This window comes from Sus scrofa, chromosome 6 (genome assembly GCF_000003025.6).
Source record: "Sus scrofa isolate TJ Tabasco breed Duroc chromosome 6, Sscrofa11.1, whole genome shotgun sequence".
NCBI classification, from domain to species: Eukaryota; Metazoa; Chordata; class Mammalia; order Artiodactyla; family Suidae; genus Sus; species Sus scrofa.
In genome coordinates this window covers 139,628,096-139,700,184 of record NC_010448.4, presented here as the reverse complement: position 1 = coordinate 139,700,184, position 72,089 = coordinate 139,628,096, and positions in this window count along the sequence as shown.

Genomic DNA, 72,089 nt, shown 5'->3' with positions numbered 1-72,089 from the left:
TTCCTTTGGAGATCCAAGATCCAATTGAATATCACACATATTTAGTTGTTATGTCCTTTCAGCTCCTTTTATTTTGAAATTTTTCCTTAGTCTTTTCACATCTTTAATAATCTTAATATTTTGCAGTAAAAAGGAAATTTGTAGATTGTTTATCAACTTAGTTTGATGTTCCCTCACAAGTTTTATATTTTCAGAAGAATACAAAAAAGTAAATTCCATCGGGAAACACATAATGCCAATTTGTCCCTCTGCCAGTGACGTTAACTTTTACCAACTGCTTAAAATGTTGTTATATTTGTCAGGTTTTTCTAGTGAAACTTAATAACTGTTTTAATTAATTAATAATTATTATTTAGTGGCTTATTAATTAAGTATATTTTTATTTATACAATTAATAAGTACCTTGTAGGGAGATACTTTGCAGTTCTTAAAGTATTCAGTTCTGTATTAAGCTTTTGGCCATCTTTTTTTTTTTTAATAAATTTTATTGGAGTATACTTAACTTACAAACTTGTATTAGTTTCAGGTGTACAGCAAGCCAAATCAGTTTTATATATATATAAAACTGTTCCTTTTCAGATTCTTTTCCCATATAGGTTATTACACAGTACTGAGTAGGTTACCCTGTGCTATGTAATAGGGCCTTGCTGTTTATCCATTTTATGTGTAGTCGTGTACATATGTCAATCCCAACATGCTAATTCATCCCTTCCCCACCATGTTTCCCCTTTGGTAATCCTAAATTTGTTTCAAAATCTTGAGCCTGATTCTATTTTATAAGTTCTTTTGTATCATTTTTCATTAGCTTCCACCTATTAGTGATATCATATGATATTTGTCTGATTTACTTCACTTAATATGATAATTTTTGAGATCCATCCATGTTGCTGCAAATGATATTTTTTCATTCTTTCTATGGCTGAATAATATTCCATTATATATATGTACCACTTATTCTTTATCCAGTCCTCTGTTGACGGGCATCTAAGTTTCCCTACGTTTTTGGCCATCAGCTTTAACATCCATTAGAGATTCCTGCTTGAATCGATCATTCTTTTGATAGTTTCTAAATAGTATTTAATTTAATTCCATCATTCCTTTTCCATTTGTGAGATAATATTCTGCTATAATGCAGAGTTTTCCCTTCTACTTGATTAATTCATTTATGTAAAATGAGAATGATAGATTTCTGTTGTTTCTAAATTGTAAGCAGTTAGTAACAATATTTATAGGACCTTCAAACTGTTTAAGACTTAGCAAATAGGAAATCATTCAAGCTACATACTGTGTTCTATTAAGGCCCTGCATTATTTTTTATATACTCCTTTACTTTGGGAAAAAAGATGTTCCTTGCTTACCTTTTCATTTTTAATTTCCTGTTTCAGCCCCAGACTAAGCTATTTCTCCAAGAGGTACTGAATTGATTTTTAGAGGAAATAGTATCTCAAAACCAAAAAGTATACTTATTGATAGATTTATGATTGCTTCTAGAACCTCTCAACAGAGAAAGCTGGGAAAATATGTACATCTCTCTTTGTCTTTCTCTCCTTTCCTCCCTCCCTCCTTCTCTGTCTGTCTCTCTTACACACACATACATCTTTTTCTACAGGCATTTACTTATATCTACATTATTAAAAACCTTGCATTTTCAATCCCAATTCAACACCATGAAGTCTAGCCTTCCTCTTTTCTTTACTTAAAATTTACCGTATTAAGAAATCTGCCCCCTCCATTTGAGAGCTCCTTCAATATGTAGCTAATCTGGCCATGTGACCATTTTTTTAGCATAACCAAACTTTCTCTGGACAACTCAGCATATTATTTGGCTCCAACCAAAAGTATTTTGAAGTAAAAGGAGAATGAGGGAGCCTAGTGTTTATCTTCTGAAGATATCTATCATTTCCATTTTATATTAAGTAAATTCTCTGAATAATGTGTGTGTACATGCACACATGTATGGTAGATAGAATTCACCAAGGTTTCTTGCCTTATGTGCCATTAATCTCCATACTTATTACAGAGGGAATTTTACTTTACTTTTTATTTTGTTACTTTGCTTATTTTTCTGTTATCCTGCTCATTTTATATTTTTGTGTTTGATTCCTAATTTTTTAGAATAAAAGTACAATTTTTCAAGAAAAATAAAGCAACTCACTCTAAAAGAGGATTTGTAAAATAAAGTTTCCTTCACAAGATAATAAAAATATTTCGTGAATCAGTAGTAATTAGTGTCCAATTAGTACAAGTATTGCCTTCATAAATAATCAAATAGTTTGCTATGAAATATTTTAATATTTTATATAGACATTTATTAGTTTTTATAATTATTTCTGGTTCTAAAGTTATATATATTTATATATATAAATTTTAAATATATAAATATATAAATAAATATATATATATATAGCTCTTCTTTATTGATAATACTCTTTCCCAAGTGTTTCAATCTTTTTCTTTCTTTTTTCCCTATATATATAAATATTGTTCCCAAACGTGCATTTGTAATGCTAAGGTAGCTTGCTCAAGAGCTGATGCAAGCCTCAGCACATTCTCAACCTCAGATGACCAACATCTCCATCCTTGATATGGGGTTCTGGCATTGAGCCCTGACCACCTTTAGAGAAATCTCTTCCTCAATTAACAGCTTCCTCATGGGAAAACTTGGTGTCCTTTTTATTAACTGATCTCAGAGAGTACATGTTGATTCTTAACTGAGGCTCTAAACATATCGCACCTCAAAAGTTCTCTATAAACTTGCTTATGCACTTCATTATCCAGGCAAAAAGTATCCTGTTGTTGTAGTCTCCAAGGGCATCTGGTGCTCACTAACCTTTTAGAACACTGAGGGGCTACTGAGTGATTTTTTTTTCGAAACTAAAAATATGTGCCAAAGTACTCTGTTGTCTCAATTTCTATATGGACATATGTATGGCTCATTTTCAGGAATAGCTACTCTCAGACAGAAAGATGGAAAACAGATAAATAAATATCAAGTACTGCCTCACTGGACCTTCAGTGAGGTCTATAGAGAAGAGACTTGTAGTTTCTAAGGGAGAAGGAGAGGGAGTGGGAGGGACTAGGAGTTTGGGGTAAATAGATGCAGAATGTTGCCTTCAGGATGGATTAGCAATGGGATCCTGCTGCGTAGCACTGGAAACTCTGTCTAGTCACTTATGATGGAACACGTAATGTGAGAAAAAAGAATGTATACATGTATGTGTAACTGGGTCACCATGCTGTGCAGTAGAAAAAATATATAAAGAAATAAAAAAATAAAAAATAAAGAAAAAAGAAAAAAAAAGCTTCTACAGAATATACTAAAAAAAAACAAAGCAACTCCACATTAAAGAGGGAGACCACTAAATTTCTTGCCCCTTTCCCAAAAAATGCTTCACTATCTCACATTTTATTCCAAATGTGTACATGACCCATCCCCACATAAATTCTTTCCAATATATTAAAGAGAGAATGGGTGCCAGGAAACCCTTTGGCTGCTCTTCTTGTTATGTTTTTCAGCCAAGGAAATGAAAAAGAAACAGCAATAAAAAAAAGTTAAGGTTCATGTAATTTTACTAAAGAAATGGTCTTACAAGGAGTTCCTTGGTGGCCTAATGGCTAATGACTCAGCATTGTTACTGCTGTGGCTTGGGTTTGATCCTTGGTCCAGAAATTTCTGTGTGGCGCAGGTGCAGCCAAAAAAAAAAGGAGGGGGGAGGGCAAAGGAGATGTTCTCTTAAGTATCAAAGCAGTAGAATAAACTTCAAAGGGAAAATTAGAACATTTGATTACGTAAAATTCAAAATTCTGTATGTCAGTAATACAAAAAGGGAATAAAAATGGTAAACTAGTTCCAGATTAACAATGAATTTACAAACTTGATCTATAAAGACTTTGTTAAAATAGATATTAAAAAATAAAGATTGTAAAAGAAAGGCAACTGGCATATTGTATCTGAATCAAAATGTTCAACTTTGTTACTAATAAATGCAATTAAAATTCCCTTGAAGTTCCCATCATGTCTCAGCGGAAAGGAATCTGCTAGCATCCATGAAGATTCAGGTCAATCCCTGGCTTTGCTCAGTGGGTTAAGGATCCTGTGTTGCGGCGAGCTGTGGTGTAGGTCACAGATGTGGCTCGGATCCCACATTGCTGTGGCTGTGGTGTAGGCCAGCAGCAATAGCTCCAATTCAACCCTGAACCTGGGAACCTCCATATGCCATGGGTATGGCCCTAAAAAACACACACACAAAAATTCCCTTGCAATTTATGTATTACAAAATTTTGTATACGTAATTCGATAAAATAGTAAATACATTATAACAGTTATCATTTATGGAGCACGTACTACCTTTTAGCTGTGTGAAATGAGATTATTTACATAAATCAATTAATAGTTTCTATGTATTAACCTTATGAGCTATGTATATTTTGGGTTTTTTTATGGCCACACCCATGGCACATGGAAGTTTCTAGGCCAGGGACTGAGTCTGAGATGCACTTATGACCTATCCAGAGCTGCAGCAACACTAGATCCTTTAACCCACTGCACCAGGCCAGGGATCAAACCTACACCTTCGCAGTGACCTGATCCACTACGGTTGGATTCTTAACCCACTGTGCCACAGGAGAAACTCCCATTTCCTTATTATAAAGAAGAAGCTATGCCTAGAATTTTCCATGTGTTCCCAACTCTAAATCTGGTTAATTTCACAGTCTAGCAATAACCACTAAACCTCTTATTAGCATTTACTCTTTTTTGATTATCAAATTAGAAAATGAGTACTTTTTTAATGATGCAATGTGTTAGTGCAATAGAATAAACAATGTCATTAATTGTTGGTGGATTTATACAATGATACACTTCTAGAAACAATTATCCAGTCCACATTAAGAGCCATAAAATATGCTAAGAATTAGAAAATACTTAGAATTATGCTAAATGGACTAAGTCAGATACAGACAGATATCTGTCTTATATGTGGAATCAAAAGAAAAAAAAAAGCCAAACTCATAGATACAGAAAACAGACTGATTGTTGCTATAGGAGGAAGAGGGTGGATGGGAGAAATGGGTAAATTGTTATTTAGTTTTTTTAATTTAAATAGTTTAAATTAAAAGTTAAAAAGTGCCATGGAATAATGAACATATAATTTATATATTTTGAAAAAGTGTTTTCATTCCAGAAATCTATCCCAAGACAAAAATCTGATATGCTGACAAAGATTTTTTTTTGGAAAGTTTTATGTATAATAGTACTATTAACAATAACGAAAAATTGGAAGCAGATGAAATTAACAGTATTGGAGCAGGTAAATAAATGATCAGATGTCTTAAAAATGAGGTACTTTGCAAGTGCTAAAAACCATACCTCATGAATACATAATGATATGTAAATACCTCCTCTCCATGTAATATTAAGTCAAATTGTTTAAAAACAGCTGGTAAAAACTAGGGCAAACTGCACTATGCCCATCTTTGCAGCATTCTGTTTGCAAAAATGAAAATGTTGGGAAAGAACTGAAGCGGGGGGTGACTGTATAGGCAAAACATTCCAACTAGAGTCCAGTTTCTGTAATCATTAAAGGCACACACCAGGAGAAACTGTGATACCAGTAACCATAACCTGTTGTCTATACATGTGGTAACATTTGGCTGTATTTTGTTAAGTGCTTTATGTTGCATTTATGGTTCAAAATATTGCACTTACATTGTATTTGCATTTTTATATGTATTGAAATACACATACACACACACATAAAGATAAGCCAAATGTTATCATCGGTTATTACTAGATGTTAATATTATGGATTATTTTTATATTCTTTGTTATATTCTGTATTTTTTAAAATTTTATGATTATGAATTACTTTTATGTTAAGAATAAAGGGAACTTAATTTTAAATAGTAATACCACCTACAGCAAATGTCTATTTTGAGGGTTAAATAAAATGATACTCATAAGTAATCTAGCAAAGAATTTACTGTGTCACAGAGCCTTACTAAGTAAATTAATTTTAGTGAATTAATTCTAAGATTTGCAAATGCATTCCCTTAAGACAAAGTACGTGCAGCTGTTAGCTCTGAAACTAGCTACTAGATATCAAAAATTATAATTTAACAACTCCTTTATAATCTTCACTTTTTTGCCATCATAGATCTCATACTCCAGGGAGAGAGCAAGGCTGAAGAGACAAAGATTAAACCCACAGAAAAATGTTATTCCACTGCTTGATAACTGTTTAATGTTTCAGATGCAGGGATTCTCAAGAGAGGTGAAACAGAGGAATAACCTTCACTCCTGTAGTGCTCTCAAACTACACATTTCACATTTCCATAGGGTTTATCAGAAAAGGCAGGTAGGGAAGATAAGAGAGTGGAAAAATTTCTTCAGGTAATTATAACATACCTCTCCTCTCCTTAATATCCTCTTTAAAAGGGTTCTATTTATTATTCCCTTTCTGTGAGTCCATATTTTAGCCACACAGAAGTTTTTTTAATAGTAGTTTGAGTGAATGGGCTGAACTGTAGTTTTACCAAGTTGATCAGAACCACAAATATGACAGTGTCAGGGCAAAGTCTATTGCATGTAGACCACTCAAAGATAGTTAATTTTTTTAAAAAGACAATATTTTATTTATTTTGGACTTCTCAGTGTTATGGTTATAAGAGAAGCAAGCACTGAATTTGGAAAGGGTCTTAACAATATTATATTTATGATTCACTCTTTTTTTTTTTCCTTTTTTCTTTTTAGGGCCAAATCTGTAGCGTATGGAATTTTCCATGCTATGGATCAAATCGGAGCTGCAGCTGCCAGCCTACACCAAAGCCACAGCAAAGTGGAATCTGAGCCGCGTCTGCGACCTACACCAGAGCTTGCAGCAATGCTGGCTCCTTGACCCACTGAGCAAGGGCCAGGGATCAAACCCGATCCTCACAGACACTTAAGTTAGGTTCTTTACTCACTGAGCCACAATGGGAACTCCCATAATCCCTCTCTCTTGATCAATGCCTAGAAAGCATTTCAGGTACAGACTACTGAGTAAATATGCAGAGCTGGTGCAAAGTAGTTCAGCTTTCTCATCATGGTCATCTTGTAGTTTACCTACAGCCAGCCTGTATGGGCATCTTCTTCCAGTTCTTTCTCCTTTATTTACCTAATCCTTATCACTCATTCTTATTATTCTTCCTGTGGATCTTAAAGTCCTATTTACTAAACAGGCAATAGTCCTTAGTGTGCATTTTTAAAGAAGCATCTTTCAGATTCCTCGGGACATAATCTTCAAGACTAACAAAGCCTACCACTTTCCTCAACCTACCGATCTCCACTAATAATTTCTGGCTGTTCAACACACCTGATGAGCCATTATGGCTAACAAATTTACTTTTTCTTTCCAGAGACCATATCTCCCTTTACTTCAGCCAAGACTGAGAAGTAGAAGAAATATGAAGTAGATATAATACCCCATCCTGCCACACAGATAACAATAAAACAAACGAAATACCCATCCTATGATCCAAAACATGAGCTCTATATTCAACTATTATTCCTCTGTAATGTATTAGAAAGCCAGCGGAATGGGACTATACCAAGTTACAGCGTCATCATTTTTTATCATAGAAATAGTTCATTCTATAAATCAGCTATCAATTTTTCTAATAGAGCAACTGTACATGACATATGATAAGTAAATTCAGTGGAAAAAAAAAGACCCCTCTAATGGGCCCTATGACTTCCTATAGGTGTCTTTCAAATTTAATCTTACCATTAATTCCATGTTGCTGCAATTTCAGCTTCTCAATTTGAAAGTTGACAATGCCTTGTAATTAAGCCTGTCTAGGCTTGCAGGCTGGGTGAACTTAAGGAACTCTCCTGGTTCTAATTGTCATTGTTGTGAAGAGAAGTGGCATTAGCTTAATAAGAACTATGAGTTACAAAATCACAAGCAGTTCTCTTCTTGTGGTTGGTGAACCATCATGTGTGTACCAACAGGAACATAAAAAAAGGTTTGAGGCTACAGTGGAGAGGTGGTAGAAACAAATCCAAAGTGCTGGTGAATGCATGGTTAGCCATGAGAAAACATTTCTATAGGACACTGGGGAGAGATTGGGAGAATATTAATCAGCTAGGAGGTTTAGTACAAGAATCCAATCACATATTTACTTTTAAAAAATACACCTACAATTGAAAGACACACAAACACAGCACTCATAAACATCACTGTCCAGTCAAGAGCTGGAAAACAGCTGTTGTTACAATCCAGACGGAAGGGAGTATTCATATCTAAGAATGGCAGTTTTAATTGCTGGAAACCCTAAGGGCAAACTATCCTCAGCAATATGAATCAGATGCTGTGGGACAAAGAGAACAGCTTTGGCGAGGATAGGCCATCTGTACCACACTGATCTTGCCAAGAAACAAGAAAATCTGCAATTGACATTGTAAAAAAGATACCAGGACCTTGGCCTCTCCACAGTCTTCTAGGTCATCTTGGGTGAGACAGCTTCCAGGCCAGACTGGTAGCCAAACACGCAAAATCAGTGGATCTCAATTGTTCATACCAAGTGTGCTTTTGAGCAGGACTGACTCCAGGTAACTTCACATAACGGACGGAGGTAGCTGTCTTCTGGATCATGAATGCTGCTTTGAGATCTCTCCCTCTTGAAGTGCTTACTTGTTTTGAAATATATATTAATTTTCTATTGCTGATCTAAAAAAAGTCATCATAAATTTAGTGGTTGATGGAGTTCCCGTCCTGGCTCAGTGGTTAACAAATCCGACTAGGAACCATGAGGTGGCAGGTTCGATCCCTGACCTCACTCAACGGGTTAAGGATCCGGCGTTGCCGTGAGCTGTGGTGTAGGTCACAGACAGCGGCTCTGATCTGGTGTTGCTGTGGCTCTTGCTTAGGCCAGCAGCAACAGCTCTGATTAGACCCCTAGCCTGGGAACCTCCACATGCTGTGGGTGCATCCCTAGAAAAGACAGAAAGACCAATAAATTAATTAATTAATTAATTAATTTAGTGGTTGAAACAACACATTTATTATGTTATAGTTTGAAGTTAGAAGTCTAAAATGGATTATGTGCTAAATTCAGAGTGATAGCAGAGCTGTGTTCCTTTCTGAGGCTCTAGGGCAATGCACCGTCTCACCTTTTCTAGCTGCTAGAGGCCACCTGCAGTCCTTGCCTCATGTCTCTTCTTCCATCTTCAAAATGTATCACTCCAACGCTCCTTCCATTGTTACCGTGTCTTTGACTCTGACCATACTGCCCTCTCTTGTAAGTTTCCTTCTGATTATATTGGACACTTAGAGTCTCCAGAATGATCTTCTAATCTCAAGCTCATTAAGTCACTTTTGCCGTAAGGTAACATAGGCACAGGTTCTGGCTATTAGGCTGAAAATATCTTTGGCAGAAGGATGGAGGGGAGGCAGACAACTATTCTAACACAAACTCAATGTTTAAAATCTTATGTATGTATGTCTCTACACAGAAGGAAAGGGTTCAGCTTTGAGAACATCGGAAGAGATAGGAAATAAAGAAGAGACAAAAAGAAAAATGGAAAAGGACTCAATGTATCTATAATAGTGATATGCACAAAATATCTGTAGGTGTCCTTTAGATATGAAAGGGATGCTGACAAACTATTGTGAATGACACATATACTGCAAACCCCTCTTATTTTGTGGAATCAGGTAGACATGTGTGTCAACTGCAGCTTTTCAGCAGGCCCTACTTTTGATGGGAATGATCTACAGACATGCACAGAACCTGGCTCACTTTCTGAAATGAGGTCTGAGAGTGCACCCTTGAATTGTGAGCTCCACAGCAGTCAGTTACATTAGTAGGTTACAGTTGTGTAAAATGTGCACATAGAGTTAAACGCTTAGGATTATATTAAGTTCTACTCAACAAGTGTTCAACTAAGGAGGGATAGGAGCCACGTACTATGACAAAGTTGCAAAGAACTGACAAAGAAACCCCCTTCTACTTCTTGCTAAGTCCCAGTCCCATCAAACACCTAGCTCAGTTTCCAGAACAAATTCTCATTTGTATTTCTCTCCCTTTGCCTTAAGCCCTTCTCTTACTCAGAATCCTTCTCCTTTTCTCTGTTTATTATATTCTGCCTCATATTTCAATTCTCAGCTCAAAGGCACTCTCTGAGAAATTTACCTCCATCCCCTCAAGTGACATTAATCACTGCCACCCCTAAATTCACATCATGCTTTAGGTAGTAGCACAGTTTATTAGTCTCTGTGCCCTCCATAGCAGTTCAAGTACTTTGCTCATCCCTAATCAACACCTGTGATTGAATTGAATTGGATTGATTATTTCATAACAATGTCTATGTTGAAATAATGTGTCACTTATTTAAAGGACTTTCCTGCATGTGACAAAAAGGAAAGCAAATAAATTCTTCTGTCCTTAGAACAGCAACTCCAAAACATTCATGTGTATAATAATCCCTCAGATAGTTTGTGAAAACAGATCCCAGAGTTTGAACATCTGAGAGTCTAAATCAGTAGGACTGAGGAAGACTCCAGGGTCTTTATTTTGATAAGAACTCTGGAATATATTGATCCAGGGGATCCTGGATTACACTTTGCAACAACAGCAACAACAGAAAGATATTTCCAGTGAACAGCTGTACTTTCATAGAATCCTCCATAAGTTTTAAATAAGAGCCTCTTTTAGTAAATCATATGCTTGATGAACTGAGTCCTCTATGGAGGTTATGGTGGAGCTATTATGAGCAGAATCATAGTCAAGTCTCTACACCATCTGGAAAGACATATTTGCACTGAATATGGAATTTCCCATCTCTACCATATGCCATAAAGGCCAATTTTGAATCATATATTTCTCTACGCAAAACTATTCAAGTCAAATAAACTTAATTCCTAGACCACACACATTTTAAAGTAGTAATAGAAAAAATAGAAGCTAAAATGAACATCTACTCCAACTATATTATTCTAGCTAATTCCTATTTAATTACAATTGTGGTACATACTATCTCAATATCTCTTGTCCTTGGACTAGCAGGATTTCACTATACTCAACTACTTTTTATTATTATTTTCATTTACCATTGGTCTACTTTCTATTTTTAATTACTCAGTGAATTTTATTACATTTATGCTTGTGCAATGATCATCACAACTCAATTTTATAACATTCCCATCCCAAACCCTCAGTGTATTCCCCACTCCCCAACTTGTCTCATTGGGAAACCATAAGTATTCCCAAGTCTGTGAGTCAGTATCTGTTCCGCAAAGTTCATTGTGTCATTTTTTTAGATTCCACATGTAAGTGATAGCATTTGATGTTGGTGTCTCACCATCCGACTGATTTCACTTAGCATGATAATTTCTAGGTCCATCCATTGTTGCTAAAAACGCCATTATTTCTTTCCTTTTAATGGCTGAGTAATAGTCCATTGTGTATATATACAACATTTCTTTATCCACTCCTCTGTCAGTGGACATTTAGGTTATTTCCATATCTTGGCTATTGTACATAGCTGCAATGAACAGTGGAGTACATGTATCTTTTCCAGTCATGGTTTTCTCTGGATAGATGCCCAGGAGTACTCTGAAAACTATAAGATGCTGATGAAAGAAATCAAAGATGACACAAACAGATGGAAAGACATACCATGCTCTTGTATTGGAAGAATCAATATTATGAAAATGACTATACTACCCAGGACAATCTACAGATTCAATGCAATCCCTATCAAGGTGCCAAGGACATTTTTCACAGAACTAGAACAAAATATTTCAAAGTTTGTTTGGAAGCACAAAAGACCCAAAATAGAGAAAGCCATTCTGAGAAAGAAAAATGGAGCTGGGGGAATCAGAATCTCTGAATTAAGAATATACTACAAAAATACAGTCATCAAAACTGTATGGTACTGCCCCAAAGCTAGAAGATCAATCAGTGGAACCGGATAGAAAGCTCAGAGTTAAACCCACACATCTACAGTCAACTAATCTATGAAAAAAGAGGCAAGAATATACAGTGGAGAAAAGACAGTCCTTTCAATAAGAGGTGATGAGAAAACTGGACAGCCACATGTCAAAGAATGAAATTAGAACATTTCCTAATACCATACACAAAAAAAAACTCAAAATTGATTAAAAGACCTAAATATAAGACCAGATACTATAAAACTCTTAGAGGAAAACATAGGCCAAACACTCTCTGACATAAACCACAGCAATATCTTCTCAAATCCACCTCCAAGAGTACATGACAATAAAAACAAAAATAAACAAATGGGACTTATTAAAAAAAAGTTTCTTCACAGCAAATGAAACCCTAAACAAAACAAAAATACAGCACACAGAATGGGAGAAAATCTTTGCAAGTGAATCAACTGACAAGGGATTAATCTCCAAAATTTATAAACACCACCTGCAGCTTAATACCAAAAAACAAACAACCCCATCAAAAATGGGCAGAAAGGAGTTCCCATCGTGGTGCAGTGGTTAATGAGTCCGACTAGGAACCATGAGGTTGCAGGTTTGATCCCTGGCCTTGCTCAGTGGGTCAACGATCTGGCGTTGCCGTGAGCTGTGGTGTAGGTCGCAGACGCGGCTTGGATCTCTATCTAGTGGCTGTGGCTCTGGCGTAGGCCGGTGGCTACAGCTCCGATTAGACCCCTAGCCTGGGAACCTCCATATGCCACGAGAGCGGCCCAAGAAATGGCAAAAAGACAAAAAAAAAAAAAAAAATGGCAGAAGATCTAAACTTAAAATTCCCCAAAGAAGACATAAAGATAGCCAAAAAACTCATGAAAAGATGTTCAACATCACTCATCATTAGAGAAATACAAATCAAAACCACTATGATTTACCACCTTAAACCAGCCAGAATGGCCATCATCAAAAAGTCTATAAACAATAAATGCTGGAGAGAGTGTGGAGAAAGAGATCCCTATTACACTGTTGGTGGGAATGTAAATTGGTGCAACCACTGTGGAAAATAGCATGGAGATTCCTCAGAAGACTAAAAATAGAATTACCATTTGATCTAACAATCCCACCTCTGGTTCTGGTTTCTTAAGCACAATTCAATTTCTTGTGAGCTATGATAATACCTTATTAATCACTTGAAATCATGAGAATATATTCATGAGACAGAAGAAAAAATGTAGTTTTAAGAAAAAGTGCTTTTAGAGGTGATGTTTAAATATCAAAGATTCTTATATGTAATGAATATCCTACTCATGTTTTGTAGCATTTAACTTTTTGCAATATCTATAGACATAAACATATACACACACATATATTTGTATACCTTTACCTTATCTTGTCTTCAAACTACATTTTGGCTTCTTATTGCATGTCTTATCATAGCACTTTCATTGCTCTTCCATTTTTTCCCCATGGGATATTTCCTTCCATAATTGGCTCACAATTCAACATAACAAATGTTAATATCTATACTTGATTTTGTTGTGTGTGTGTGTAACCCACCATCCCTCTCTGCTCAGAGGAGCATTTATTGGCACAATGGTATATCCTTGCTTATAGCAAAATCAACTTATTTCTTGTCAACATGAGATTTAAAGCTGTATTAGCAAAAGTAGTCATAGTGGTTTTTTTTGGCCACGGGCCCATGGCATGTGGAAGTTCCTGGGCCTGGGATGAAACCCATGCAAAGCAGCAACCTGAGCTGCTGCAGTGATAATGCCAGATCCTTAACTCACTGTGCCACAAGAGAGCTCCTATAGTATTCTTATCATATCTTGGCAAATTGATTGTTTAGTAGAGTTACTCCCTCCAAGTGTTATACCTTTTGGCAGAATATACTAATTCACCCATACACTTTCATAATAGGCACATAGTCAACTGAAAATAGCATAGATATACAAAACTATATGGTCATGTGTCAATTCAACCAATAGTTGAGAATGTGATTTAGCTGGGGTAATTACCACCTCTTTATGCTTCAGTATTATTGTGTATATTCAATAAAGCACTCAGCGTTTTGTGAGTGTCTGAATGGGGGGACAGAATAGGAATAGAAAAAATGAAAAATATGTATTAATTGACCTCAAAAGCTTTTCACTATAATAAGATAAATCTAACAGATACACTCTAAGTGTTATAAAAAGAGTGTGTGATGTATCATCAGTCATTAGAAAATTCTAAAAAATTGCCTGGTAAAATCAAGAAAGACTTTCTGAAAGGAAGTGCTATTAGAATTGAAAAATCAAGCTTTGAAAATTTTTATAACAAATGAGGTTATGAAACAAGATATTCTATGAATTTTTAATAATATGAGCAACCCAGTAATGCAGAACGATATAGAGTGACTTTGGGGAAAACTATGGAATCTATTTTGATGTGTGAAGGAAAATCATTTCTAAGATTATCGGAAACTGGGTTAATGAGAGCTATTGATGAGACTTGAATTTTAAGCCTCAAAATTAAAAATATTTCTGTAGGCATTATGCACTGATAAAAAAAAAAATTAAGTGGTGAGTGGTAAGATAATTATGACAGAATTGTGAATTAGGGGAGAAAGGAATTAATAACACTAGCCAATAAACAATTGAGAGACTTCTGTTCATATTGGAGTAACAGGGATTAGATTTGTTCTCCCACCCAAAGCGACTAAAACATCAGGCAAAATATATGAAATATTAGCACTGAAGCCACTAAAAATTAAGCAACAAAGGTCAACAGTGGTGGACCCTATAATTTCTTTAGCTTATTGCCTAGGAATAGTTTCTAGTCTCTGAGTAGAGGAAATGGAAGTGAGTCCAAAAAAAAACAAGTTGGAAATTTTTTGTTGAGTAGAATACTGGAAAGTAAAGAGAGATGCACAGAGAAAACTTCTGGGATTTGTACAGAATTTTCATCAAATATTCAGTCAAATACTAATTGGTATGTGCATATAATAATATCAGCTGAGCTGGAATGGTGGTGGGGGGGTGGGGGAAGAACCACCTGAAAGGAGTATAGGGGATTGTGCTTGGTGAACTACCTAGAAAAATTACTGCTTGCAATAGCCAGAGTGAAAAAACCTTAGAATAAACGAGATTTAGTTAGTGTGTGAAGGATATTGTCCCAGTTCTCAAGAAAGTTAACCCTAGACTAAATGGTTCTCTAAGTCTACCAAAGTGTGTCAGACATGATTCTAAAAATTCCCCAAGATTCTTGCCCCTTGAAGTATATGCCCTATGTAATTTCACCTCTTTGAGTGTGGGCATAACCTCTGAATATAATGGGATAGCCCATTCATATTTGGATATGCTATATGGCAAAGGTGAAGAAATTTTGCAGATATAATTAAGGTCCCAAATGAACTGATTTTTGAATGAAATAAAAAGAGAGATTATCTGAGGCAGACCTGATTTAATCTTACGGAGGCCCTTAAAAGGAGGAGGCCTGGATCCTTCTTGAAGAGAGTGATTTTCCTGCTGTCTTCGAAAAAGTAAGCTGCCCTGCTGTGAATGAGTTGCAAGAAAGACACTTGCAAGAACATGCAGAGGCTTCTAGGAATTAAGAGTGGAACATGGCTGACAGCTAGTCAGAAAATTAGGACCTCAGTCCTACAGCTGCAAGAAACGAAATTCTGCCAATAACTCCATGAACTTGTAAGAAGACTCTGCGCTCCAAAAATCCATGCAGCCTGACCAAGATTGTACATTGTGAGAGCTTGAAAAGTGGATACAGCTAAGCAGTGATCTGGGATCACCAGTCACCTAAACCACAGAAACAATGAATAATAATAATAGAATATAATTTTAAAATACCAACTTTGTGATCATTTTATGAAGCAATAGAAAATTAATTCATCAAGTGATTAAACTTTCCAAATAATTTTACCATTGCTGTGAACAAACAGCAAGGATATTTATAGGCATATAAAAATACCAATCATCCAACAAGACAAAATTCATAATTTTACTGACAACCAGTAAAAATTAGAAAATTAAAAGAAGCCAAAAAATACAACTCACAATGAAGAGAAAAAAATGAGTCCAGGAGTTCCCATGGTGACTCAACAGTAAAGAACCTGACTAATATTCACAAGGATATGGGTTCGATCCCTGGCTACGATCAGTGAGTTAAGGATCCAGCATTGCCATGTGCTATGGTGTGGGTCACAGACACGGCTTGGATCCGTCATTGCTGTGGCTGTGGTGTAGGCAGACAGCTGCAGCTCCAATTCAACTGCTAGCCTGGGAACGTCCATATGCCACACCCACGGCCATTAAACAGCAAAAAAAAAAAAAAAAAAAAAGTCCAAATTCAGTCATGAAATTGAACATATTATATAATTAGTATAATTAGTAGACAAATATATTAAAATATTGTTATTAAAACTAATTTATAATAAAGTGTAACTAAATTAGTTGTTAATTTTGTATTTCCTGTGTTCTAAAAACTAGAAGAAACGCCATGGAAATACAAAAAAGGTTCAAATTAACTTCCATGTATAAGTACCATGTGTAATTTGAAAAATATACTAAATGGAATTAAGATGTATGAAACATTGCAGAAGAAAAGAATAGTGAATTCTTGACACTTCTAATCGACATAGTAGCAGAAGTCCTAGCAAGAGCAATTAGAAAAAATATAAATAAATGACATCCAAAATGTTACTACTTGCAGATGACATTTATTATATATAGAAAATCCTAAAGATTCCACCAAAAAACCTGTTAAAACTAATAAACAAATTCAGTAAAGTTACGAGATACAAAATCAATACACAGATTTATGTGTGGGATAAAATTGCATAGAACTGCACATACTCATACACACACAAAGGAATGTAGAAGGAAAAAATATGAAAAATTAATACGACCCATAGTTTAGGTAACAGTAATGTACCAAAGTCAATTTCCTGGTTTTGATGCTGTAAAATATGTAAGTTACATAAGATATCACTACTGGAAGAAGCTGGGTAAAGGGTACATGACATTATGTACTATATTTTAAGCTTCCTATGAGCCTATAACTAGACAAAATGAATTTTTTTAAAAATTGGATATTTAATTATAGACTTCCTGGATTTCCTTCTCTTATTTTGCATTTTAAAACAGTGGTTGAAAAATGAACTAGTGTAAGATGCTTTGTTGATACTAGTTCTTGATTATAAAAGTATAATTTATTTCTGGAATGGAGTAATTGATCACAGCTACATCTGGGGAAACTAAATTGTTCCCCAGGAATAATGTTCCCAATCTAGTATATATGACTTGGATTATATCTACTAGCTGCTAAATTGCAAAATTGCATTTTAAATTCAACCACATTGGTTTAGGTATTTGCTTAGATTGATGGCAACTTCCTGTGTAAAATGTTTCCTTACCTTCACCACAATCCCTCCTTAAATGCCACAGCCAGCCTACTTCAAATGCCTATGTAAAATGACTGCTTTTGTGGCTGTACAATAACTTGTTTATTCCTTAATTATTGTATGTTATCTAAAGTTATTTGATAGACATATCTTTCAATCTACGTATTATATATGTTTTCTTTCAGTCATTTGCTCATCCGCTGACTCTTGCTGATTTCTTATTAAAGGAATTTTCCATTAATTTTCATAGGTGTATTTTTCCAATTCTTTTCCCATCAACAAACCGATAGTGTGTTGCTAAGCTGGGATCTTTGGAATTACCTCAGATCCTTCCATCTCCATCACCTCTTTTTAGATAACATTCAACCATTTGATTCTCTGGGAGTTCCTGTGGTTGCTCAGCCAGTTAACAGCCTGACTAATACCCATGATGACACAGGTTAGAACTCTGGCCTCGCTCAATGGGTTAAAGGATCTGGCGTTGCCATGAGCTGTGGTGTAGGCTGCAAACATGGTTCTGATCCTGCACTGCTGTGGCTGTGGCATAAGCTGGCAGCTGCAGTGCTGATTCAGACCCTCGCCTGGGAACTTCTGCTTATGAAGGGTGCAGTCCTAAAAAGAAAAAAAAAAAAGTCTTTTGATTCGCTCTTCTAAGATCTCCAAACTATGTCTCCCTCTCATGTTTACTCAGATAGTTCATTCCCTTACCACCCTCTCTTATCATAATCCAATATTTTTTTCTCTGTCTCCATAGTGCCTCTCTCATCCATCATTTATGCCACCTTCTAACAGACTGACAATAAACATGTCACTTTTTTGCTTTGTGTTCTTTAACCATCCCACTTTTCAGTTTGTTTTTGTTGGTTTGAACTCTTATTTTTGTACTCCCGCCTTGCCTCCTGAGAAGTTCATCATCAGGATGAGAGCAGAACTAAGGCTTCCTAAATGTCATAATAGAAAGTTAGCTTTTCTACCTGCCTGTTTAGAATCTAAATCACTTGCGTGAATGAATCTTCAGTCAACAATGCAGAATACCATCACTCCAGTCTCTTGCCAATACATTTGCAACTAAATTGATCTAGCACTTGCCAAAAGCTCAGCTGAGACTAATAGCTGCAAGAGAGGCGCATGTTCAGTAAATCCTAAACCACATGTAATGTATTTTATGTACATTTTATACTCTCCACAAAAAATGCTATTACGAATTGTAATTTGGTGATATGGCCTCAGCTTTACATTTTTCAAAGAGGAGCAATTTCTATTAAATTTATAAAAGTTAAATATTAATCTGTAATATGTTTCTTTATCTACCAAAAATCATACCTGGAGAGGGCAACTTACATAATGGTCATATGGTCAATTCTTCTCTGAATAGATTCTTGGAAGAATAATGTTTTGAGATAAACTTTGTAAAACCAGAGTATATTTTAGGTATTATATTGATTAATAAAGTCTTTTATTTTAGTACCAAATGACTGAAAGATAAAACTTCCAGCTGTAATTCTCTCTCCTAAATAATTAGTTCAAATATTTATTATTCTTTTTTTTACTTCTTTTTAGTTGATAATATTTGAACTGATTTATTTTGAGATTTTTTTAGAAAAATTAAATCCTTTATTTTTTGAAGATTGTCATAAATTTTAACAATAACAATGCACATGAAATCAGTATGCTGCTTTCCTGTCATAAACTTCAAAATTCCAAAACTGCAGTCATTATCTTCATTAAAAGGTAACTTTTCTTAACTTCCCTATTGTTATTAATAGCCTTAATACTATAATTCAATGGATCATCTCCTTTATTTTCAAAGTCCAATCAGATATCATTACTGATTTTCTGTTATATTACTCATGATTTTTCACAGAACCAAACTTTATTTTTTTCAGATGGTACTGTCTTTTCTCCATTTCTGTTCCAGCCAAAACTATCCTTAGCTCTTATTTGAATCACTACATCAAAATTTCGTAATTAAAATTCTTTTCCTATAAATTTCTATAGATTCCTTCACTCATTTTTAATTTTTTAAATTTACTTTGAAAAGTGGCATGTCTTGCTATTTTTACTTGTCATAGCGTTGCATATGTTAATAGGACTCACTAAATATCAGATCGTTGCTGAACTGCTAATAAAGTTGCCTGCAAGCTTTGATATTCTATTAGTTTTATACATAATATTTTATATAATCAAAATTATACTAGAGTGATATATCTCTCTAATTTATTGAAATATGTAGTATAGAATTTCATCTTAATTCTCACAGCAACTACCCAGTACTTATCTTTTTTGTCGTTGTTGTTAAAGACAAGGGAATCAAACCACACAAAATATGGAATTCAAAAGACCGAGTTCAAATCTCAGTTCTTAAATTCATTGGCTGTGTGACTGTGGGCAGGTTAATTCTGGGCCCACAATTGTATCTGTAAAATATAAGTATTTATGTATAGAACTATTTCTATGTAAATGAGTAGTGCACACTATACAAATATACGTCAAACATAGATAATAAAAATATTTCATAGAGTTGCTCCAAGGATTGAATGAAATAAGCATGTAAGGTGATTAACAGAGTTCCAAGAACACAGTAAAATTTCAATAATTGCAGTTATTGCTATACCTAATTTTCATTCTCCTAATGTAATTTGTCAATTTATATTCCTTTTCCTGTTTAATATAATTTATTCAGTACTACTAGTATATATTACACTTTGAAGTTGTTTTAGCAGTTTTTCTTTTCACATTTTGCATTAATTACTAACCTTTAATCTTTTAGTATTTAAAAATAAAATTGCGAAGTTCCCATTGTGGTTTAGTGGGTTAAGGACCCAACATAGTCTCTCTGAGGATGCAGTTTAAACCCTGGCCTTGCTCAGTGGGCTAATTTCTGGTGTTGGAGCAAGATGAAGTATAGGTGACAGATGCAGCTTGGATCCAGTGTTGCCATGGCTGGGGCATAGGCCATAGGAATTTGATCCCAGCCTGGGAACTTCTGTATGTCATTGGTATCGCTGTAAAAAGAAAAAAGAGAAATTTTTAGAAATCACAATTTTAAGATAGGATACCTGAAGTATATCTATATTGGCCCATAGAATGTGATATTATGATTTTAAATGATCAGTCAAATTATTAGGTTTGCAGTAGAAATAGTAAGTGTTTGAATTTTAAAAAATTGAGATGATGACAGTTTGAACCATTACTTTAGAGTTGGGTTAAAGTAATTAGGAAAACAACTCATTGAAAGAAAGTTACTTCTCAGACTGTACTTGTAGATACTGAAGAAAATACACCTTGAAAAGTTAAGGTTAAATAACAGCTATTTCTATTTTATCGGACCACTATAAATATAAAAAATAAAACAAGGAAATACTCCAAGCTTTGGTTGTAATCAAACAACAATCTCTAAAGTTTAAAGAAGCCTAGTAAAATGGAGGACTGTTTTTATTTGAACTTGTGGGTGTGTGTGCACGCACACATGTGTCTGTGTGTGTGTGTATGTGTGTGTTATACACAAGTAATAAATGAAAGCCAATTGGTCATTCCGATTTTCAGATTTTAAATAATATTTCCTCACTTTGATTTAAACTTGTGCTCAGGAATATCTTTTTAAATTCATATTTTAAAAGGAGGTTTCCAGTCATTTTGTGCCAGCATTATGAGAAAACATTAGAACCAGTTCCTAAAGAAAAATGAATGGCTTAGTTTTAATTCATTAAAATAGGAAAAAATTTACACAAAATTGTGTATGCATTAAAACTGCATAAATGATAATATAGTAATCCTAGCTCTAATACTGACATGAGCTCTTAAGAACCGACCATATGTTATGCTCATAAATGTATTTAATACACAAAAATGTCTCACTTATGTAAGAAGATTTCTAAATTATAACTTTTAGATAATGAATAGAGTGCTGATCAGAATAAAAAACACAAAATTCCAGAAATATGCATATTCTCGGTATCTTTAGTATTCCAGTGTGAGTAAGCACCAAGCAACCAGTATGCCATGTGCACTTTATATCTGAAAGGCCACCTGCCAGCTCATTCCCATTTTCTCCTCAATGGGTTATCTGATGAATATAAATTAGTACAGTAGGGAGATTTTCAATAAGAGCTGCATTTCCTACTCCATTGTGCAATGGGTCAGATGGCAGCACTTACTTTGATACTGCCATTTAGATCCAAAGTCATGAAGTGCAACTTGCAAACCATTGTCCCCTAAATGATTATCACACAGGAGCTAGGCAGCATGACAATGATAGAGTGTCAATTAGTCCAGTCCAAAGGCAACTGGTCCAAATCGTTAGGAATTTTTAAAACAAAACATGTGTTCCCAATTCCCTTTAACACCCAATTGGCAGCAAGTCACTGGCAAAATCAGCTGCTCAGGGCACGTTGTTAATGTGTCTTTCTCAAAGGTAACAAACAGATGTAAAAAGAACTGGTCAAGACGGAGAGCATACCATGTGCTGTTGCTTTAGTTAATGTGCAAATTAAACCCAATAGGAGTGGGAAAATATGCTGATTATTTATTGTGATGGTTGTAACAACCACCAATTTTAAAATAACAAAGAGAAATTAAAAATATGTATCCCATTGTATCAACTATTAAAAATATTGGTAATTTATATTATTATTCAGGCTCTACCCCCATGTTACAAGGTGGTGCTGGCCAGTTGCTGAGACTCTATAATAAGATGTGAGTTACATGGCCAGGCTAGCAGAAGGAGCCATGAATGAAATGTAGCTTAGACTGGCCTCCACTGGATTGGCCCTGGTTTTGATCTCCAGCTTCCAACAAAAACATAAAGCGATATTTACCCTCATTTATTTACATAACAACCACTTTTCATGAGAATCTATCAAGGAACCCTAAAAAACTGGGTTAGGTGCCTATGTTTTAGTAAGTGGGCTAATGCAGGTATGGTATAACAAACAAAAAAATTGCATCAAAATTAAAATTTGAAAAATCTGACTTGTGTATAGCACAACTGAGTAGTTGTAACAGAGAAAGCACAAAGCCTGGAATATTTACTATCTTCCCCTTCACAGAAAAAAGATGGACCATCCCTGGTATAAGTTCTTAAACATTAAAGGCACATTGAAAAGGAAAGAAACAGAATGGTTTCTACAACTAAGCAAAGGAGGAAAAATGGGAAGATCTTGTATTATATGAGAGCAAATAAGTGGGCAATAAGAAATATAAAATGACTTTGAAAACAGAAAAAAAGAAGTCATAGAGAACCTTGAAAGTTGGAAAACATGGGATCCAATTTTGTAAGATTAAAGGGTACATTGTTATTTATTCTTGATGTCTGGTGAACTCTGTTAATAAAAGATTTTCAAGTGGTAGACAAAACTAAACTATTAGGTACAATAGCATTCATATTCTGTATTAATTTTTCTTTTTCTTTTCTTTTTTTTTTTTGTCTTTTTGCCTTTTCTTGGGCCACTCCAGGGCGTATGGAGGTTCCAAGGCTAGGGGTCTAATCGGAGCTGTAGCCCCAGGCCTGTGCCAGAGCCACAGCAACGTGGGATCTGAGCTACATCTGTAGCCTACACCACAGCTCACAGCAACACTGGATCCTTAACCCACCGAGCAAGGCCAGATATCGAACCCACAACCTCATCCTGGTCAGGTTCATTAACCACTGTGCCACGACGTGAACTCCCTGTATTACTTTTTCTTAAATCCATGATAAAAAGATTACCCTTCCTATTTTTTCATAATTTTCCATTTGTTACAGAATAAATTGCTAGCTTATGTGCTGAAGAATATAAATGAAGTAGGCCACATAAAATTGCTCTAAATATATTTAGCAGAATTCTACATATTCTGATACTTTGTCATAGTCATTTGTGGATTTATCTTCATTGCAAACAACAGTCATATGAGAAATAAGATTTCATCTATTCTGAAATAGGACAGATGTTCTCATATGTTGGTAAACCCTTCATTAATTGAGAAAAACATTGAGAAGGAAATAAAATGTAAATTAAGTTTATTATAAATTTTATTTAACAACCTTAATATTCTGCCAAATAATTGTATCTAGAATTTCTGTTTCATGGCACTTTTATCTGTGAGATGTAGGTTAAAAACAAGAAGAAATCACTTTTTACTGGGTATTTGGGAGATAAAAATCTTGAAGCTTTGAACTAAATAATAGAACCAAATCATCATATACTTCTTTGTCGAATTTTCCCTTTTTTTTTTTTTTTTGGCCATATCATGGCATATGGAAGTCCCAGGACAGGCGCCAAACTGGAAATGCAGCTGATGGCCTATGCCATGGCCACAGCAACGCTGGATCTGAGCTGCATCTGTGACTTATGTCATGGTTTGTGGCAACGCTGGATCCTTAACCCAGTGAGGAAGGCCAGGGATCAAACCCATGTTGTCACAGAGATGATGTGGGTCCTTAACCCACTGATCCACAAGAGGAATCCTGAATTTTCAGTGCTTGAATACACAAACATTAGTTCTCAGACAGCATTTTTAGTGACAGGAAAATCAAATAGTTTCACCATTTACTACCAATGAATTTTGCCTAAAATCTTGGAATTTTTTTGAAACCTAACATTGAATCTTTTCCTCTAATGGGAAATTGAGGACTTGAAACTATTAATTTTAAGTAATATTTGTCAGTAGGCAAATCCTTCTGCTACATTCAAAGTCAGTAGCATGATGGACACAGAGACTATAAGGGTGTATATGTATCAGGTGACCTTCACTGCATTTGGAAATCAGAACGTAGAGATACTCCTGAATGTACAGTCAGGAAGTGCAGTCTGCATAGTGGCATCCACTCAAAAGTTTATGTCATTTGTGGACGATTGACCAGAGAAAAGACACTTACCACTAAACACCAAGGGTAATATTCCAGTTAAAACCATTTGGAATCTTTTACTTTACTCTTGTGGTAACAATAATTTGTAACAAGTTTTGACATGAGCAAATCAAGTTCACATGTTATTTCTTGATATCTGGAAAACAACTTAAATGTCATTTGGTAACATATTTTGCTGGGGACAAGAGCCAATATGTTTTTAGATCGTGTATTTTAAAGCAGCATGTTATGAAGAGGACAGGTTCAGCATGATCAATGGACACAAAAAGGGCATTTAAAAGTCCAAAGCTGTCTTTCTCTTCTTTTTTCCCTACAGACTTTAATGAGCAAAATTTGGTTATGTTAACCTTTCTTTTTTAAGTCATCATTCACCCTTTAATGATGTTTATATTTCTCTAAATTCCCTCTAGTGAACATACATTTTTCCTCCATGTTGACATAACCTTTAATATGGTTTCACTTCTGTGTGTATTCTACAATAACTATGCTGTCCTTTTAATAAAATGTTCTGCCTGGGTCTGGAACATTTTTTAGGAGTTACACTGTTTATAATATTCAGCAAGAGGCTATCTACATTGTTTTCAGGTAATCTGTTTCTCCCTCATACTTCCGGAAAATAAGAATTAAAACCATTGAGACTACCTTCATCTGGCTTCACCCAGAAAGTTTACAATTTTACAGCAATGGCTGTGTGAAAACACTGGACTGAGCTCCTCTCCCACCGTCCCTCTAACATCACCACCACCACCACCACCACCATCAACAGCACCACACTGTCACCCCACAGATAACACATAATGCTTCTCAGACTTTCCAAAAAGAATACTCCGCACTTCCACAGTAAGGTGAATTAGCTTCACAGCCAGTAATCAGTTCCTAAAGGGAATTAAGAAAGAGAAAATTCTTTGCTGTATTGGTGGTAAATATACATTGACCAGAAAGTATTCAGAGAAAAATAATAAAATCCATCAAAGAAGTAACTGAAACGAACATCTTCTCTTGAAAAGACTATTTGATTTCATTATATCTTGTATATCAGTATTTTTCCAAAATATGCAAGTCTACAAGTATTAGGTTAAAACTATTTGGGGCTTACATTTTAGAATTCAGTTCAACCTGGTGTTTCTGTAAGAAATGACTCATAGCAATGATTAGTTTAGGGATAGAATTCAATTCTCTGACTAAAAGGATAAAGGATGACTCCAAAGTGAAGATCAATGTTCTACATTGAAGAGAACGGATTTTTTTTTTTGGCTATGAAATTTCAGAGATATCCATAGAAGGATATCTGCCAGATGCCATCCTATCAGACATCTCTCTGACGTAGTGTTCCAACAAAAGACCCTGACTGTCTCATAAAGTGGCACAATGACACAGATTTTCTGCATAGTTAAGAATAACATTGGAAATCTATGTCATAAAATGCTAGGATATTAAAATTAACTGTCTCAGAGTTATATGTGAACAAATGTAATCAGATTTTGGGGAAAATACACTATGTCTTTATCTTTTAGAATAGAGAAGTAAGAATCCTTAGGAAAATAGGGGATAATTTTCCAGGTTTGGGGACCTTTTCAAAATTCCTTAAAAATTTTTTTTAAATCTTTAAATAATCATGATTGCAAAGCTTGAATCTAATCAAGCTTCTGCAGTAGTCATTTAAAATTAGCAATAGCAACATATGACCAGAAATCACATCTCTAGTATTTGTCCAAGAGAAAAAAGATATGTGTCCACACAAAAATCTAAGCACGATGTTTATAGCAGTTTATTCATTACTACCAAAAACTAGAGCTCACACATTAATTATCTGATAAATGGATAAACAAAGTATGGCATATCCACACAATGGGATACTACTTAGTAATTAAAATAAGGTGACAGTTGATAGATTAAATAAGATGGATACTTATTAAAATCTTGAAAGCATTTCACTAAATGAGTAAACCATACACAAAAGCCTAAATGCTGTATGATTCCATTTATATGACAATCTGAAAACAGGAAGAGCATAGGGTTGCTGTAAGATCTAATTTTGAAATTAAGTTAAAAAAATTTATGAGAGAGATTTCAGCATTTTAAAGTAAACATTGATAAAAGTCAGCGAAGAATGACTTCTCCACAGAATAAGCTAAATGGAACTATTAACGCATAGTTCTGATGGCATTCCCCAAAACAAAGCTAAATAATAGTATGTTCTATTTAACAAAAAAAGAGTTTGTTTGCATATGGAAGTGTAGTTATTTTACATATAAAATTAATGTGCCAACTCCAAAATGATCCCCAAATAATATCCTAATTAAAGACACTGAAAAGCAAGCGTGAGGATCAAACATACCTCATTATCAGTGACTATAAGTTGAAATGAGACTATACCGATGTGCCATGCTGAGAAGATAAAGATCATGTTATCCCTGAATTTTTTATATTCTCCAAAGGTCAAAACTACTGCATTATAAAAATTGTAATGTCACAAAGCTTATAAATTGTTTGCTTTTTTATTCAAGTTTTGTACATATATTATTGAAAACCTGAAATTGCTGAAACATGAATTGCAAAAATCAGATTATGTTAGTTGTGATCTTGACAGTTGCCTAGATATTTTATAAAAACCTAACCAATTATAGATGATTGACTGTAAAATTACATGTGAAACTAGTTTGACCACATACCCATAATTGAAAGAATTGCATTCACTGTTCTTTATGTGCTGCTAAGAGGAGAGATGATGTAAAGAGTTGGATTTTACCGAGAATTTTAATTTTTCTTTGAAATGAGTTAGTGAAACTGGCCTTCCCAAAAGCATAGATTTGTATTTAAAATATTATGAGATTTTATTTATAATGTTTGCTTTAGGTAAAGTCACCAAGGGACATCTACTTTAATGGTCTTTTAGTTGCCTCGGGAAAGATTAGCTTCAATAGTAATAGTTTATTTACTGTTACTATGAAGTAGAGTTTATTCCCATTTTATGGATAAGTAAACCAAACACAGAGATGTAAGTAACTTGCCTTGTATGGCACCACTAGTATAGGTTAAACAATGCTGTCTCATTCCACTGTTGTAATCTTAATCACTACTGTATTCTAACTGATGTTCTAAGCAAGAAGCAAATTCTTCAATATCACCCAAAGGAACAGACCATCCAGATTTGATTCTTAAACTGAAATTCTTCCATTACATATCACTGCCCTCACTTCATGATATGCACACCTCATGATCTGTATTTATTCACTCCAACATTTTTTTATTAGATGTTTATTGTATCATATATATCAGAGTAACTTATTAAGTATTTTTCTTTAATCCTGGATTTTTCTAAACAGAATATACCATAAAATACATTTATATCATTATTCATCACATTTAATTCCCATACAATGACATACAAAAGCATAAAATTATTGATAAACATTCACTTAAGATTTTGATAGATTTGTTGACATTCTGAATGATATCTGATACTGTGATAGAATTTCAATACATATAGCTCTCCTGATTCTATAGATTCTAGTCCTAAAGGGCTAGATTCCTTAAGTATCTCCTACAAGATGTAACATTGACTTAAAATATCAGCTCTTTACATTTTCAATTGTACTGCATTTGATTGACCTTTTGTCAAAATACTGCATTGTAACATGCTGTTTTTCTAGGGTAATCAGATGCTCTGCATGTTACATTAAACCTGCTGTTATTGAATTATTGGATGCTTTCTCTTCAAAACATGGGTTTTTTACATTGCTTACAACTCTTCCTTAATAGACTCTTTTAAAATATCATAATGAAATTTTTGCCTTTTTCATAGTTAATGTTTTGTCCTTTCACATAATTGCATATTGACATATGTTCATAATTGTATTACATATGTATCCTCTTTAAAATGGTAGAAGCTATTAAATATGATTTACCCAAATGTTGTTTAGAAGTGCAATAAATTTTTTTAGTATATTTAGTAATTAAAAAAAATTTCAGAGATAGAAGCAAATTTAAAGGACATAAGTTTCAATCATCCAACTTAGATTTGCATAACCTGAGCAATATTCCTGCAATATGGCTCTTTAGCCTTTCCTTTAATGCCTCAGTAAAGGCAGTACTTTCTACCTCCATACCTTTTGGGCTATTTAAAAGGATTCCATTACACTGAACTCACTTGCCTTAGTTCTCACTTTTAAAGCTGCATGTATCTGAAAAGTTATTTAATATAAAATTATGACCATAAAAATCTACCTCTTTTTTTCTATACTAAGTTATAGATACATCTCTCAATAGCTTGAGAAAATAATCTTTTTCCTAATTAAAAAAAAAACTAATATAAATACAAAACTTCCTGGTCTTCTGCAGTAATACTCTACTAACCAAGAGACATGATGTCATTTACAATGAGTACGTTTTGTCATTTGACCTTATCTATTATGACTTAATTATTTACAAAGAGAAAATTCAACACAAATTGATTAAATACTTTTTTTGAATAAAAAAGTAATGCATTGGTTATGTAATGGTAAAGGCCAACTAACCATCTAATTTAAAAGCTCAAACATCAGCACCTATTTCTCATCCCCAGGCTTTGCATTCTGTTGTTTGCCTCATTTTCAGGATCTATGAGGGAGATAGGAAGAAGTTTGCTTGCTTGTTTTGTTTAGTTGTTTCTTGCCAAGTTTAAGTAAATAGAAAGGGAAATAACCTGTTCTTGAGAAAACCATCTTAGGCTTGACTTTAGATAGCTGCTCATTTACAGGTGGCTGGAAAAACGTGATGCCGTCAATAGTCTAAATCCTTTACTATTGCCTGGAACATTCTAAGAACTCAGTAGATGCGCATTATTAGTGTTTTTAACCAAGTCCAAGTAGTTTCTGTACTACTCTGGAATGAAAAGCAAATGAATTAACAAAAGGGATACTCTAGTGAAACTGGAGGGAATTGTTACTGAGAAACAGTAACAGATGCTCCCCAGCCTCAAACCTCAAATGTTCAGCACTCCATTCCCTCATCAGCATTATTCTAATTTGTCCACTATGGAGATATTTTTGTAGGTGGAGCATTTTTGTAGGTGGAGGATGTTCATTTTTCCCATTTTTTTACAAAATTAATTTATCTTTAATTCTAACTCTTCTGATTGTTTAGGTTCATTTTCTTTTTCAGTCTTGTTTTTCTTCCATTCAGCTTCAATTTTCTTTCACATTTTTTTTTCATTTTTAAAGATTTATTGAAGTATAGTTGGTTTCCATTTTGTTTCAGTTTTGGTGATGGCTATTTTCTGTCTGCAGGTTCAGTGAATCTTAGTGTCCAATCTGCTATGAAATCCACCCAGTGACAATTTTGCAAAACATTGTAATTTTCAATTCTAGATATTCCATTTGGTTCTATATTAGAGTATCAGTTTCTCTCTAAAATTTTCAATCTCTCCACTTATTAGATCTGTCTTCTTCTGAATTTTCTTTAATGTATTTATAATTGTTTTGAACTACTTTTATACTTACTTTAATAACTTTTATTTGTGTTTCCTTCTGCTGTTGTCTGTTGATCATAAGTCAAGTTTCCTTGCTTCCTTGCATTTCTTATGCCTTTTAATATAATTTAGATATTGTATAAAAAGGCCATGAAGACTGAAGTAATATTTTTTATGAAAATAAAGCCTTATCCTCTCTCTAGCAATTGCATTTTATATTACTGTATATTTAGCAATTTTGTTTGAATTTCTTACTGGTTCTAAAAATTACTTGTAAATTTTGTGGAGTTATCAACATAGAAAATTATATAATCTATAATTGTTTTCTCAAAATCATATATATTTTATTTCTTTATGTTGTCTTACTACTGCACTGACATTAACTATCAGAAAATTTTGAAGAAAGAGGAACCATTTATATTCCTGATGATTAAGAGAATTCCTTCAATATTTTACTACTGATATATATCCTAAGATGATTTTTGTTTTGTTTTGTATTGTTTCTGTTTCTTTCTGCTGTTCTTAGTTTCCCTTAATTATTTTCTAAGATTTTGTGTGTGTGTGTGTCTTTTCTAGGGCCTCACCTGTGGCATATGGATGTTCCCAGGCTAGGGGTCTAATCGGAGCTGTAGCCGCCAGCCTACGCCAGAGCCACAGCAACACAGGATCTGAGCCAGTGTCTACGACCTACACCATAGCTCACGGCAACGCTGGATCCTTAACCTGCTGAGCAAGGCCAGGGATCGAACCCACAACCTCATGGTTCCTAGTGGGATTCGTTAACCACTGAGCCACGACAGGAACTCCTATTCTCTAAGATTTTTTTAATGAACAAAATTTGTATGCTATCAAATTGTCTTACTACATTTGCTGAAGTAATCAAATGATTTTTCCTGTTAATATGTTATTGTAGTCAGTAATTTTAATCTTTTTTTTTTCTGTGATATATCAACCCTGAATTCCTGGAACACATCACAGAAAGTCATTTACATTGCTGCATTTAGTTTGTTAATATTTTATTTTTGATTATTGCATCAATGTTTGTAATGAAATTGCCCTCATTTCCCTATTATGACTATGTCTTTTTTGACTCTAGAATTATTTTTGAAAAATTTGTAAATATCATATCCTGAAATATCTCTTAGTACTTGTCTTATTTGTGAGGAATTGAATTCCTGGTATGAATTCTAATAGGACCATGGAAATTAGGGTTAAAGATTAGATTTAATAAATTATAGTTTGTTAGAGATAAATTTATTCACTCTATATTTTCAAATGTATGGACATTGTTTTTATAATATTGTATTATTTTCTGTTTAATCCCTGAAGTACCTGTAATTATATCTCCCACTCCTTCCAAATAAGATTAATGAATGCTTTCTAATCTTGATTTCATTTGTTATTTTTTTTCCTTCATTAGCCCTTCTAAATGCCATTTTTTTTGTCTTGTTGGCCCTCTTTATTTTGAATAGTTTCTATTTCCTTGATTTCTACTTTTTCATTTCCATATTTAAATTTTTGAGATTTATTACATAATTCTTTCCATTGCTGCTTGAAGTGATGTCTTGACTAACTATGGGCTTTATTTTTTCTAATCTAAGAATGTATATTTAAAAATATTTCTCAGAGTTCCCGTTGTGGTGCAGTGGTTAACGAATCCCTCTAGGAACCATGAGGTTGAGGGTTCGCTCCCTGGCCTTGCTCAGTGGGTTAAGGATCCGGCGTTGCTGTGAGCTGTGGTGTAGGTTAAAGATGCGGCTCAGATCCCGCATTGCTGTGGCTGTGGTATAGGCCAGCAGCTACAGCTCTGATTAGACCCCTAGCCTGGAAACCTCCATATGCCACAGGAGCAGCTCAAGAAATGGCTCAGAGAACTGAGGATGTGGGTTTGATCCATAGCATCGCTTAGTGGGTTGAATCCAGCATTACTATAAGCTGTGTTGTAGGTCTGCAGGTGTAGAAGGCTTTTTCTAAGTTTTTTCATGATAAAATACCCTAGTTTCTTTTAAAATCTGTAAATGTCTTTTCATCTTTCTTGAAAAATGTAGTATCCAGATATAAAATTCTAGTTCTATCATTTTTATTTCTTCCTAAACCTTTTCATCTATTATTTCAGTTTCTTCTGAATTGTCTTAATTACAACTGAGAATTTAGCTTTCAACTAAGTTATTTTTTCTTTAAAACATGACCTTTCTTTGACTACTTGTAAAATATATTTGTCTTTGATGCCCTACAAGATCTGTAAAAGGAGTCCATATATAGATTTCCAACATATGAAGACCTCATATGTCTGTTCCTTGTTGTTGGTCTTATTCTCAAATATGGCTTATTTTTTTTCTTATGTCTTTTGTGATTTTTAACTGAAAACTACTCATTTTTCTCAAATTTAATGTGATAATTTTTTTCAAATCTGAATTTGAAGTTGAGTTCCTTCAGAGGGGATTTGCGGAATTTCTTTCTGCTATTTTTCTGGCATTCAGTCAACCTATGAATTCTTCAGAAAAAAATTTTTTTTGCCCATATAGAACCTTTGCTTCTTTGTCTGGCCAAAAAAAAAAAAGGTATGAATTCAAACTCCAACTACCAGTGATGATTTATGATTTTAAATGTCAGAGAATATATGTTCTGCTTCTTTCTATGTCAGAGTTAAGACAAGCAAGTTTCCTATCATTTTCTGAATAGTAAAACTTATTTCTCATTTAATTTTGTAATATGAGTGTATTGCTTTTTGGTTCAGCTTTATGGGGGGATTCTACATAAAGAATTTTTAGATTCTTCGCTTTAGACTAGCCTTTGACTTTGTTAGAGGCTCAGTTCTTCACATCTTGTGAAGCTGTCAGTGTGGAACCTCTGATAAACTGGGTCCATCACAAAATTTAAAGTGAAGGCAAGCTCTGAAACTCACTTCTCAGATCCCTTGCTTTCACATGACTTTGAGGATTGAGATGTTCTCTTATCTTGTGTCAGATCAATGATTCTTTTACAAAGAGAATTATGATATATTTTAATACTGCTTTAGTGTGTGTGTGTGTGTGTGTGTGTGTATTTAATTCTCGGTTGAGGGCTTTCAATCTATTTCCTCACAATGTGAGAAGTAGAACTACTGAATACTTGTTTTTTTCCTAAGGGATTATACACAAGTTTTGTGAGGATCAATTTTGACCTATTATTTCATCAACAGTTAAAATTATTTTAATATTTTGAGAATATTTATTTTCTTTTTAACTTATACTACTCCCATGCTCCAAAAGGGTTATCCAGAATTAGGGATTCTACTGGAAACCTCTAAAATTTGCTTTCATAAAAAATTTTACTTATTGGTCTTTAAATGCATTCAGTGAATCAGTTGTCATTGAAATAGGTGGTATCAGTGTATCAGTAGTTAAGATTACAATAGGTTTGATATCTTCTGAGCTAACTAAATTTCATTAGTTAATATTCGAGGAGCACAGTAATGGAAACAATTTGATTTTAAATGTCATGGTACTTTCTGAATACATCTAGATAAGATGACATTCTTTGGTAGGTTATCTTTCCTACAGCCATGATCTGAGTACTATACCTTCAGAAGTTCAGAAGGTCACATGGTATATTTTCATACCAAGTGTTGCTAAGTTTTTTCAGTTAAAAAAATCTATTAATAAGAAGTACATGAGAATAGATTTTAACTAAATTCACTTTTTTACTTAAAGTGTTAGTTTTAATTAAGCTAAATTATGAAATATGCATGGAAATTTATAACATTTTCTAGTGAGAAAAAGAAAAAAATGGACAGAGGTATGCATGGGTTCCAATTTTAGTTACTAGCTGATTTGAGGATGGAACTTTTAGGAACATCATTTTTCCTTTCCTCTTCTCCCTAAATAAAGCTATTCATTGTTCCTGATAGTGTTAGAAAACACCCTTCATAAGTTATAAACATTATAGAGCCTAAAGCATTACTGTTTCATATAAAATGAGAAGGCTTTAAAGAATAACCTGTCATATTCCCACATCTCTCCATAGCCCACTTAATCATAGGGCTTCTGAAAAATATACTGTTTTATAAAATATATTTATAAAATATTTAGAAAAATATATTTCCCTAGAATATATTGAGAGACCCATATTTAGTGTTTAATCACTAGCTATTCATGGGGACAAATGCTACAATAAATGCTGTCTTTCCAAATGGGTTTTTTAATTCTCCAAATGGGTAAGCTATTTAGCAAATAAGCTAATGTTTACGGAGGGCGAAAACTTGTCCTCAAATAATTTTCGCTAGTGAGGATGTTGGTAAGTTTTTTTTTAATCATAAGCAAGACTCCTCAAAGGACATAAAACTTCATCCATATTATCAAATCAGCAAGAAACTTTTCTAACCTGTTTGATATTTACACAGTTTATTTTATTTCTTTTTATTAGAAAATCTAAATTTCCTTTTCCATTTAGATAGAAGTAAAGCCTTAACAAATATTTCTTTATCATGCTTATTCGTTTCTGTTCATACCTCTTCTTAATAATTCTGTGTTTAATACAAAGAAATGGAGGGTTGATGTCTGGAAACAGAATGGTGGCTTAACTATGGTAAAGGCATTTCACACCACTGCATCATAACTTTCAGGAAGACATGCTGAATATCGCCATGCCATATGTTAAATAGTGAAAGTGTTATTGAATGCAAATAGTAAATATGTATTACCATACACCTCTCCAGAGTCCATATTTTAGTTCACTTACCTTAAATTACTAAACCTGTTAGTTTGTGCAAACTGAGCAACAGAAAATGGCAGAATATGACAATGTTCTCAAAAGATTATTTCTTCTCTTATAGAAATATTGCGCATCAATGCCGAGTTACTCCAGCTTGAACTTTCTCTCCATACATATATATGTTTAAATCAAGGCTGAATGACTGCCAAACCAGCAATGACCTCTCAATAGGGGTGACATTACGAATTTTTTGTGGTTTGTGCTTTTGAACAAAGTAACATACAACTTCCAGAAGCTCCCATTCAATGCATACATTCATAGCTCTTTGTTCATTTTCTTCTTTTGTGTCAGTGACTTTTAGATTGGAAAAATATTGCCCTAGCTTAAGCTTTGCTCTTTTAGTGCTTGCAGATTTTAATATATATATTTTTTCATGACACCTACTAACACATAAAGATGATGTTATTATGACACATGAGAAACAGAAAGAGAATGAGTGTGAGACTAGGACTTTGGATATTTTGAGGGTAAAATAGATATATTGTTGAATTTTTACAATAAAAACTCTCTCTTGAGAGAAATGAATATTATTTTTAAGTAGGTATGGTGTCTTATTTTTTTCCTAAGGTTTGATGCTTTCCAACACTCTATGTAATATAATCTTATAAGCAAAGGCAGAGTCTTATAAACCATATTCCTCCTTGAATAATATAGTACTCAGTTTCTTGAATTTTAAGTGTCAGTAAGGGCTGATTTATTAAAACTCATGCAGGTAAATGTGCTTATTCTTTCATCATAAATTGTGTAGATGCTTAATTTTATTTACTACTGTAAAATACCTGTAACATCACTGCAGATATGGTAAACAGGAATTCAAATGCACACAAATTTTACAGATCTCTCAAACAAAAGGTATGTATCCATGACAACCTAGCCAGTAAGATACATCGGTATGTTAATAATATACTCTCTAGCATTATGTAGATTTTCCTTTTAAAAATTGACGTGTAGTTATTAAGGTAGGATTTATGAATGTGTAAGTGACAATGCATTATGGGCTGCTGAATTTGTTTATGATTTAATTGACCAAAAGCACCAGGAATGTTCAACCCCAGGAATGACAATGGATAGAATCAAATTTTTCTATTTTTGCTTTGATTTTCATTTGAGGAAAAGGGACTTTGGGGACTTTATTTATTTTGTTTTTTAGGTTTTTGATGGAGGAGGAAGTCTTTCCTTTGAAACAAGTGCCTTGAATAGATTGTCAAAAACCAAACCAAACAAAACCCAACTTGACCTCCTTTTCCTAGGGAGGGGAAACATGGGGGAATAAATTTAAATTGTACTAGCACTTCAAAAAAAAAAAAACAAAACAAAACCCAAACTTTCTGCACCTTAGCTGTTTTTCAGTAAGTGTCTTTCCATCACTGCTTCTTAGGGCCACACTCATGGCATATGCAGGTTCCAGGCTAGGGGTAGAACCAGAACTGCAGCTGCCGACCTACACCGCAGCCATAGCAGCATGGGATCCAAGCCACATCTGCAACCAACACCAGAGCTCACTTAACACCAGATCCTTGACCCGCTGAGTGAGGCCAGGGTTCAAATCCACATCTTCATGGGTACTAGATGGGTTAGTTTCTGCTATGCCACAGGGGAACTCCCTGCCTACTATATTTAAGTAGATAAAACTTGGCTGTAAAATTCATGGCCATGCATTTACTTATCCCACACTTCTATCTCATTTTTATTTTCCTACCCCTGCATTCTAACCAAACTGGATTAATAATTTCTGAATTTATCTCCCAGATCCAATGTAGTGATTGACACATGGTTGATGATAAATATTAAACAGATGAGGAATTTACATTTAGGATGGAGAAAATCTTGGTGCCATGTATTTTTTTTCCAATAAAATCCATTCAACAAAACCAACTATAAAAATATGAAATTGTTAACATAGAACTCGAAACAAAACTGCATGTAATTTAAAAATTATAAATAGGAGAAAAACATTTTTGATTTAAATATTCTAAAAGTAAGAACATGAATGGATACAAATAAAAATAAGTGATTATCATGAAATAAGGTGGTTTAAAAAAAATGCAAAGCAGCATCAGTACCAAAGAATAAAACACAAGATATCCAAACAAAGATACATTTGAACAAAGATTTAATAACATATTTGAAGAAAGGATGGTAAACATTAAAGAGGAAAAAATAAAGAGGAGTTCCTGTTATGGCACAGCAGAAATGAATCCCACTAGGAACCATGACATTGTGGGTTCGATCCCTGGCCTTGCTCAGTGGGTTAAGGATCTGGTGTTGCTGTGAGCTGTGGTGTAGGTCGCAGACATGGCTCGGAACTCACATTGCTGTGGCTGTGGCATAGGCCAGAGGCTATAGCTCTGATTGGACCCTTAGCCTGGGAACCCCCATATGCCACAGGTGCAGCCCTAGAAAGACAAAAAGACAATCAATCAATTAATCAATCAATAATAAATGAATAAATAGAAAGTATTAAAAAGAAAATAATTGAATAAGTCACGCAAAAAAGACAAAGCAAACCTAAAATTGGAGCCACTAAGGCAGAAAGAGAAAAGTAACAAAAAACTCAGAAATACTGTTTCATCTAAAATTTTAGAAGATTTCCCCAAAATAAAAGAAAAAGCAAATCTATGTGTTGAAATTATCTATCATGTGTCTGATATAACTGACCCTGAACAATCAACCGCAAGCGTATCTTAGACTTTAAAGACAGAGAAAAAAACTTCTTAAAAGCTTCTAAGGAGAAAAGATTTTTTTTAATAATGGCAAGAATAATAACTCCATATGCCACAGGTGAGTCCCTTAATAAGTGGAAAAAGAAAAAAATATATTTCTTAAGCATGGCAGATATTTTTAGCATGTTTACACACCAAAGAGAAACAGCCATTGATGGCTTTTAAAATAAATAAGTCTCCAGTCTTTATCCTTTGCTGATGTTGGTAATATAAGTATATTCCCTCTATGGAGATTTTCAAGCTATCACCAGTTTAATAACCTCTTAAAAATCCCTGAATATTTAATGGAGCAGCAGAATTTGGAGATACCATTACTGGAATCCCAAGCGTAATTAGGGAAATGTGCATCCCTGGTGCTAAAGGAGAAGAAAAAGACAAATGCAAGTAAAAATATTTTGTGGGTAATGAAAAAAGAAGTGGTACAATTTCACTAAAATTCTTGATTTTATAGAGGAATAGTGGCAAAGTTTTCTAGGGAGATCAAAAGAAAGACTGTAGATCGGTTGTCTGAGGAAAGAGATGAATGTCATGAATAGCTAACAAGGTAAAAGCAAAGAAACTAAATCATAGTAGCATTAGAAAATTTGTCAATTGAACTACCACTGGAGATCATCTATGGTGATGTTTAACAGTCTTTAACAGGCTGGATGGAAAAGTCAAATAATCCAGGATGAATGTTTATAGAGTTGTTAAAATGAGAAAACAAGGTGTTAGTAGAACCGAGGACCATGGTGAGTATTTTGTTTGGTACCATGGTACCTAACGAGGATAGGAAAACAGGGCTCAGTGGGAGGATGAACATGGAGTGGTATTACTTTAGACACGGGAACCATTCATTAATTTACTCACAAAATGAAAATAACTTGAGTTTATGGGTATCTGTACCTAATTTGCTTTCTATTTCCATGGAGAAATTTTTCTGCATGCATCTAAAGCCAAGATGCCCCCTTGCTCACTGCAATAATCAATGCCATCTCTTCTTATCTACTCTTAGATTTGTTTCTGCAGTCATTTCTAGTCTCTATCTTATTTCTAAAATTCTCTCTCTCTATGGAATCATACATTGGCAAACAAATATTTTTTACACCCATTTCTAATCAAACCCTCTCACTTCCCCATCTCTTTCCAGGTACTGTCCCTTTTCGCTGCATCTCTCCATATCAAAGCACCCTGAATAGTTGTGTGTATATAGGCTACCCTACATTCTTAATCTGTTTCCTTCTTGATTTATGTTTTAGATTTTCAGCAATATTGTGTTTGTAACATATGCCAATGAATAATCTGTGCTCTGAGAGTGTAGAAATCAACCAAATAAATTAAGTCTATGATTTGACAGTGCTTATATGTTTTAGTTAGGAAAGAAGGGGAAAAACAATAAGCAAATAAATATTTGTCAGGTGGTAATTAATGCTTTTTTGTAAAGTGATTATGTGCCAAATATTAAATAAATGGCTAAAAAGATTTAAAGTTTAAAGAAAAAGGACATGATTTGGTTCATAATGATAGTGTCTTATTTTTAGTAAAGTTGCCAAACAAAGGTTGTATGTGATATATATGGAACTTCACTATAAATAAGTATTTGGACAATGTATAATCAAATACTAACTGTGTTGTCTCTTTTATTTACAAATTAAAATATACCTGAGAGGATTATAAGTAGTATGTATACAAAAATAAATAATAAATATTTGAGAATCCATTACTCAGAGAAGAAAATGGAAAATTGTCAATATATCAGAACCTCTGCCATGGCTTTCCATGATGGGGTCTTCGCAGGAATTGCTATGTGATTTGTAAGGCCCAGCTGAAAATGAAAATTTCAGGTCTCTTGTTAAAAAATTATTTCAATATAGCAATAGCAGATCACTAAACTAAAGAGGCTCTTCTGAACATAGGACACAGGGAGGCTATCAGGTTGCACACCCAGCTGGCCCTTCATCACTCTCTCTCCATCCCAGAAGTAACACTATACTAACATTTATAATAATAATTTGTTCAGTTTTTTTATTGATTTACTGCCTTTCATATTGATACAAATTATATAAAATTGTAGGTCATTTTTGTAGGTCACTTCATATATTATCTAATGTGTTCTGTTTTTATATTTGATCAAATAAAACTGGATCATATTAATTCTCTATCTTTGTGCATAATATTATTAGTATGAAAGTCATAACATGGCCAAATGTAGCTATAGTTTACCTGTCTTCATCATTGTGTTATTTAACACTCTAAGAATATACTATAATTGATTTATCCAGTGTATAATTAATGGGCATTTGGCTTGTTAAAAGTATTGCACTCTTATGAATGTAGTTGTTATCAACTTATATGTGCTTTTTTCCTCAGGCATAAAACCCAGCATTTTTCTAAAGCAAAAACCAGAATGAAATTGCTGGCCAAAAAAATTTACATAAATTCAATCTTATTAGATAATATCAAACTTTCAAATTTGTTGCTCCAATTTATGCTGAACCTGGTGACGTATGGGTGTTCCCATTACTGCATACTCAAACTAAGATCTAAAAATTAGAATTTACATATTCACCAGTCTGATGGACCAAACTTAAAAAAAATTTTTTTTTTGGACCTGAACTTTAAAAATTTTTTTTTTCAATTCCAGTTTCTTTGATTATTAATTTGGTGGGGGATATTTTTATATTTATTTTTTTAAAGTATAGTCGATTTTCAATGTGCTAATTTCTACTATACAGCAAAGTGATCAAGTCATACATATATATGTATACATTATTTTTCTTAGATTATCTTTCTCTTTTTTTTGTTTTTATCACTGTGATTTTACTATTTTTATTTCCCCCAATTCATTATTTTTTTTTCTACTGTACAGCATGGTGACCCAGTTACACATACATATATAACTCTTTTTTCTCACATAATCATGCCCCGTCATAAGTCTACTAGGTCCCAGTGCTAAACAGCAGGATCTCATTGCTAATCCATTCCAAAGGCAATATTGCATCTATTAACACCAGGCTCCCCATCCATCCCACTCCCTCCCCCTCCCCCATGGCAACCACAAGTCTATTCTCCAAGTGCATGATTTTCTTTTCTGTAGAAAGTTTCCTTTGTGCCATATATTAGATTCCAGGTATAGGTGATATCATATGGTATTTGCCTTTCTCTTTCTGACTTAACCTCACTCATTATGAGTCTAGTTCCATGCATGTTGCTGCAAATGACATTACAACTCAACAGCAAAAAAGCCAACAACCCAGCTGGAAAATCAGCCAAGACCTGAATAGACATTTCTCCAAGGAAGATATACAGATGGCCAACAAGCACAGGAAAAAATGCTCAACATCCCTGATTATTAGAGAAATGCAAATCAAAACTAACAAGAGGTACCACCTCACACCAGTCTGAATAGCTATCATTAATAAGTCCACAAATAACAAATGCTGGAGGGGGTATGGAGAAAAGGAACCCTCCTACACTGTTGGTGGGAATGTAAGCTGGTACAACCACTATAGAGAACAGTATGGAGCTACCTTAGAAAACTATACATAGAACTACCATATGACCCAGCAGTCCCAGTCTTGGCCATATATCCAGACAAAACTTTCCTTAAAAAAGACACATGCACCTGCATGTTCATTGCAGCACTATTCACAATAGCCAAGAAATGGAAACAACCCAAATTACATTATCTTTCATCATGGTCTATCCAAGAGCCTGAACACAGTTCTTTGTGCTATACAGTAGGACCTTACTACATTTAGAATTGTTGAGAGTATTTATATATATTTTTGGTCCCTTTAGATTTTCTCAGTCGTGAAGTATCTACTCAGGAATTTTTCTTACTTGTTTGTTAGGTTTTTTTGAATCATGTAAGCTTTACAGATGCCCTGTAGGTAGCAATCCTTTGCCATTTATTTGTATTAAAATAAATTTATCTCTGTGTTTTGTTTTCCACTATTATGCTATTAGTTAATATAAGTTCTAATTTTTAACTGCTCTTATTAACATGTTTTTTATGTCTGTGCTGTGCTGTCTTAAGACATTTTCCTATATCATAATGCTAATGCTTTATAGTTTTGCCTTTCACATTCAGAAAGGTTTACTCTGCTTGGAACTGATGTCAGTGTGATGCTGTGTGATATAGGCGATAAGAATCTAATATTTTCTTTATAATTTTGGATTCTAAACTTTCTCAGCACCATTATTAGGAAATTGATATCAGATGTTCAAAAATGTGGAGGCTCTCCATTCTCTTGTTTTGGACTATTTGCCTAATTCTGAAGCAGTAATGCAACAATACAATTAATTCGTTTTTTAAAAAGTTTGGATTTCTGGAGTTCCTGTTGCGGTGCAGCAGAAATGAATCCGACTAGGAACCATGAGGTTGCAGATTCGATCCCTGGCCTCTCTCAATGGGTTAAGGATGTGACGTTGCCCTGAGCTATGGTGTAGGTTGCAGACGCAGCTTAGATCTGGCGTTGATATGGCTGTGGCGTCCGCAGGCAGCTGTAGCTCTATTAGACCCATAGCCTGGGAACATCCATGTGCTGTGGGTGTGGCCCTGAAAAGACAAAAAAAAAAGGTTTGGATTTCTACTAGGTATGTAAGCCTACCTTGTTCTACAGATATTTTATCAATTTGGTCCTTGACATTTTAAATATTCATTGTAATCAATTCATCAGTTTTTGCACATAAATGTTAGCTTTTAATTGGGATTACATTGAATCTGTGTATCAATTTAGAGTGTATTGACGTCTTCACAATGTTGGTTATCCAAGTGATGAACATCGGACTCACTGACATTGATTTTGGTTTTCTTTGATGTTTTCCAAAAACTTCATTATGTTCTCTGTAAAGGACTTGCACACGTAATATTAAAATTTTTCCTATTATTGAATTCATGTTTTCATGGTATTAACATGCTAGCTTTCATAGAATTTTGCTTTCCACTCTTTTGATGGTATATAGAAATAGATTTTTCTTTACTCATCTTGTAGTTTGTAAACTTAAAATTTATCACATAAGTATTTTAATATTTTAATAATCTGTTCAAATAAATCCAGTCTTTTTCTTCCTTTTATGGTCCTAATTTTTAAAATTTACTTTAATTTACTCTGTTATAAGGATATGTCAATACTTGCATACCAAAGTAAAATTATAGCCTTCTGATGAGTGTCATTTTTACTTTAGAATAAGATGCATATTTTCTATGGTAATTCATTTGGTTCTAAATCTATTTTCTGTAATGTTGACAGACCAAATTCAACTTACATATTTTAAGACTGGCTTGATATGACTTTTCCCATTATTTTTTATCACTTTAATGATATTTTTATTCTGAAGATCTTTGTCTTTTTTACTAGATTAGTTAATCTATTTGCATATTTTATAATTAATAATTTTTGTCATATCTACCATCTTCCTTCATTTTTGTCCTACTTGTGACTTTCTGGATGGTTTCTATTTTTTTACTGCTTTAATGAGGTATAACTCATATATGAAAATCATGCATATTTAATTCATACAATTTTATGAGTTTGGGCATATACGTACAACTGCAATACTATCACCAAAGTCAAGATAATAAATGTGTCAAACATCTCCAAACGTTTTTGTGTCCCTCTGTGTGTGTGTGTGTTTGTGCATGCATGTGTATGTAAGGACATGAACATGAGGTAGAGTCTTCTTAAATTTTGGTGCAAATTACCATATTCTTACCTATAGGCACTAGGTTATACAGTAAATCACTAGGTTATACAGTAAATCTGTATGACGGGAACATTAACCAATTTACAAATGGCTCTTCATTTCTGCCTTCCTCTAACCTCTGCAAACTATCCTTCTATTTTCTTTTCCCATAAATCAGACTTTTATTAATTTTTTATATTTAATGATTTATATTTTTTGCATTATAGCTGGTTTACAGTGTTCTGTCAGTTTTCTACTCTACAGCAAGGTGACCCAGTAATACATAGACATATATATTCCTTTTTCTCACATTATCATGCTCCATCATAAGTGACTAGATATAGTTCCCTCTCAGTGCTATACAGCAGGATCTCATTGCTTATCCATTCCAAATGAATAGTTTGCAACTATTAACCCCAAATTCCTAGTCCATCCCACTCCCTCCACCTCCCCCTTGGCAAACACAAGTCTGTTCTCCATGTCCATGATTTTATTTTCTATGGAAAAATTCATTTGTGCTATATATTAGATTCCGATATAAGTGATATCATACGGTATTTGTCTTTCTCTTTCTGACTTACTTCACTCAGGATGAGAGTCTCTAGTTCCATCCATGTTGCTGCAAATGGCATTATTTGGTTCTTTTTGATGACTGAGTAGTATTCCATTGTGTATATTTACCACATCTTCCTAATGCAGTCATCTGTCGATGGACATTTGGCTTGTTTCCATGTCTTGGCTGTTGTGAATAGTGCTGTAATGAACATGCAGGTGCATGTGTTTTTTTTTAAGGAAAGTTTTGTCTGGATATATGGCCAGGACTGGGGTTGCTTGGTCATATGGTACCATTCTATGTATAGTTTTCTAAGGTACCTCCATACTGTTCTCTGTAGTGGTTGTACCAGCTTACATTCCCACCAACAGTGAAGGAGGGTTCTCTTTTCTCCACACCCCCTCCGGCATTTGTTATTTGTGGACTTATTAATGATGGCTATTCAGACTGGTGTGAGGTGGTACCTCATGTTAGTTTTGATTTGCATTTCTCTAATAATCAGGGATGTTGAGCATTTTTTCCTGTGCTTGTTGGCCATCTGTATATCTTCCTTGGAGAAATGTCTATTCAGGTCTTTTGGCCATTTTTCAGTTGGGTTGTTGGTTTTATTGCTGTTGAGTTGTATAAATCCTATGTTATAGAACTCATACAAGTAGAATCATGCAGTATTTGTCCTTCTGTCACTGGCTTATTTTACGTAGAATAATGCTTCTAGACTCATCCATGTTGTCACAAAAAGTAGGATTTCCTTTCTTTTTAAGACAGAATAAGATTACATTATATCTATATACCATCTTCTCATTATCCTTTCATCTGTTAATGGACATTTGAGTTGTTTCCCTGTCTGGGCTGTTGTGAGTAATTCTGTAATAAACAAGGAGTGCAGAATTCTCTTCAAGACAGTGATTTCTTTTCCTTTGAATAAATACCTAGAACTAGAATTGCCAGATTATATAGTTGCTTTATTTTTAATTTTTAAGTAATCTTCATTGCTGTTTTCTCTAGGGGCGGTACCAACTTACCTTACCACCAATATTGTACAATGGCTTCCTGTCCTCCACATCCTTGCAAAAGCTTGTTATCTCTTCTCTTTCTGATGATAGCAATCATAACAGTTTTGTTTTTTTTGTGGGGGGGTGCACTCACAGTATATGGAGGTTCCCAGGCCAGGTAGGGGTCAAATCAGAGCTGTAGCCACTGGGCTATGCCAGAACCACAGCAATGTGGGATCCGAGCCCTGTCTGCAACCTACACCACAGCATGGCAACACTGGATCCTTAACCCACTGAGCAAGGCCAGGGAATGGAACCAGCAACCTCATGGTTCCTAGTCAGATTCATTAGCCATTGCGCCATGATGGGAACTCCAACAGTTTTGAGCTTTTGAGCATTTTTTTCATGTGCCTCCTTGGAAAAAAAGTCTATTTAGTTCTTCTACCCATTTTCCTTTTTCTTTTTCTGTTTTATGAACAGCTGCAACTGCAACACATGGAAGTTCCTGGTCCAGGGGTTGAATCCGAGCTGCAGTTGCCAGCCTACACCACAGGCAGAGTGATACCAGATCCAAGCTGCATCTACAGCCTATACCACAGCTAGCTGCAACACTGGATCCTTAACCCACTGAGAGAGGCCAGGGATCAAAACTGCATCCTCCAGGAAACAGTGCCATGTCCTTAACCTGTGGATCACAACCGGAACTCCCTTCCATTTTTTAATTTTAATTGTTTATTTGAGTTGTTTGCTGTTGAGTTTATGGTATCTTTATATATTTTGGTTATTAACCCTTTATCAGATACATGATTTGCAAATATTTTCTCCTATTTCATAGGCTGCTTTTTGTTGTTGCTGGTTACTTTGCTGTACAGAATTTTTTTTAGTTTGATTAGTCCTATTTATTTATTTTTGCTTTTGTTGCCTCAAATCATCACCAAGACTGATGTCAAGAAGCTTAACCTTTATAATTTTTCTATGAATTTTTGGTTTCGAATCTTACATTCAACTCACGAATTCATTTTGAGCTGATTTTTCTGTACAGTGTAAGATAGTGGTTAGGTTCCGTTATTTTGCATGTGGCTGTATGACTTTTCCAATACCATTTACTGGAGAACTATCCTTTCTTCATTGCATATTCTTGGATCCTTCACCATGAATTAATTGACCATATAAGCGTGAGTTTATTTCTAAGCTGTCTAATCTGTTCCACTGATCCATGTGTCTATCTTTATTCCAAAACCATATGGTTTGATTATTATAGCTTTGAATATAGTCAAAATCATGAAGTGTAATGCCTCCAGATTTGTTAGTTTATCTTGGATGTTCTGTTCTTTTTTTTGTTTTTGTTTTTCCCCCTTTTTTTTTCATTTCAGTTGGCTAATTTTTAATTGACCTATCTTTAGATTTGTTGATTTTTGACTGACCTTTCCTTGTCTGTGTGAAGTTCTGTTGATGGCGTTCTTTATCTGTTACTGTGTTTTCTAGTTCTAACATTTCCAGTTGACTTGTCTTATAGTTTCTTTCTCTCTGCTAAAATTGCTTTCATATTGTCTCCCTTGTCTCTAGAGCCTTTAACATATTTGTCATTATTTTATATATTTGCTTGACAGTTTTTACATTCATATCATATTCAATCTGGTTCTGATGATCACTTTGTCTTTTCAGACTGTGCTTTTTGTTTGCCTCAAATTTTCATTTTCTCTTTATGTTGAAAGCTGTATGTATTATATAGTATAGTGGAACCTGAGGGAAATATTTTTATACTTGGAGATGACTGTATGTTTCTTTCTCCTACGCCTTTAGTGTAGGGGTTTGATTTTTCCTATTGAAGAGTTGGTTTGGGTTGAAGCTCATTGTGCTGTGGAGATCCTCAGTGCATCTGAGGCCTCAGATTCCTTTGATGAATTTGCTTCTCACTTGGCTTTGGATCTTCCTTTTATACTACTTTCCAGAAAAAGTTCTTTTGTACCTCTCCTAGTAGTCCTCTTTAGTTTTATGTGATACTTTTTATTGTGCTGGTGGGGGGCAGGAATGGAATGCCATTCTTTGATTAGCTCACTGTTTTAAGCGGCACTCTAAACCTGATTCTTAGGGGTTTAGACTTCACAAATATTTCTGTCCTCTTCTAGATGTAATGCTGGCCCATATTCCTATTCATTTCCTTAAAAAATAGAACTTTTTCTTTTCGCCTGTTTCCATCTCCAAGCTCTAGTAGGTTTCCACCAGCATACTCAAGCTACAGATTTGCATTTATTTATTATTCTTGATTGCTTGTTTTTTTTTAAGTTTTATTGAAGTATAGTTGATTTACAAGGTTGTTATAATTTCTGCTATACAACAAAATGATTCAGTCATACATATACACATATTCCTTCTCTCTCGTATTCTTTTCCCACATAGATTATCACAAAATATTGGGTAGAGTTCTTTGTGCTATGCAGCAGATCCCCTTTGGCCAGTCATTCCAAATACCTCATAGTGCATATGCCAGTCCAAAACTCACAGTATATCCCACCCCACTCCCTCACCTGTCCCCGTTGGTAACCATAAATCTTTCAAACTCTGTGATTCTGTCTGTCCTGAAAATAACTTCATTTGCATCCTTTTCTAAGATAGCACATATAAGTGATATTATATGTTGTCTGTCTTTTTTGATTTTTTTCTTTAAAAGATTTTATATTTTTTGATTTTTTTATTGTTATTTCAGTAATATAATATTTTTTCTTATGTACAGCATGGTGACCCAGTTACACACACATATATATATTCTTTTCCCTCCCATTACAGTGCTCCACCGTAAGTGACTAGACATAGTTTTCAGTGCTACAGAGCAGGATTTCATTGCTTATCCATTACAAAGGCTGCATCTATTAACCTGAAGCTCTCCATCTATCCTACTTGGCAAACACAAGTCTATTCTCCAAGTCCATAATTTTCTTTTCTGTGGAAAAATTCATTGGTGCCATATATTAGATTCCAGATATAAGTGATATCATATGGTATTTGTCCTTCTCTTTCTGAATTACTTCACTCAGGATGAGAGTCTCTAGTTCCATCCATGTTGCTGCAAATGGCATTATTTGGTTCTTTTTTGATGACTGAGTAGTAGTCCATTGTGTATATTTACCACATCTTCCTAATGCAGTCATCTGTCGATGGACATTTGGCTTGTTTCCATGTCTTGGCTGTTGTGAATAGTGCTGCAATGAACATGCAGGTGCATGTGTTTTTTTTTAAGGAAAGTTTTGTCTGGATATATGGCCAAGACTGGGGTTGCTTGGTCATATGGTACCATTCTATGTATAGTTTTCTAAGGTACCTCCATACTGTTCTCTATAGTGGTTGTACCAGCTTACATTCCCACCAACAGTGCAGGAGGGTTCCCTTTTCTCCACACCCCCTCCGGCATTTGTTATTTGTGGACTTATTAATGATGGCTATTCAGACTGGTGTGAGGTGGTACCTCATGTTACTTTTGATTTGCATTTCTCTAATAATCAGGGATGTTGAGCATTTTTTCCTGTGCTTGTTGGCCATCTGTATATCTTCCTTGGAGAAATGTCTATTCAGGTCTTGGGCTGATTTTCCAAATGGGTTGTTGGCTTTTTTGCTGTTGAGTTGTATGAGTTGCTTATGTAATTTAGAGATTAAGCCCTTGTCAGTTGGATCCTTTGAAACTATTTTCTCCCATTCTGAAAGTTGTCTTTTTGCCTCTTTTTTTATGGTATCCTTTGCTGTGCAAAAGCTTGTTAATTTGATTAGGTCCTGTTGGTTTATTTTTGCTTTTATTTATATTGCTTTGGAAGACCGACCTAAGAAAATATTCATGATGTTGATGTCAGAGAATGTTTTGCCTATGTTCTCTTCTAGGAGTTTGATGGTGTCCTGTCATATATTTAAGTCTTTCAGCCATTTTGAGTTTATTTTTGTGCATGGTGTGAGGGTGTGTTCCAATTTCATTGCGTTGCATGCTGCTGTCCAGGTTTCCCAGCAATGCTTGCTGAATAGACTGTCTTTTTCCCATTTTTTTGTTCTTGCCTCCTTTGTCAAAGATTAATTGACCATAGGTGTCTGGCTTTATTTATGGTTTGTCTATTCTGTTCCATTGGTCTGAATGTCTGTTTTGGTATCAGTACCACACTGTCTTGATGACTGTGGCTTTGTAATATGGCCTGAAGTCTGGGAGAGTTATGCCTCCTACTTGGTTTTTGTTCCTCAGAATTGCTTTGGCTATTCTTGATCTTTTGTGGTTCCATATAAATTTTTGGATTGTTTGTTATAGTTCTGTGAAAAATGTCGTCAGTAATTTGATAGGAATCATGTTGAATCTGTAGATTGCTTGGGGTAGTATGGCTATCATTACAATATTAATTTTTCCAACACAGGGGCATAGAATATCTTTCCCTTTCTCTACATCGTCTTTAATTTCTTTGATTAATGTTTTATAGTTCCCAGCATATAAGTCTCTTACCTCCTTGGTCAGGTGTATTCCTGGGTATTTGATTTTTGGGGGTGAAATGTTAAAAGGTATTATATTTTTGTATTGCTTTTCTAATATTTCATTGTTAGTATACAGAAATGCACCCAATTTTTGAATGTTAATCTTCTATCCTGCTGCTTTACTGAATTTGTTGATCAGTTCAATTAGTTTTTTTGTGGACTTCCTAGGGTTTTCTACATATAGTATCATGTCATCTGCATATAGTGACAGTTTTATCTATTGTCTTCCTACATGGATGCCTTTTATTTCTTTTGTTTGTCTGATTGCTGTGGCTGGGACTTCCAGTACTATGTTGAATAACAGTGGTGAGAGTAGGCATTCTCATCTTGTTCCAGATTTTAGGAGGAAGGCTTTCAACTTTTCCCCATTGAGTCTTGTATTTGCTGTGGGTTTGTCATAAATGGCTTTTATTAGGTTAAGGGATGTTCCCTCTATACCCACTTTGGTAAGAGTTTTGAGCGTGAATGGATGTTGGACTTTGTCAAATGCTTTCTCTGCCTCTATTGAGATGATCATGTGGTTTTTGACTTTTCTTTTGTTAATGTGGTATATGACGTTGATTGATTTGCATATGTTGAACTATCCTTGTGAACCTGAGATGAGTCCCACCTGGTCGTGGTATACAATCTTTCTGATATGTTGTTGGATTCAGTTGGCTAAAATTTTCTTGAGAATTTTTGTGTCTATATTCATCAAAGGTATTGGCCTATAGTTTTCTTTTTTGATGGTATCTTTGTCTGGTTTTGGATTTAGGGTGATGGTGGCATCCTAGAATGTCTTTGGGCGTGTTCCTTCTTCTTCAACATTTTGAAAAAGTTTAAGGAGAATGGGCACCAGTTCCTCTTTGTATGTTTGGTAGAATTCACCTGTGAAGCCATCTGGTCCTGGACTTTTATTTGTAGGGAGTGTTTTGATGACATATTCAATTTCATTCCTAGTGATTGGTCTGTTCAGTTGATCTATTTCTTCTTGATTCAGTTTTGGCAGGCTATAAGACTCTAGAAAGTTGTCCATTTCTTCTAGGTTGTCAGATTTGTTGGCATATAATTGTTCATAGTCTTTTCTCATGGTTTTTTGTATTTATGTAGTATCAGTTTTGAATTCTCCCTTTTTATTTCTTATTTTGTTTATTTGGGTTTTTTTTTTTCTCCCCTCTTCTTGGTGAGTTTAGCCAGAGGTTTGTCAATTTTGTTTATTTTCTCAAAGAACCAGCTCTTGGTTTTATTGAGTTTGTCTATTGTTTTTTGAATCTCTATTTTATTGATTTCCTCTATGATCTTTATGATTTCCTTCCTTCTGCTGACTTTATGTTTTGTTTGTTCTTCTTGTTCTAATTCATTTAGGTGGTGGGTTAATTTCTCGATTTGAGATTTTTCTTCTCTTTTGAGGAAGGCCCGTATTGCTATGAATTTCCCTCTAAGCACTGCTTTTGCAGCATCCCATAGATTCTGATTGGTTGTGTCTTCACTACCATTTGTCTTGAGGTAATTTTTAATTTCCTTCTTGATTTCCTCATTGACCCATTGGTTTTTTAGTAGCATGTTGTTTAGTCTCCACATAGTCAGTTTTTTCTCAATTCTGTTCCTGTGGTTGATTTCTAGTTTCATACCATTGTGGTCAGAGAAGATACCTGAAATAATTTCTGCACTCTTAAATTGGTTGAGGTTAGCTTTGTGCCCCAGTATGTGATCTATCCTTGAGAATGTTTCATGTGCACTTGAGAAGAATGTATATTCTGATTTTTTTGGATGTAATGTCTTGAAAATGTCAATGAAGTATAACTTTTCCATTTTGTCCTTTAGGATCTCTGTTGCTTTATTGACTTTCTGACTAGAGGATCTATCCATTGATGTGAGTGGAGTGTTAAAGTCTCCTACTATGATTGTACTTCCATCAATTTCTCCTTTTATGTCTCTTAGTATTTGTTGGAGGTTTCTGGGTGCTCCTATATTAGCAGTGTATATATTAATGATTGTAAAATCCTCTTCTTGAATGGATCCTTTAACCATTAAATAGTTTCCTTTGTCTTTCTTTATGCTTCATTTCAAAGTCTACTTTGTCTGATATGAGTATTGCAACTCCTGCTTTTCTGTCATGTCCATTGGCATGGAATATCTTTTCCCATCCTCTAACTTCCAATCTATATGTGTCCTTTGCCCTAAGGTGAGTTTCTTATAGACAACAGATTGAAGGTTTTTGCTTTTTTATCCAATCTGCCACTTTGTGTCTTTTGATTGGACCATTCAGTCTATTGACATTTAAGGTGATTATTGATAGATATGTATTTATTGCCATTTTAAACCTTATTTTCCAGTTGATTCTGTTTCTCTTTTATTCTTTTCTTTTTGTGGTTGGATGGTTTCCATTTATTTTATACTTGAGTACTTTTCAGTTTTTGTGAATGTAATGTTTGGTTTTGATTTGTGGTTGCTCTGTTTTTTAAGTATGTTAACCACTTCCTGTATCTACTTGCTTTAGCCTAATAGTTGTATAAGCTCAAACACATCATTAAAATAAAAAAAAATCTATATTTTCTTACTTTCCTTCCCTACATTGTGTGATTGTGATGTCTTTTTTTTTTTTTTTCCAACATCTTCATGTTTAGATCTCTATGCTGGCTTATTTAAGTGACTGATTTCCAATTGTTTTTCCTCCATCCTAATTCTTTTTTTCTTTTTCTTTTTCTTTTTTTTTATGCAATAGAAGCCCTTTCAGTACTTCTATTAGAATGAGTTTAGTATTGCTGTACTCTTTTAGCTTTTGTTCGTTGGGGAAATTCTTTTTTTTCCACTTCTATTTTAAATGATATTCTTGCTGGATAGAGTGGTCTAGGTTGATATTTTTTTTCCTTTTAGCACTTTAGCTATATCTTGCCACTCCCTTCTGACCTGTAGTTTTCTGTAGAGAAATCGGCTGATAGCTTTATGGGCATTCCCTTATAATTAATGCTTTGCTTTCTCTTGCTTCCTTTAGAATCCTGTCTTTATCATTAACTTTTACCATTTTTATTACAATATGTCTTGGTGTGGGCTTGTTTGGGTTCAACTTTTTTGGGCCCTCTGTGTTTCCTCTGTCTTGGTATACGTATCCTTTTGCTTTGGAAAATTTTCAGCCATAATTTCATCAAATATATTTTCAATCCCCTTTTCTTTTTCTTTCCTTCTGGAATTCCTATTCTGTGTAGACTGGACTGCTTTATATTATACCATGGGTCTCTTATATTGCTTTCATGGTTTTTTCATTTGGTTTTCTGTCTGCTGTCCTGATTGTGTGATTTCCATTATTCTATCATCCACATCACTAATTCATTCCTCTGCATTATTCATTCTGGTCTTTATTGCCTTTAGCTCAGTTTGCATCTCTGAAAATGAATTTTCTAGCTTTTCTTGGCTCCTCCTTATATTTTCTATTTCCTTTCTAAAGGAATCTGCATTACTATTCATATCCTCTCTTAACTCCTTGAGTATTTGCACTATCTCCCTTTTGAACTCAATGTCTATCAGACTGCAGGGGTCTATTTCATTGTTGACTGCTTTAGCTGAATTTTACTGTTGCTTTCACTGGGAATGGTTTCTGAGTTTCTTCATCTTGCTTGTGTTTTTCTTTTTCTGTGAGTTTGGGGAAGCCAAACTATAGTCTTGTAAGACTACTTCTATACAAAATACTTTGTAGTTTTTTGGGGGGTTACTATTTATTTTTGATGTGAGAGTTTGAATATTTGCTGTCTCCTTCTTTGGTGTGAACTGTATGGTATTCCCAGGATGCTCAGTGTGTTTTCAGGGAAAAGGAGGCAATGGGTAGGGCTAGTAGTCAGTGCCTAGTTATTGGGCTCTCAACAGCAGAAAGGACCTGAAGGAAGATGGCACAGGCTACTCATAGTTGCAGGGCCCTGGGAAGTGGTAATAAGCTCTAGGCAGATCTTCAAGGTGACCAGAGCATTTGGTAGAAGGAGCAGCAGGGTGCATGAATTCCTAGGGGAGTGAGAGCAACAACACCTTGTGTTTGATTGCAGTGCCCTCCTCTGAGGTGATTGGAACTGCAGGTGACACCTGTTCGGCAACCCCTAGTGGGAGCAGCCCAGGACCTTCTCTAGAGTCAGTGATAACTGTGGTGGTTTGCCCCTACCACTTGTAGACCATGCATGAAGCAACCTGTGTCACTTAGCCCACATAGGAGCTGCTGTGTAGGCTGCTCCTAGTTGCAGGATCCTGGGAAGTGACAGAGATCAGGCGTTTGGGTACTGCCTAGAATGTTTGGCAGTGGCAACATCAGTGTGGGTGTGTTCTCAGGGGTATGAGAGCAGCAACAGGTGGTATGTGGTCACAATGCCCTCCTCTCTGGTGCCCTTGAGATGAATGGAGCTGCAAGTGGTGTCTGTTCACAGACTCCTAGTGGTGGTGAGCCACTCCCACCTCTGGAGCCAGAGATAACTGCAGTGGTTTGTTCCCGTCTCCTGTAGACCATGCCAGAAGCACCTCGTCCTGCTTCGCCCCCACAGGAGGTGCTGCACAATCTGCTCCTAGTTTCAGGTTCCTGGGAAGGGACAGTGATCAAGCATCTGGGCACTGCCCAGAGTGTTTGGCAGTAGCAACCGCAGGGCAGGTGTGCTCCCAAGGGATTGAGAGCAACAACAGGTGGTGTTCTATCACAATGTCCTTCTCTGTGGTGCCCTCTGAGGTAGTTGGGGCTGCAAGTGATTTTTGTTCAGGTATCCCCAGTGGTGGTGGGCCATGCCCACCTCTGGAATCAGGGATAACTGTGGTGGTTTGCCCCTTCCACCTGCAGACCACGCAAGAAGCACCCTGTCTCACTTATCCCATGAAGGAGGTTGCTGCACCAGCTGCTCTTAGTTGTAGGGTCTTGGGAAGGAACAGTGACCAAGTGTCTGGGTGCTGCCCAGAGTGTTTTCAATGGCAGCTGAGGGTGGGTATGTTCTCAGGGGAGTGAGAGCAACAGCCTATGGGGCTTAGTTGCTGTGCCCTCTTATTTTCTTTTTTGCCAACCCCTGAGGTTGGAACCCACTCACAGGCCTCCAGTGGTGGCAATCCATGCATCTCTCTGGTCTCTGAGACAACTGCTGTGGTCTGTCCCTGTTACCTATAGATCATGCAAGAAGCATCACTTTGCACTTAGCCCTCTGATGCCCTTAGCCCACACAAGATGTGCCTGGCCACCTGTAGCCTATACAAGGAGTGCCCAATCTCCCCTAAACAAGCAAGAGTCTTCTCGCCACCTGTAGCCTGAGCCAGAGCCACCCCACCCTCTGAGAACCTGTGGTCATGTGCATGCTCTGGTTCAGGGAGTTTCCTATGACATCTGCCCCTCCTACTCTCGCCCTCCTCAACAATGGCGCCTTGTCTCTCCTACAGGTCCAGACCTTCTCCCAGGTTCCCTCTGCTGTGGCATTCCCCTCCTCAGCCCATGGCATGCCGCTCCCCTGCCAGTGGCACACTCTTCCTAAGCTCCTCAAGCTGTCCCTACACAGCCAGGCCCAGTCTTCTCTTGGGGACTGACCTCTGGAGCCTGAGTCTCAGCGCTCAGCCACCGCCTGAATGTGTCAGGCTGTGGTGTCTGGGCAGGTTGTCAGGTGATCTGTGTGGCTTTCACTCTGATTTGCTGTTCTCAGTCCAGCTGCTGCGCTTTTCTTGGAGACTTTGAAGTCCCAACTACTTGGCGATCTTTCTGTCAGTTAGGTGGCTTTCCAGGATGTGGGTTCCTTTTTTCCTTCACTGCTCCCTCTTGGGAATGCTAGTCCCATCCTGTTTCCTTTTATCTCTCTCTCTTTTTTTCTTTTGTTCTACCCAGTTATGTCAGAAGTATCTTGCCCTTTTTGAAGGTTTAAGTTCTCCTGCCAGCATTCAGTTGATGTTCTGTGCAAGTCATTTTACATGTAGATGTGTTTTTTTGATGTGTTTGTGGAAGATGGTGAACGTGACCTCTTACTCCTCCACCATCTTGCTCTGTCCCATCTGATGTTTGTCCTTCACTGCCTAACTTCATTTAGTATGAGAGTTTCTATGTCCATCCAAGCTTCTTCAAATGGCATCATTTCATTCTTTTTTATGCCTGAGTAGTATTCCATTGTATATATGTACCACATCTTTTTATCCATTTCCTATGGGCATTTAGCTTGCTTCTATGTCTTGGCTGTTGTAAATAGTAAAGCAGTGAACACTATGGTGCATATATCTTTTTGAATTATGGTTTTCTCTGGATAGATGTCCAGGAGTGAGATTGCTGGATTACGTGATAGTTCTATTTTTAGTTTTTTTAGTAACTTCCACACTGTTTTTGCTTTGAGGTTTTTTTTTGTTCTTCCAGTACACATTAAAGTTCTTATTCCGTAGGAAATACAAAGATGTTCACGGGTGAAGTTTCAGCAGTTTGCCCCCACTAGCCACCATCAACTCTGCAAGCTTTCTCTGGATTCCCTTTTCTCTTTCAAGAGGGGCTATGAGCTATTAGAGGATTTCCTAAAGGAAAAGCCTGAAGGAGGATGTGAATTTCTTGTCTAAAACTTGCAAGCTTTTCAAGTTCTCATGCTAGCTCACTTTACCTTAACAATTTCTTGAGATCTCTAGCTGAAACTTTTTACTAGTTTCTGTAATGGCCTATGTCTTTTGCTTTAGGTAGGCAAATATTTAAGTCTTGTTTCTCCTTGCAGGTTCCTGTTTTTCTGCACATTTTGGATTATTCCTTTGCTCTGCAACCTCAGTTCCTTGATAGAATCAAGAAAAATATTAGCTTGCAGTTTGCTTTCTTATGATAAGTGTGGAGACAATGCTTTTTCAGCTATCTATATCACAAAGCTGAAACTAAAACTTTTTGTTCAGTTTAATATTCAAATCCGTGTTATAAGAGGAGACTTCCATTTAGTAGGTGGTTGTTTTGTGAGTAGAATGCAAAAAAAAAAAAAGGAGGATCAGATTTATGGAATACCATTTATGTGCAGCAATGAGAATAATTGAAAATATGAGTTAAAGTTAGTCATAGAAAACAATTGGTGGTCAAAACCGTATCTCCTGATTTGATTCAGTTTTAACTAAATTTCTGTGTAATTATAAAATATAAATGGTGGCCACTAATGTTACTTCTCAGTATGCTGTGTGAGGAAATAGGCCACAAATCTGAAACAATACATTTCCAATGTGATGTACACTGACTTTGAAGGGAAAGATACTGCCATGAATTTTAAAATTAGGATTAAAATTTTTAAAAAGCTTTTAACAATATGGAAAAATTCTAACAAAACACTTACTTATGATTTCAAGTGACTTTCTTCAGCAGTGTACTGTGATGATACATTAGTATTTTATTATTTTAATTGAAATATAATTTAATATGCAAAACAAATGAGATTAAGATATACAATCAGTTGATTTGATAAGCTTATATATTGCAAATTATTATCTTTGTGCCTTTTCATCATGTCGCATAATTGTCATTTCTTCTTTGTAGTGAAAACAATGAGTCTCTTTGTATCTCTTAAGTATATAATATTGTATCATTGACTAAAAGTATTATATTGTGCATTAAGTCCCCAGGACTTACTTATCTACATTTTTTGAGTTTGTACCTATAAACGACATATCCCCAGTTTATTCACCCTTAGTGTCTGGTGGTAATTACTCTATTCTCTGTTTTCAGGAGTTCAGCTTTTTTAGATTCCACATACAAGTGGTATCAAACAATATTTGTCTTTCCCTGTCTGTCCTCCTTCACTTAGCATAATTCCCTCAAGTTTCATCCATGTTGTCACAAATGGCAGGAACCTCTTTCCCATGTTTGAATAATATTTAAAACATGAATACAATATTCAGCCATGATATATTCATATTTTAAAGAATCTAAGCCTTTCACTTCAAGTCCAGAATATCATTATGTGTAGTCTTGAGAATATCTGTGTTTCTATAGAATACCAATTCTAATGCAAATAACAGTTGGAAAGATTTTAACTTTCTTAAGAATTGATGCTTTTTTTTCTACTACTTGATTCAATGAGGTATATTAAGAATACACACACACATATTTAAATGTTGTTAATGAATTTGATATATACATCTAGAACTAAATGTATGACAACAAAAATTGAAGTAAGAATACTGATGTTGTCAATTCATATATATAATGGAAACCAGATTTTATTCTTGATTCCCCTGGCAATAGTTCATCATCTTTCAAATCCATCTGCAACACTCCATCTCCAGGACCATCAGTCTAGTTCAAGGCATCCTCATCTCTCCCTCCCCCACCCCAACAAATGCCTGGCTCCTTTCCTGACATCCACTTTTGTCCTCCTCAAATTCATTATCTACAGTCTTCTGAGCAACATTTTTTAATGTCAAACATCCTATTACCATTCATCATCAATGGTTCCTTTTTTTTTGTTTTAATTGCCTTTGGGATTCAGTTCTATAGCCTTTACCTGGCATACAAAACCTTGTGTGTCTAACTCTCAAGTTGAGTACTCTACAACTACATTCCTGTTTCCTCCCCCAGCTCCTCCCCATGTCACTCTTCTCCAGCTATTCTCCTTTCAAGAGTATAGTTTCCTTAAGCTATATTACTTAACTCATTTTACTTCCTTAAGAAATTCACACATGTTACTCCTCATATATTCAAAATCTAGATAATTTTTGCTCCTCCTGCTCTAGGATTCTATATAAATGTACTTTATTAGAGTAACCCTCTGGGACTCTCCAATCTGGAATGTTTTACTCCTCTAGGACATGCTCCTATTTCAAAAATTGATCCTTTGTACCAGTTTATACTTAAAATAACTTCATCAGTATTTGTCATACACTCTAAATGACAAACCCTATGAACATTATAAAACTTAGATATTCTGTTTATCTCTGTAATCTCAATGATTGACATACAATGGACAATTAACAAAGGCAGCAATCTACCCTATTTCCAAAATTGGATGGGTCTCAACAGATTATCAAGCAAAGCAGCAGTGAAGAAGGTGGGATTCAAAGAAGGAATAGTGTTTCAAGAAGAAGTGAGGTTTGAAGGAAGAGTTGATTGTCAGTGGAGGAAGTTAAGATATGTCTCAGTAGGCAAAGCACTGAGGAGGGTGGTGGTGGGTAAAGATCACTGACAAGGATTGAGTCAGTGGGAAAGTGAGTGTCCAGTGCCCATGGAAGGGAATTCATATTTCAGGTCCACACAGTAAGACTTACTACAAGGTATACCTCTATGTCTCTGTCCTTGACAGATCTGGTTTTAGAATTGCATTGGTTTGAATGGACACTTAGAAATTAATGACATTTACTGATAGAAATTGAGTATAGGAAGTTGAAGCATGCTTTTTTCACCAGTGGTTTTCAAACTTTAGCATATATAAGATTGCATAGAAGATTTGTTGAAACACAAATTTGGGGGTTGCACTTCCAGAGTTTCGGAGTCAGCCAGGTTTGGGATGAGGTTGAGTATGAATTTTAAGCAGTCTTCTAAGTCATGTAGTTACTCTTATGTAGAGATCAAGCCCTGGCAAACACTGTTCTTGATGGGACACTCTATTTCAGTAGAACTGCATGCATTCTATAATCTCCCTTCATTCCCTGACTTCTGACCCTAGCATTTTAAATAAGCAAGCAAATAAATGAAATGAGGTTTAAGACACTAGTAGGGAGTTTTATTATAAGGTTGTAGAGGTAACACCAATAATGAATCATCTAGTTCACAGTTGAGAAAAATTGGAGTAGGAGGATGTTTCTAGTCTCATTTTCTCTTTCCTTCAGAATTATTGTGGGAGGGAATTTGTAGCCTCAAAGCATTAGTGTATCTTATGCCTCTCCCTGAATACCTAAAGCAATGTTAAATCCACAACTCCACAACTTTATTTTTTTGGTAAGAAACTACAGTTGTCGAATGCACCCTGGAGTAGTGATTATTTTTCTGCTTTTCAAATCAGTTTTTTTTTATTTTAAGCATTATAGCCATTATTTTTCATTCTGTTTAAAATGATTCAATTTATTCTCCTGTGCCATATTTTCTGTGAATTGAATATATAGAGCTAATTTTATCTCAGTGCATAAGATATATAGTGTATATTTTTACACTTTTATTTTGATTAAATCAAAAGATTCCAGATGATTTTGTTCATATAGTTCCAAACATCATGAGTATGTATTTAACATGGTATAATTTGAAGAGGTCAGAATAAAATTTTTGAGATATTACAGATTCAGTTCCCTGTGGAGGAATATTGCCTAGACAGAGTCTGTACACACACTGTCTTCTTTGAAAGCTGGGTAATTGAACTTACCTGTCTTTTTCCAAGTGTTTTCATCTATTAAATAGCATGATAATATATTTGTTTCATAAGATATTCAGAATTTAATATAAATAATTTTAAACACTGGAATATAATTGGTAGTCCTAAAGAAAGAAAGAAAGAAAGAAAGAAAGAAAGAAAGAAAGAAAGATCATTATTATTGGTTGAATGTCCATCTAGTTTTATTCCTGACATTAGTTTTCGCTTTTTCTCTCTGGCATTTTTTTCCTATTGAAATCTTTGCACTTGCAATTCTTATTTGTATAGCTACAGTTTATTGAATACTTATTAAACTCCAGGCACTGTGCCAAAATCATTACATAATGCATGTGATGTACTATTCATAGCAATCTCTTGGGCTATAAATATTATTATCCCAATTTTACAAATGTAGGTAATGATATTTAGCAAATTCTTCTATTATCATATATTGAGCAAGAATTTTATGTGCATAATTTTACTGAGAGTTAGGGTAAAGGACAGGTTAAAAATATGGACATTGGCTTTCAAAGGATAGAGGAGACTGCTTTTCCATATTCCTCTTGCAAAATGTGGCAAAAACTAAGGATATTATGTTTAAAACAAACATAAATAAGACTCAAAAAGTTAGAGAGGAATTCCTGCCTTGGCTCAGTGGAAATGAATCTGACTAGTATCCATCAGGATGCAGGTTCAATCCCTGGCCTCACTTAGTGTGTTAAGGATCCAGCATTGCTGTGAGCTGTGGTGTAGGTTGCAGACTCAGCTTGGATATGGTATTGCTGTGGCTGTGGTGTAGGCTGGTGGCTACAGCTCTGATTAGACCCCTAGCCTGGGAACTTCCATATGCTGCAAGTGTGGCCCTAAAAGGACCAAAAAAAAAAAAAAAAAAAGGTGAAGAAAAGAAAGATTGACTAATGGCCAAAAACAAAATGACATTGCGTTCGCTGGATTTTCTTTTTTGCCTCTCATATTTAGACTGATCTTTGGAAAAGCTGGCACCTGGAAATGCCAAAGAGCCTAGATAATAAAAAGCCACAAGAAAAACATACAGCACTAATCAAAGGACCTGTAAACGGAACTGCTTAGCAAGACAAAAAAGCTTTAGAAAATAACCAGTCTACTTCAGCCATATAACTTAGAGAAAACTGACCCTGTTACAGCCACCTCAGCAAAGGTTAAGTGGGAAACCTAGATTCTCATCCTTGCTAAACTCTAAGGAAGCATGCCAAGCTCAGTCAGCATAGTGGCAAAGAAGGACGAGAGGGAAAAAAGTTTTATCTTACCTAGTGATAATTAATTAAGCCCTTACCTTGCATGGTATCCATAGAAACCACTTGGGAAGTGTGGATTTCTACCACCCTTTGACGGTAATGAGGCACTGTTCTCTCTCTGTGTTGAGCTATGTCAGAAGAGGCCTACTGGAGAATCAGAACTATTACAACCACCCAGTAGTAAGGACACTATCCCTCCAATGTCAATGGAAACCAAATTGGGAAGATGATTTCCTGGCAGTTTTGAGGCAGTGACGTTTCCCTTCCCAGAATTACCAGAAGAGTCCTGCTAAAACCAAAGATTCAAGTAAGATCCAGAATCTTATGACATAGTACTCAAATTTTCAGGTGTCAATTAAAAAAAAAAAAAGCAACTGTTCATCCTACCAAAACAAGATATGAGAAAAGACAGTTAATGGAAGTCAACACCAAGATGATACCCTCTCTGAATGGCAAGCTAAAGAAACTGAACCAAATAAATCAAGTTAAGGACACAGGGGTCTACAGCAAAAGACTTCCACATGTCATAAAAGACTCAGAAGAAAGGATGACTCGGGTCAAGTGTTGTTGAAGAGTAGGGATAGATGTTGCTGAAAAAAATATTAAAAAAAATGGTTGAAAATTTCCCAGATTTGGCAAAGGACATAACCTACATCTTAAAAAAGCTAACTGAGTTCCTAAAAAGAAAAACCCAAAGAAATATATGCCAAGGCACATCATTATCAAATTTTTTAAAACTACAAAGAAAAATCTTCAAAGAAGCTGAAGAGAAATAGAGCATTACCTAGAGGGGAAAACAATTCAAATGACAGCTCAGTTCTCATCAGAAGCTGTAAAGGTCAGAAGGAAGGACACAACATCTATCAAGTGCTAAAAGAAAAGAGCTGTCAATCTAGAATTCTATATTTACTGAAACATCCTCCAGGAAAGAAGGAGGACTCAATCAATTTTCAGATGAAGGAAAAATAAAAAAAAAAAATTGTTGCCAGCAGATCTAACCTAAAAGAAAAGACAAAAGGAAATAGTAAAAGAATACATGTTGGCATGTCAGAAAGAAAGACCAATGTAAAGAGCAAACATATGGATAAATATAATAGACTAGCCTTTCTGCTTGAGTTTACTATAAAAAGTTTGGTAATTAAAACATAAATTATAGCATTCTCTGATATGAATCTTCAAGTATGTAGAGGAAATATTTTAAGACAACTCTGAGTTCCCATCGTGGCGCAGTGATTAACGAATCCGACTAGGAACCATGAGGTTGCGGGTTCGGTCCCTGCCCTTGCTCAGTGGGTTAACGATCTGGCGTTGCTGTGAGCTGTGGTGTAGGTTGCAGACGCTGCTTGGATCTGGCGTTGCTGTGGCTCTGGCGTAGGCCAGTGGCTACAGCTCCGATTCGACCCCTAGCCTGGGAACCTCCATATGCCGCAGGAGCGGCCCAAAGAAATAGAAAAAAGACTATATATATATATATATATATATATTAAGACAACTATATTATAAATAAGAGGGGGTCAAGGGAGGAAAGGGAGGTAATATTTCCAAACTTAATTTGAACTGGTAAAATTTTAACACCAGTAGAGTGTGATAAGGTGTGTGTATATATATATAATTTGATATCTAGAACAACCATTGAATAATATATACAAGGAGATATACTCAAAGACACTATAGATAAGCTAAAATGAAATTCTAAAATAAGTTTAAGTAACCAACAGGAAGATAGGGAAAAAATAGGATAAACAGAAAACTAACATAAATGGCTGAGTTAAGTTCTAACATATCATGAATTACATTATCTATAAATGATATAAATGCACCAATTAAAAGAGATTGTCAGGGAGTTCCCATTGTGACACAGTGGAAACGAATCCAACTAGGAGCCTTGAGGTTGCAGGTTTGATCCCTGGCCCTGCTCATTGGGTAAGGATCTGGGATTGCCATGAGCTGTGGTGTAGGTTGCAGACACTGCTTGGATCTGGCGTCGCTCTGGCTGTGGTGTAGGCCAGTGGCTACAGCTCTAATCAGACCCCTAGCCTGGGAACCTCCATATGCCACAGGTGCAGCCCTAGACAAAAAGACACACACCCCCCAAAAAGAAACAAAAACAAAAGAGAGATCGTCAGAATAAATTTTTTAAACGAGTGATCTAACTAAATGCTGTCTATCAGAATCTCACCTCAAATATAATGATCTTATGGGTATTCTGTTGAGTGAAAAAAAACTCAAAAGTTACATGATTTTATTTATATACCATTCTAAACATGACAAAATCATACAGATAGAGAACACATTAGCAGCTGTCGTGTGTTAGGGATGTTGCAGGACAGGGTGCATATATGAGTATATGAGTTGCACAAAAGAGATTTCTGTGATGGTCTTAATATGTAGAAATGGCTACATGAATCTATACTTGTGATAAAAATGACAGAGTATACACTATATGCACTATATACATGTATACATTATATCAAAGTCAACTTCTTAGTTTTAATATTTATTATAGTTACATGAGTGTGACTGTGGGGGAAATCAGATGCATGAACATCTCCATACTAATATTACAACATCCTGGGAATATATAATTCTCCCCCTAAAAAGTAAGGAAAGATTATGTTAACAAAATGAAAGGTAAAAATCATATCATCATCTCAAGAGATGAAAAAAAAGCATTTGACAAAATTCAACATCCATTTATTATAAAAATTCTCAGCAAAGTAGGTAGAGAGGGAAAATAATCTCAACATAATAAAGGCTATGTAAGAAAACTTCATAGCTAATGTCATACTCACTGACGAAGATCAGAAAGAAGATAAGAATGCCCACTCTTGCCATCTTTATTCAACACAGTACTGGAAGCCATAAGCAGAGCAATTAGTTAAGACCAGAAAAAAAAAAAAGAAATCAAAGACATTCAGATAAAAATGTAAGAAGTAAAACTGCCTCTCTTTGCACATGAGATGACATTATATATAGAGAAAACCCTAAATACTCCACAGAGAAACTATTAGTACTAATTAACAAAGTCAGTGAAGTTGCAGGATACAAAATCAATATGCAGAAATAAGTTACATTTCTACATACTAATAATGAATTATCAGGGAAAAATTGAGAAAACAATTACATTTACAATTGTATCAAAAAGAATAAAATACCTAGGAATAAGTTTAACCAAGTAGGTGAAAGATTTGCTCACTGAAGGCTAAAATATGTTGATCAAAAAATTTGTCACAATAGCAAGGCAAGAGGAAAATGCAAATAAATGAAAGAATAGTCCATTCTCATGAATTGGAAGAATTAATACTCTTAAAATGGTCAAAGTACACAAAGAAATATAGAGATTCAGTGCAAAACCTATCCACATTCTAATAGCATTTTTCACAGATGCCAAATTCCAATGGCATCTTTCATGAACAATCCTAAAATTTGTATTGAACCACAAAAGAATCTGAGTATCCAAAGCTATTCAGTCTCTCAAAAAATTAAAAATAGACTACCATATGATCTAGCAATTTCACCTTTAGCTTCAAAGGAAAGCTAAATAAATGGAGATGCATACAAAGTCCATGGATTAGAGAGCTATTATTAAGATTAGTATTATTAAGATTCCAGTTCTCTGGAGTTCCCTTCATGGCTCAGTGGTTAACAAACCCAATTGGGATTCATGAGGATGCAGGTTCGATCCCTGGCCTTGCTCCATGGTTTAAGGATATGGTGTTACTGTGAGTTCTCATGTAGGTCACAGATGTGGTTCAGATCCCAAGTTGCTGTGGCTGTGGTGTAGGCCCGTAGCTGTAACTCTGATTTGACCTCTAGCCCGGGAACTTGCATATGCTATGGGTGTGGCCCTAAAAAGGAAAAAAAAAAAATTCTAGTTCTTCTTCACTTTGATCCATTAATTCAACACAATGCCAAACAAAATTCTAGCTAGCCTTTTGTTACGTATGTACAAGATAATTCTAAAATTTATATGAAATATGAAGGAAATAGAATAGCTAGAAAAATTCTGACAATGGGAAACATTTTGGAGCATGATATCATGGTCTTGGTGAAAGTATAGACACATAGATCAATGGAAGAGAATAAAAATGTCAAGAACAGACTCACAAAAACATAGGCAGAACTTCCATTTTCAGGCTCCACCTGAGAAAAATGCTGAGAAACATTTGCAAAGTTTACAGTATACAGGCATAAGCTTGCTAAACATCTGAGACCGAATCATTGCAGTATAGATCTCACCCCTTCCCCCCACACTTCTATACTACATTACCAAAGGCAAATTTACAGCATTTCTTTTTACCCAATACATCATATCTGGCTATCAACATAAACTATAAGGTATATCAAAAAGCAAAATCATGATTTAAACTGACGGAGTGATTATAAGCAAAATGAATGACAGCAGTTGTACAAGGGGCAGGCAGAATGAATTAGTGCCATTTTGCTATTATAAGATACCCACCCTACCTGTGAAATGGTGTTATGTTCTTTGAAAGAGGACTTAGGTTTGTTGTAAATTTATATATTGCACACTCTACAGCAACCAGTAAAAAAAAGATTTATTACTGATATGCCAAGAAAGGAGAAAAAAACAGACTCATATGCAATGCTTTATTAAAATCATAAAGGCAGAAAAAAGATAAATATAAAAACAAGTTATTTTATGAATATTAGCAGAACAATTCCAAAGTTTACAGGGAAAGTAAAAAGACCAAGAATAGCTAATACAATATTGAAGAAGAAAAATATCTTAACGGATTTTTAAGGGCTGATACTACTTAGCTTTAAGAATTACTATAAAGCTGCTGGAATCAAGAGAGTGGGGTAGTGGTGAAAAATGGACAAATAGTGGAATAAAATAGTTCAGAAATATATATATAGTCAACTAATCTTTGACAAAGGAGTAGTGGCAATACAATGGAAAAAAAGATAGTCTCTTCAACAAATGGTGCTGGAACAATTGAACATCAACATACAAAAAAATAAAATGTATCTAGACACAGACCATACATCTATTACAAAAGTTAACTCAAAATGGATCACAGACCTAAATGTACAATGCAAAAATGTAATATTCTTAGAAGAGAACATAGAAAACCAGGATGACCTTGAATATGGTGATACCTTTTTAGATACAATGTGAAAGACATGATGCATAAAAGAAGTAAGTAGTTGGGTTTCATTAAAATTAAAACTTTTAGTCTGAAAAAGACAGTATTAACAAAACATAGGCTGGAAGAAAATATTTGCGGAAGACACATCTACTAAAAGACTGTTACTCAAAATATACAAATAGTTCTTAAAACTCAACAATATGAAAACAAACAATTCTACTGGAAAATGATTCACTAACCATAATACACACTTCAAGACAAAAGGAAGGCCTATGGCAAATAAGGATATGAAAAGATATTCTGCATTATAAATCATCAGGGAAATGAAAATTAAAGCAACAATGAGGTACTACTACATAGCTATTAGATGTCCAAAATTAAGAACACTACAATAGCAAATGCTAACAAGGATGTATAGCAACAAGAACTTTCATACATTACTGGTGAGAATGTATACACAACTGTACAGACACTTTGGAATATAATGTATTTTCTTACAAAACTAGGCATATTTTTACCATACCATCCAGAGTTTGTGCTCCTTGGTATTAACCCAAAGGAAATGAAAACTTATGTCCACACAAAATCCTGTATGTGTTTACAGCAGCTTTATTCAGAATTTCCAAACTTGAAGAAAGATGTCCTTCATTCACTTCCTAGTAGATGCATAGATAGTCTTACAACCATACAATGAAATATTGTTCATTGCTAGAAAGAAACGAGCTATCAAACTATGAAAAGACATGAAGGAAACTTAAATACATATTACTAAGAGAAAGAAGCCACTCTGAAAAGGCTACATACTGTATGATTCCAAATCTATGACCTTCTGGAAAAGGTAAAAAAACTATAGAAACAATAAAAAGAACAGTGGTTACCAAAGTTGGGGTAGGATGAAATGAATAGGCAGAGAACACAGGATCTTTAGGACAATGAATATACGGCATATAATGTATATATATATGTATATGTATATATGCCAAGTGTGAGCCCTAACGTAAATTATGAACTTTGGGTTATTATACGGTGTCAGTGCAGGTTCATCCTTTGTTTAAAAAAAAGTACTGTTCTGGTGAGTGATGTCGATAATGGATGAAGCTAACTTTGTGAGAGGGCAAGGGGTATTTAGGAAATTCCTGTAAATTCCTCTCAATTGTGCTGTTGTTCTCTAAAAAAAAAAAAAAAAAAAAAAAAAAGTCAGAAAATAAAAATAGGCAAAGGTTTTTGACCAAAATACACAAACAATTTGATGGAAGAAAGATAGTCTTTTCAAGAAATGTTGTAAGCCAACTAAGTGTTCACATGGAAATTAATGAAACTCAATATATGCCACATAACATACCATATAAATGTTAACTCAGAATAAATCATTAGCCCTTCATATAAAATGTAAAACAACATAACTTCTATAAATCGAGATAGGAGAAAATCCATCATGATATTGGATTTGATAATTAGTGTGTAAGTATACCAGCAAAAGCACAATCCTTAAAAGAAAAAAAAAAGCTAGATTACAGTAGTCTTTTGCTTTGCAAAATAAATTTATAAGAGAATAAAACTACAGCTCACAAACTGGGAGAACTTATTTGCCAATCACCTATATTATAAATGACAACATAAAGAATACAACTCAGTCATAAAAACAAAACACTCAAAAAAAGTACTCAAGGAAAATAATAGGCAAAAGAGCTGAATAAATACAGCTCTAAGAGATACACACATAAGGAAAAGAAGCATATGAAAAAATGCTCAACATTATTGTTCATTAAAAAGGCAAAGTAAAACCACAATGATATATATCACAGCATACCTTTATAATGACTAAAAAAATTAGAAAAATATTAATATGAAATCCTGAGGAAAATGCAATGCAGACTACTGTTCATGGAATGCAAAATGATACAGGCACTTTGGAAAACAGCTTGACAATTTTACAATGTAATGTTAAACATACACTTACCAAACAATCCAGTGGCTTCACTCCTAGGTGTTTACCTAAGTGAACTGAAATCTTCTGTTAATACAAGCCTGCATGTGAATGTTTATAGCAGCTTTATTGATAATGTCAAGCATACTATATCAATCACTGTATGGAATGTAACCTGTAACAAGTGAATCTAACTCTTATAACAAATGTCTATATAGCTTCCATGAAGGTGAGAATGGAGGAGCTGACCTAAGTAATTTTAGAAAACAATGTTTTGACAAGATAAAAACTGAAGAATTAAAAAATAAAACTATATAATAACAGTACGTTATAGTTGATAAATTTGTTAATCATAAGGATTCATTTAATGATTCTGAAATTAATTTACATATGCACTAGGGTTGAACAAGTAGATAAATAAATTGTAGGTGACGGGAACTAGGTTTCTCATAATCAGAGAAAAAAGTTATATATTGCAATGTGAAAGTGAAAGTCTTTAATGGATCTTTATCTGTGGTAATGGACTGGAGTGGAATATATCAGTATGAACTCATGCTTATTTTAATATACATATAGATAAATACAGAAGTAAATACATATGTATATTTGTGTATATGTGTGTGTGTGTGTGTGTGTCTGTAGATAGGCTAGTATACACACATATATTTTCAGCTTTGTCTACTGAGAGACCAGAACTTGTGACCCCCAAAATGGAGTAAGTACACTTAGCACCAAGACCTTGGATTCTAAATTTCAATCTTCAATAAAAGGACCAGGGCTCTTTAGAGCAATGGCTGATTCTTGGGCTGCAACTTGGGAAATACAGGATGAACTCAGTATCTTGTTGTGCCAATAAAAGGAAAATACTGGAAAAAAAAAAAGGTTGTATACATTTCAAAAGGATGAAGTGACTGACAAGTGATTAATCTCCAAAATATACAAACACCTCCTGCAACGCAATATCAAAAAAAAAAATGAAAAAATGGGAAGAAGATCTAAATAAACATTTCTCCAAAGAAGACATACGGATGGCCAAAAAGTACATGAAAAGATGGTCAACATCACTTATTATTAGAGAAATGCAAATCAAAACTACTATGAGGCACCAAATTATACCAGCCAGAATGGCCATCATCAAGGTAAATGCTGCAGAAGGTGTGGAGAAAAGAGAACTCTCTTATACTGTTGGTGGGAATATACATTGGTGCAATCACTATGGAAAGCAGTATGGGGGTTCCTCAAAAAACTGAAAATAGAACTGCATAGGATTCAGCAATCCCACTCTTAGGTGTATATTCAGAGAAAACTGTAATTTGAAAAGATAGGTGTACCCCATCCAGTGTTATTGTAGCACTTTTTACAATAGCCAAGACATGGAAACATCCTAAATGTCCATTAACAGAGGAAAGGATAAAGATGTGGTTCATATATACAATGGAATATTACTTGGCCATAAAAAGAATGAAGTAATGTCATTTGAAACAACGTGGATGGATCTAGAAACCATCATACTAAGTTAAGTTAGACAGATGGTGATAACACCTATATGTAAAATATATTTTTAAAAAAGGGTTACAAATGAAGTTATTTGCAGACCAGAAACAGATTCATGGACTTTGAAAAACTTATGGTTACCAAAGGAGACAGGTGAGAGGTGAGAGGGATGGACTGGAGCCTTGGGATTGGCTTATAGAATGGCTTATACCTTACAATGAGGTATATAGAACAGTTGCTGACAGGGTACCTGCTGTGCAGCACAAAGAACTCTACCCAGTATTCCATGATAATCTATGTCGGAAAAAGATCAGAGACAATGGATATGTGTATATGTATAACTGGGTCACGTTGTACAGCAGAAATTATCACAGCCTTGTAAATTAACTATACTTCAGTGAAACTTTTAAAACGATGCAGCAGTCAATCTGAAATAGTTCCCAATGTCTGAAGCTAGAATATATAATAAGCAAAAGAAATCATTATAATATTGCATTATCATTTAAAGGATAAAATAAATATACAACTAAATCTAGAACAACTGGTGGCTTAAGGACACCAACCCTAAGTTGAAAATATGGCCCTCCGTATTCATGGTTCCATGGAATCTGAAGTTCCTCATCTGCTTATTTAACCAACTAGGGATAAGTATAGTACAGTGCTATTTACTATTGAAAAAAAAAATCTACCTATAAGTGAACCCACATGGTTCAAACTGATACTGATCAAAGGTCAAGTGTACATTAGTGCATCCCAATATAAATAAATTATTGAATAAAAATAAATAAAAGAAAGGGACAAATATTTATAGATAATTTCCAAGTAATAAATAGGAGAAATGAGGGAAATAGAAAGCCATCATTAAAACATGGCAATTATAGTTGCTACAGGCAAAATCCAAAGATGAACGATATAATTTTCAGGTAAACTTTAAGGAAAATAGAATAGTTTAATAACCTCAAAATATCTTCCTGTAAATATTTCCTAATTATTATGGTTGTTTAACTAATATCCATAATTTTTTGATAATTTTCTCTCCAAGTGGTGGAACTCAATTCCCCTCCCTTGAATGTGTGATGGAGTAAGTAACTTGCTTCTAACAAAGAGAATATGGAAAGGAAAAAATAGTAATGTAAAAGTGGAGAAACTCAGCATCACTTTAACCATATCCACAAGGTTAAAATGACCAGCAATAAGTCATGTTGCAGTAAAATAATGATACAACTAGGAGCACATTTCTCCTCTGTAGTAATCTTTACCCAAATTTTTAACCCCAGCTTAATTATGAGAAAACATCAAATGGACCCAAATTGAGAGACATTCCACAGAATACCTCACCAATACTCTTCAAACCTGTCAATGTCATGAAGGACAAGACTGAGAAACTACCACAGATTCAAGGAAACTAAGGTGACATGATGATTTAAGCAACATGGTAAACTGGATTGTATGCTGAGACATAAAAAGGACAGGACGGAAAAAAATACTATTGAAATCTGAATAAGGAATATAATTTAGTGAATAACATTTTCCAATACTATTTTCCTGATTTTAATAAATTTGTCATAGTTACGTGAGATGGAAACTATGATACGTCGGGCACTCTGTACAATCTTTGCAAATCTCCTGTAGATCAAAAATTCTTTCAAAATAAGTTAAAAAATAAGTCAGTGAGCCTTATATATGTTCTAAACATATTCCTAGAGCTGATTCATATTTTTGATATTAGTTGTTTTAGACAACCCTAAATTGATATGTCTATTAAGACACATATGGGCTATTAATTTTTCTTCTATATTACATGCTACTGATAGTGCGTGATGACATAGTGCCATTTGACAGAGGAATTCTGCCAACTGCTAATTCTGTTTTCTCTCTGAGCATATTATTTGTCTGGTTTTCTAAGAATCTTGGCAGTAGTTATGTCATGCCAGTTAATGCTATATGTGAGTACAACTTTGAGTGATTCTTCTACAGTCAGTTTTTCTCCTGTATTTACTAACAAAACTCCTTTTTTAACCTAGAAAATACTCGTTTAAATTTTTGTGGGGGAAAATAAAATACTTTAATTGGCTTACCAGATAAATTACTATGCTTGATTTGAAAATACCTAAAAATATGTGATGATAAATTACCATTTTTTGGAAAAGTTTCATAGGAGACAATAAACTTTGCATTGGAGCAAACTAATCACTAGTCCAATAAAGTTAAATGCAGAAATTTCTCTTTCTGTTGTTTGTACATATGGATTACACTTTAAGATTCATTTATCTAGCACAGATTTACATTATATATGTAAAATGCAGTTCTGTTCATTGGGATTGCAACTTGATTCTGAGTTCTAGTATTACCTGGCAGTTACTTCTTCAGTAAGTCGTTTTCAAGACCTTAGATACATTATTGTGAACTGGTGATTTTGTTTATTTTCTATTGCTGTGTAGCAACTAATGACTACTTTAGGGGCTTGAGAAAACACACATTTATTATTTCACAGTTTCCATAGGTTAGCAGTCTGGATAGGACTTGACCAAGTCCTCTGTTCAGGATTCCACAAAGCTTCAATCAAGAAATTAGATTGGTGCATTCTCATCTGGAGGTTTGACTGGGGAAGAACCCATTTCCATACTCACTCATGTTTTGACACAATTTATTTCCTTAATGTTGTATAACTCCAGGCTCTAGCTTTCCAAAGGCTGAAGGTTGTATTCCGTCAAGTTTTCCCAATGTGGCTGCTTCATCAGGCTTTCAAGGAGAGTTTCTATTTCCAGTCTATCCAGGAAAGAGTCTTACATAAAGTCACTTAATTATGAGAGTGACATCCTCTCACTTTTGCCATATCCTATTAGTTAGACCCAGATCAAGATACTATAGATAATCAGGTGATTAAACAAAGGCTTGAACACCAAAAGATAGAGTTCATTGGGAATTGCCATTGCATCTGTTGGTCACAGCAATGTAATATAACAAATAATATCATTATAAAATACAAACCAAATAAATGAAAATTCCAAAATAGCAAATTATATGAAATGATATTTATTGAGAATATTAACTAAATGTTAGCTGAAATATTTTTGTAGAACAACAACAATAATTAACAGGTATTATGATTATTAACATAATGGAAACATATATAAAATTTTAATTTACATTTCTTGTGTATCATGAAAAATTTTTTTTTCTTTGAAACCACTAAAATGCCTTTCTGTC